The 72,089-nt window shown below is 48.2% G+C and overlaps 1 protein-coding gene and 1 long non-coding RNA gene across 2 annotated transcripts; both read left to right on the top strand.

Moving 5' to 3' along the window:
• The first annotated feature begins 29,336 nt into the window (after window positions 1-29,336).
• Window positions 29,337-30,749, top strand: LOC119280829. The gene is made up of 2 exons (XR_005138189.1): window positions 29,337-29,665; window positions 30,079-30,749. It is a non-coding gene; the product is annotated as an uncharacterized LOC119280829 (long non-coding RNA).
• A 36,205-nt stretch (window positions 30,750-66,954) lies between these two features.
• LOC119274803 (factor of DNA methylation 5-like) lies at window positions 66,955-69,157 on the top strand. The gene is made up of 3 exons (XM_037555524.1): window positions 66,955-68,154; window positions 68,303-68,518; window positions 68,656-69,157. Exons 1-3 carry the CDS (start codon window positions 67,072-67,074, stop codon window positions 68,884-68,886), a joined length of 1,530 nt encoding a protein of 509 aa, XP_037411421.1. The 5' UTR covers window positions 66,955-67,071; the 3' UTR covers window positions 68,887-69,157.
• Window positions 69,158-72,089: the final 2,932 nt, after the last annotated feature.

Below are 72,089 nucleotides of genomic sequence, written 5' to 3'. Positions count from 1 at the left end.
CCGCTAGTGCCAAAGGCAGTGTTGTGCCGCTCTTGCTGGATCCAAAGAAGATCCTCGACTACATTGATCTTTGGCATAAAGATCCCAACACACTCCTTCCTGATCTAAACCTCACACCAGGCCAAAGTCACGTGTTGACTGCTTTCATTGCTGAAGAAAAATGGATGTTTGAAAAGGCCGGATGAGTGAAGAATGCTCAATACAAAAAGGAGCATTATTTGAAGAAGAATGTGATGAAAATGACAACTGATGAACTTGTGACTATACAGTCCGAAATCAAAGCTCTCAGTGATGAAATTGACGCTTACAAAGCTGATTGGCTAGGAGCCAAAGTCAGATTTGTCAAATTGGCTAAAGGCCTCAAGCCCAATGTTGCTGGTGATGCGCAACAAGAAGTTCCTCAGGGTGAAGCATCTGCTTAGCCCACTGAAGAACATGCCAGCACTGTTGATGAAAATCAGGCTGCTGAAGAAACTGATAGTGCCAGGACTGATGACGACATTCCAGCTGCTGAAGAAACTGCCAGGGCAACCACTAGTGTTGCGCCTGAAGAACAAGATAGGCTAGCTGAAGCATCTGATGATGCGCCTGAAGAATCTGAACAAGTCAGGACAACTGCATCAGTTGTGCCTGAAGAAACTGCACCAACCCCAAGTCCTATCCTTCCTTCTGCATCAGAAGCGAAGAAAACCAAGGTTGCGAAGCGAGTAGCTCTGAAGAAAAGGAAAGCATATGCTGCCTCAGAGTCTTCAGAACCAAAGAAGATGAAGACTTTGACGAGCTCTTTTGAAAATCCAATAGACGATGTTCCTGTTTCAAGCATGCCATCAAAGGATATTGTTCCCTTTGGTGAGGATTATGAAATACCAAATGACTCTGATGAGGATGATCCTTTTGCTGCTTCAACAGAGCAGTTGGATGAGGAAATTGAAGCTGACCATGCCATTTCTATGCCATTGGTATCAACGCCCATGCCTCAGTTCACAGCTGAAGAGGCAGGCATTGAGGAAATTGATGAAGATGATGAAGACGTGGATATTGGGTGTTCCACTCCTATTATGAATGATGACTTCTGGGAAAGTCATCACCCCAATTCACCACTATTCACTCATCTGCAACCAATTCTTTAGTCCCTGGTTCGGACAGAAGAAATTCATAGGGACTCTGAAGAACATCAAGCTTCACTTCACTCCATCCCCGAAGAAATTCCAGCCACTGGTGCTGATGAAACTGAGAAGAAGACTGTGGAAGAAACTGCTCCAGAGATTCCTCAGCCTATTGTTCCAGAGGCTGCGCTTGAAATGGCTGTGAAGACTTCAACTATAAATCTTTAGCCCAAGCCATAGAATTCTCACTCCTAGAAGCAGAAGTTCAAGGCTGATGACTTCTTTACTGAGCATCGTTTCTTCTCTGACTTCAATCCTTATGACACTGCTCATCTTCGCCACAAGCACTTCTGGACTGCCTCACAGATGAACTATTATTCCTCGCTGCTATTTGAGAAGGAAAAAGTGTTTGACCATGAGCATCTTCCTCATGTGGACATGGAGTCACTTCCGTGCTTTACTCCGGTCCTCAGTGTTCTTTACGATGCAGGGCTGCTCAACTTTTGCATCGACATCTATGATTGGAGTGAAGAGCTAATTCTTCATTTCTATGCCACTCTACATATGACAGGCAATGTTGATGATGTAAATTCATGGGTCTTGGACTGGATGACTGACAATACGCATCACAAAGCTTCGGCCTGTGAATTGCTTCATGTCGTCCCAGTCAGTCCGCCCCCTGAAAGAGCTCTGAAGCTTTATGAGTAACCTGAACTATCAAATCATCTAATGCAAGTGCTAATGAAGCCTTTGAAGGCTGGCCAAGTGCCAATGAAAAATTTCCTTGTCAAGGAATTGTTGTATGTGCCAAGGATTGTATATTGCATCTTGGCCAAAACCCTCAGTCCGATCAAGGGCCACAACTCTGAAGAAGAAGAGGTTGTTGGCATCATGAAGAATCTGATGTTCAACATCATGCATGGTATTCCAATCAACTATCATGATTTCTTCATGAGGACTTTGGCCAATGCTGCTTTGTCGCCGTTTGAATTGCATCCTTATGCTCCTTGGATCATGAAATTCATCAGATCAAGAACTTCAATTCACTACAAGGCTGATTTTCAAAATCATCTCATCTATTTGCCCCCGATCGAAGTCCTCAAAGGGACTATTTCCTCAGCTGATGAGAAGGGCAAGGCTGCAGTTACAGATGAAGGCACTCGTCCTTTGGACGAACAGTTTCGAAAGGCAGCATCCTACTCCACCAATGACGACTCTGCCACTCATGATACTGCTGCAAATGCATCAAAGCATAATCCTCAGGCAATAGCTCTGCGTGTGATGACTGATCGTGAGCTGTTTCTAAGTCTCCATAAAAAGGTTGACAGAAATCACAAGTGGGTCAAGCGTCAGTTTAGTGCTATTCTTCACAACATGACAGTCACTCAAATTACTGTAAAGAAGAATCACTATTATCTGCATCAAGTCTTCGACCGCACCTGGGCTATTCTTTCACATGTCTACACCAATGATGAACTCAAGAAGATGGACTTCCAACAGGACTTTGACTGGTCTCAGCCACCTTCGAAGAAATTCAAGAAGTTCAAACTTCCTCCGTTGGTCGTCAGCTCATATTCTTCATCGCACGAGACGGACGATGCTGAAGATTTGGACGACACTACAGCAGGCCATACTACAACGGACGACCCCAACAACGCTGGTGCTCCTCCATCAACATCATGCGGAAATTCTTCAGGGGCGTTAGTCCTCACATTTTGTCCCTTTTGGTCATTTTATGACAAAGGTGGAGAAATTTGAGTTAGTCTTCAAGCGGGTCTTTATATGGGCGTTTTTTTTTAAGTTACAACTCTCGCTCTTCTGAAGTATTTGTTGGATCGAGTTGTAAACTTAAGTCCGATGGTGACCTGATACTTTTGCTCTGCTTTTCTACATGCTATTTCCTCGTATATGTTAATGCATGCATGCTGAATTACATCAGTCACCATATTTCATCATGCATTTCAAATTCTTCGTTCGATATGTTAAATGCATGTATGAATTACAAGATATAGGGGGAGATCTCCATGATATATCTCTACAATGTGCATTGCTTTTTGAAAGCAAATTCCTCACATATGCACATCTTCAGCGGGAGTTCTTCTATATCTTGCAATCAAATTCCTCAATATTGAGCACTTTTAATGATATGTTTATCCCCACTGAAAACTTAACCTATTTGTCATCAATCACCAAAAAGGGGGAGATTGTAAGTGCATCTAGTGCCCCTTAGTGATTTTGGTGTATTGAAGACTTATTGGTTAAGGGACTAATATGTTTGTGAGTGTACACAGGCTCTATAAGTCGATGAGGAGTTTGATATTTACGATGAAAGTCGACCCCTAAAAATGTATGTCTTCAGCTGAAGACTTTGGTTCTCCTGAAGATTTTGAAAGTGAAGAAATTGGTGTGACCTTGAAGACTTGTATATTCATGCAAGGATTATGAAATGTCAGTTTCAAAACCGGCGGATCTCGGGTAGGGGGTCCCGAACTGTGCGTCTAGGCGGATGGTAACAGGAGACAAGGGACACGATGTTTTTACCCAGGTTCGGGCCCTCTTGATGGAGGTAAAACCCTACTCCTGCTTGATTAATATTGATGATATGGGTAGTACAAGAGTAGATCTACCACGAGATCAGAGAGGCTAAACCCTAGAAGCTAGCCTATGGTATGATTGTTGTTCGTCCTACGGACTAAAACCCTCCGGTTTATATAGGCACCAAAGAGGGTTAGGGTTACATAGAGTCGGTTACAATGGTAGGAGATCTACATATCCGTATCGCCAAGCTTGCCTTCCACGCCAAGGAAAGTCCCATCCGGACACGAGACGAAGTCTTCAATCTTGTATCTTCATAGTCCAGGAGTCCGGCCAACGGTGATAGTTCGGCTATCCGGACACCCCCTAATCCAGGACTCCCTCAGTAGCCCCCGAACCAGGCTTCAATGGCGATGAGTCCGGCGCGTAGATTGTCTTCGGCATTGCAAGGCGGGTTCTTCTCCAAATCCTGTGTACCTGTTCGAATAGCGTCCGGCTTCTTGTAAATATTGCGCTCCTCGGCTTCCACACCCAATAATGGCCATCTTCCACGTGTTGAACGAATGCGAAGAGCCAGGGTATTTTTACATTTATCCCCCTAGCTGCGCAAATGAGCTGCCTATAAAAGAGACGAGGATCTAGATCCGAATCACACCATCCTCCCTTCGCGAGCATTCATCAGAGCGCATCTAACAGAAATCCATTCCATCATGGACAGTCGACGCGACTCCTCCTCTCGCCCTCCTAGCCCTCAGCCTGGAGATTGGGAGAGGTGCTCCATCCCGCACAGTGAGCTAGTGGCGCTACAAACCAAGGGATTTCTTCCCCCAGCCTTCATGGTTCCGGTTTGAGCCGGACTCGCCACCTATAAGGGTGGAAAGCAAGCGGAGAGCGTCCCCAACCCCTCCAAAGGAGAGCGGGTATGCCTTGTCTCTTATTTGATAAGAGGGCTTGGATTTCCAATTCATCCGTTTCTCTGGGGGCTCCTGGAGTTCTACGGCCTCCAGTTGCACAACCTTATGCCTGCCTCCATTCTGCATATTGCGGGCTTCGTGGCCCTTTGCGAGCTGTTTTTGGGCATCGAGGCTCATTTTGCACTGTGGAAGAAGCTGTTCTGCCTTGTGCCCCGTTCTCAAGAGGGGTCGATATATCAAGTGGGCAGAGCTGAACTATGGCACATCGCCGGGACCGGATATCTATCCGGAACCCCGAAGAAGGCGTCCGAAGACTGGCCTTCGGCATTGTTTTATATAGAAGATGTCCCCCTGCTGGACCCTGTTCGGGTCGGTCTCCCTGAGTTCAATAACGCTCCTTTGAAGAAACGCCTAAGCTGGCGTCCACAGAGCCCTCAGAAGGAAAACGACAGGGACGTCCTTTACCTGATGAACCGGATAAGGTTGTTAGCTCATTCCGGACTGACCATGATCGGGATCATGGCCACATGCATTATGAGGGGGGTGCAGCCGCTCCAATATAGAGGCCACCCCATGTGGGATTTCAACGGGGAGGATGATGCCACCCGCTGCGACCGTAAGCGGCCGGGATCGGTCGCCGATCTGATGAAGATCTTGTCCTCATTGCACAAGGGAGAAGAGGGGGAATTTCTCTGCGTCAATCTACAGGGCGGATTTTCTATGCACAATCCTCCGAGCTGGGTAAGCGGACATTTCTTTTTGCCTATCCGATCCATATTCCCATAGTCAAGTATCTCATTTAGTGATTTCGGCATAGGAACTGCGCCAGGCCATAAAGGACATAAACAGCCCGCCTCCACAACCCGAGGATCCAGAATGGTTCCTCGATCCGACCTCCCAAGAGGATCCGGACATATCGGTGGAGCTGGTTGATGGGGTATTTCACCAACTGAGCATCGATAATGCCTTGGTCGCCATTACGGCCGATTACCCCGGAATACTTCCAGCCTCACAGGTAATTGAGACCAAAGTCCCAATACTTTGAAAATGACCCATCCGTGCTTATTTTTGATCACCGTATACCGATGGCGTTTCACAGGGGGCGCCCTTGAGACGGAAGGCCGAGCCCGCGGCGGCTAGCCAACAAGGGGCAGCAAGGCCCAGCAGGCTAAAAAGAAGTGTGGTCCTGATCGAAACTCCGGCGCAACGGTATGGCGTGCCACCTTACTCCCAAGCTTTATTCCTGGGAGACATACTAATGCTCGTGCTTTTTTAGGAAGAAGAGTGCTCGCCGGACTGTATCCGGAGAGGTTGCCAATCAATACTCCGCTCGCCAGGCTCCAAAGCCAGGTCCAGAAGCGGAGGCGAACACGAGGCGTGCATCGGATGCTCCTCCGACAAAGGATGCCGACAGGTTATCTGCCACCAATTCCGAGGTGGAGAGTGCCATGAATCACAGGCGTCGCTAGACAGTTCTTCGCGACGCATGTTTCTCCCCAGAGGCATTGGATGCCTTTAATTCGGGAGATGCGCACCTCCGTGCCGCTCAAAATGGTCTAGCCAGAGCCACGGAGCAGTATGTAAAAGACATACGGGTGAAAAAATTTGACAGTTATATATGCCAGTAGCCCCCAAGACTTGAAATAGTTAGAATAACTGATTTAAGGATCATTTATTGTGCAGGAACTTTCAGAAAAGAATACCCAACTGTCTCAGGAGCTGGAGGAGTGCAAAGCCCAACTTGAGGCCGCACTAGCCGCGGCGGGGGAAGCCAAAGAGACCCCCTCTGGTAATATATGCTTCAGAAGATAAGTAATTTGTGAAGTGCAGCGTGTGTATAATTCTGACAATAATATTGCAGATGGCGCCGGGATAGATCCGGACAAGCAATAGCTCATGCGCCGGTTAAAGGCCGGCGAGAATTTGCTTACAAGGGTGAGGCAAGAGAAAAATAATCTACAAGATGCCAACACCCAGCTGGGTGAGGAACTAAAGGATGTCCGTGCCCAGCTTTCTGACTCCGTTAAGGAGAATCGGTGGCTTCGACGCGGCATTTTTAGTAAGTGCTTGAACGAACTTTGAAAAAGAGTTCGGCGAGGAAGTCGACTGACAGAGTTATGTCTGTAGGTATGCTCACAGGCCGTCCTGCAGAGGAAATGCCCGGTTCTACGGGTGATCTTCTTCTCGAGCTCTTGCAACTGCACGAACAAGTTCGGCAGGTGATGAAAGACGTCGCCCAGGCCTTGTGGCCATCTGTCTCCCTGTCCAAAGGCCTTGGAGAGCTTGCAGAGAGGCTTCAGGGAGTGCAGCGGCGCTTCCGATTATGGAAGATATCGGCCTGCCGTCAAGGCGCCAGGGAGGCCTGGGCCATGGTGAAGACGCGGTACACGAAGGCTGACCCAAACCACATGGCCAAGGTCAGACCTGTGGGGCCCGATAGGAAGGAGATCCCTATGAGCTTGGTGTACGGCCAAGTAGAGTTGGCCGCAAAGTATTCCCAGCAGGACTGTAAACTAGACAGCCTATTAGATGGCATTGAAGAGGAATACAATCAGTCGAATTGACTATGTAATTTAAGATGGCATGGAAAATGCCTTCTAGCCGGATTGTAGATCGTTTGTCATAGCGGACCTTTTCGCTTCAACCTCGGGACCCAATAGTCCGGAGTGTGTCCGAATACCCTCGCGGTTATATAAGAACTGGGGCATGCGTGGAGACCAGGCGTAGGGGTCATTAGTGCTTTATTAGACAAGTGCCCAACTAGTTATGTTATATTACATGGTTAGTAAGAAACATCTTCCAGGGAGAATTGTTCCGTTAGGGGTTCCTCTCCCTGGGAGGCATGCCCTAAAGTGCATGTCCGGACTGCGAAAAAAGCAGAAAAACATCTGGAGGCAGATAAATAGGTATTAAATCGTCTTTTTGTTCACCAACCGAATATTCCCTTAAGAACACTAGCTTTCGGCTTCACCCAGTCTGAGGTACACATCCGGCTGAACCCACAGTAACAATCGCAGAGGTGCTCCCTTTACCACCTAGCCGAATAATCGGGAACGTAGGGGTAAGCACAGGAGCCAGGCAACCCAGCTTGGCCAAAACTTAAGTCATATCTATGCATATAATGGTGAATAAAAGGTACATGCGGAAGTGTGACACATGTGTTGGGTATGGAGCCCGTATAAATAAGCTTCTGTGAAAGAAGCCCCCAGGTATAATGAGCGCGGATAGCTCTTCAAGTGTGTGCGAACAATGCACGAACAAGATTTCAAAGGCTGTAATAAAAAAGGAGGGAGAAGGAGAGAAACAGAAGACAGCTAATATGTAAAATATAGACGGAGGAAGGAGACGAACTCAGAATCCGGCGCTAGGCATAGAATCTTCGGAGATGGGTTGCGTTCCATGGGTTCAGCTCGAGTCGGTTATCCGATGCATCTCGCAAACGGTATGCTCCACCAGTCAGGACTTGGTCGATGTTAAAGGGACCTTCCCATTTGGGCTTTAGTTTGTCCTTTTTCTTGTCCGGCAGGTGTAGGACTAACTCGCCAACGTTGTTAGTTTTGCCCCGTACTTCTCTGCTTTGATATCTTCGAGCTTGCTATTGATAGAATGCGGAACGGGCTTTTGCCACGTGACGCTCCTCCTCCAATGCGTCCAAACTGTCCTGCTGATCGATTTCGGCTTCTCTTTCTTCGTACATGCGCACGCAAGGTGAGTCATGAATTATGTCGCAGGGCAGAACTGCCTCTGCACCGTATACCATAAAGAATGGTGTAAATCCGGTGGTGCGATTCGGAGTGGTCCGCAACCCCCAGAGTATAGAGTCGAGCTCCTCTACCCAGTGCGTGTTAGATTCCTTGAGGGACCTCACTAATCTAGCTTTGATGCCGCTCATGATTAGACCATTTGCTCGCTCGACTTGACCGCTAGTTTGAGGGTGATAGACTGAAGCATAGTCGAGCTTGATGCCCATGTTTTTGCACCAGAGTTTGACCTCGTCGACCGTGAAGTTCATGCCGTTATGTGATGATGCTATGTGGGACGCCGTAACGGTGTACGACCCCTGATATGAAGTCTATCACGGGTCCGGATTCGGCCGTCTTAACAGGTTTGGCCTCTATCCATTTGATGAATTTATCCACCATGACCAGTAGGTATTTTTGCTTGTGGGTTCCTCCTTTAAGGGGTCCAACTATGTCAAGCCCCCAGACCACGAAGGGCCAGGTTATGGGTATAGTTTTGAGGGCGGTGGGTGGCATGTGGCTTTGATTAGCAAAGAGTTGGCAACCGACGCATCGTTGGACTAAGTCCTGAGCATCTGCCCGGGCCGTTGGCCAATAAAATCCTGTACAGAAGGCCTTGCCTACAAGGGCCCGGGCTGCGGCGTGGTGCCCGCCGAGTCCGGCATGAATTTCAGCCAGAAGATTCCACCCTTCCTCTTCGGAGATACACCTTTGAAGGACTCCGGTTGTGCTTTTCTTGTAAAGCTCTCCCCCATGGACCTTATAGGCTTTAGATCGCCGCACTATGCAACGGGCCTCATTTTGGTCCTCGGGGAGTTCCTGCCTAGTTAGGTAGGCTAGGAATGGTTTCATCCACGGGGCAATGACTGCCATTATCACATGGGCTGAAGATGTTACTTCGTTGGCAGAACCACCAATTGTGTCAGAATGTTCGGTGTCGGGCAGTGCGGTTGGGTCTGGATTGTTATTTCCGGATTCCCCCTCCCATAATACGGATGGCTTGAACAGCCTCTCTAGGAAGATGTTGGGAGGGATGGCATCGCGCTTTGCGCCAATCCGCGCCAATACGTCTGCTGCCTGGTTGTTATCCTAGGCTATATGGTGAAACTCGAGCCCTTCAAATCGAGCTGACATTTTTAGGACGGCGTTGAGCTAAGCTGCCATTTTCGGATCCTTGGCATCGAAGTCTCCATTTATTTGGGATATTGCGAGGTTCGAGTCCCCGCGCACCTCTAGGCGTTGAATGACCATGGAGACTGCCATCCGGAGGACGTGTAGAAGGGACTCGTATTCGGATGCGTTGTTGGAGTCTGTATACATTATCTAGAGTACGTATTGAACCGTATCTCCGGTTGGGGACGTCAAAACGACGCAAGCCCCCAGACTGGCCAACATTTTGGAGCCGTCGAAGTGCATTATCCAGTTAGAATATGCGCCGTACACTTTAGGGAGTTTGGCTTCAGTCCATTCGGCGACGAAGTCGGCCAAAACTTGCGACTTGACAGCCCGCCATGGCTTATAGGTTATGTCGAACGGGAGGAGCTCAATGGCCCATTCCGGCCCGTCGCGTCACGGTTGTTTATAATGTCGTTAAGAGGTACTTCGGAGGCTACTGTTATCGAACACTCTTGAAAGTAGTGTCGCAGCTTCCGGGATGCCATGAACACCGCGTACGCTATCTTTTGATAATGCGGTACCGTGACTTGCATGGAGTTAGGACAGTGGACACGTAGTAAACTGGTTTTTGAAGGGAGAACTTGTGTCTGTCCGTTTCTCGTTCGACAACGAGCACTGCGCTCACAACTTGATGAGTTGCCGCGATATATAATAGCATTGGTTCACCCATGTTGGGCGCGGCCAGGACCGGGTTTGTTGCCAATATGAATTTTATTTCTTCGAGTCCGGCCGTGGCGGCATCCGTCCACTCGAAGTGTTCGGCGCGTCGGAGGAGACGATAAAGAGGTAATGCATTTTCTCCTAAACGGGAGATAAAGCGGCTTAGAGCCACCACGCATCCCGTCAAATTTTGTTTTGTTTGAGGTCCTTTGGGATATCCAATTGTGACAGAGCTCGGATCTTGGCTGGTTTTGCTTCAATTCCTCTACCAGATACAATGAAGCCCAAGATCTTCCTGGCTAGTACGCCGAAAACGCATTTTTTCGGGTTAAGCTTAATGTCATATGTTCGGAGATTATCGAACGTGAGCCTCAAATCGTCTACTAGAGTTTCGACGTGCTTGGTTTTGACGACCACATCGTCTACGTATGCCTCCACTGTTTTGCCAATCTGGTTTGCCAGACATGTTTGAATCATGCGCTGATACGTTGCGTCAGCGTTTTTGAGCCCAAAGGGCATTGTGTTGAAGCAGAATGGGCCGTATGGGGTGATGAATGCCGTGGCGGCCTGGTCGGGCTCTGCCATCTTAATTTGGTGGTAGCCTGAGTATGCGTCGAGGAAACACAATGAATCGTGTCCTGCGGTAGCGTCGATAATTTGATCAATGCGGGGGAGTGGGAAGGGATCCTTTGGGCAAGTCCTTGTTGAGGTCCTTAAAATCGATGCATAGGCGCCAGGATTTGTCCTTCTTTGGTACCATCACCAGGTTTGCTAGCCAGTCCGGATGTTTTATATCTCTAATGAATCCGGCCTCCAATAATTTGGCTAGCTCCTCTCCCATGGCCTGTCTCTTGGGTTCGGAGAAACACCGAAGAGCCTGTTTGACTGGCTTGAATCCTTTTAGGATGTTCAGGCTGTGCTCGGCCAGCCGGCGTGGGATTCCTGGCATGTCTGAAGGGTGCCAGGCAAAAATGTCCCAATTTTCGCGTAGGAATTCTCGTAGTGCGGTGTCTACATCAGGGTTTAATTGTGCCCCGATGGAGGCCGTTTTTGTAGGGTCCGTTGGATGGACTTGGAATTTGACTATTTTGTCCGCTGGTTTAAAGGAGGTGGACTTGGATCTCTTATCGAGTATCACATCGTCCCTATTCACCGTGGAGCGCAGCGCAGTGAGTTCCTCGGCCGCTAGGGCTTCAGATAGTGCCTCAGGGGCCAATGCGGCTGTCTTATTTTCGGCGCGGAGTGCTATGTCCGGGTCACTAGCAAGAGTGATGATTCCGTTGGGCCCAGGCATTTTGAGCTTCATGTACCCGTAATGGGGTATAGCTTGAAAAATTGTGAATGCCTCTCGCCCTAATAGAGCGTGATATCCGCTGCTGAACGGGGCCACTTGGAACGTGACCTCCTCGGACCTATAATTATCCGCGTGCCGAACACCACATCCAGTGTGGTTTTTCCTGTACAGCATACTTCCCCACTGGGGATTATTCCTCTAAAGGTTGTGCTGCTTCGCTCAATGCGGCTCCAGTCTATTTCCAGTTTTCGGAGGGTTTCCTCGTAAATGAGGTTCAATCCGCTGCCACCGTCCATGAGTACCTTGGTAAGGCGAAAGCCGTCCACTATTGGACTGAGGACCAATGCGGCTGGTGCTTGGGCTGTTCGGAATTTAGGTTCGTCACTGGCATTAAATGTAATAGCCGTGTCACTCCATGGGTTTATTGTTGCTACTTGGTAGACTTCAGCAAGGCTGTGGAGTGTTCGTTTCCGCATATTATTTGATGTGAAAGTCTCGAAGACTGTTAATACCGTACAGGTATCCTTGGGCTGGAGCTCTGGAGTTAGAAGCTCTTCGCCACTTTTGGCCACCTGCCGTAGTATCCAACATGCTCTAAGGCTATGAGTTGGAGTGGCGCCCTCTGTATTATGAATTTTGCAGGGTCCATTGAGCCATCCCTCCAGTACGGTTCCATGCCCTGTCAAGGGTTTTTGCTTTTTGGTATTTAACCCAGGTGCCTGGCGATGATGCACCCTTTTATTTTGGACTGGGGTTGTATTCAGGGCCGGATTGTCCCAAAAATTGATTTCGGTTTTCCAGGCGCTTTCCATCTCACAGTACTTTCATACTATGGGCGCCAAGTCAGTGAAGCGTGTAATTTCACGACAACTTACGGCGTTGAGGATTCCCTTGTCCGTGCAATTATTGCGGAAGAATGAAATCGCGTCCTCCTCACGGCAGTCCTTTATCCTGTTCATAACTAGGAGGAATCTGGCCCAGTAATGGTGTACTGTTTCTGCGGGCTCTTGCCGGATTTTGGATAGATTGCTTATGTTTGGGTGGGCGGGTGGAATTAAATCTGGAACCCCGTCCAATCTAAGACTCAGGGGCCAAGAAGTTTCCGAACTTGGAATCTTGGTTTCTTGGATGTTGTCCAATGTATCTAGCCCGCTGCCTGACTTTAGGTTCAGGGCTTGAGTTACGTCCTCCCCTCCGCGGGAATCCGACATGGAGGGATCGGGAATCCGTACATAGCTAGTCCTTCAAATAGAGGAAGGGTCGCCGTATTGCTCCTCAACCACGGCAACGTGGTGGGTAACCTGGGGAGAGTTGATCTCTCTCAGATCGGGTTTAGGCCCAATCTGATCATAGTCTGTAGCCACTCCCAGGGCGGCGATGCGATCCAAGAGCTCATTTAAGGAAGAGAGCTCCATCGGATCTAACTGCTCGGCGAGTTCCGAGCTAACATGAAGATTGCTTTCGATGACCCAAGAAGTCATCGTCGGCGCGCTGGCCGAACAGGCGGTCATAAGGAAACCGCCTAGCCGGAGAGTTTGGCCGATAGCCAAAGCTCCTTTAGCAACAGTGCCATCTTTAAAGACGGGATGAGGCATCCTTCCTGATGGCGACGGCACAAAGGAACTCTCAATGAAAGCACCAATGTTGGTGTCAAAACCGGCGGATCTCGGGTAGGGGGTCCCGAACTGTGCGTCTAGGCGGATGGTAACAGGAGACAAGGGACACGATGTTTTTACCCAGGTTCGGTCCCTCTCGATGGAGGTAAAACCCTACTCCTGCTTGATTAATATTGATGATATGGGTAGTACAAGAGTAGATCTACCACAAGATCAGAGAGGCTAAACCCTAGAAGCTAGCCTATGGTATGATTGTTGTTCGTCCTACGGACTAAAACCCTCCGGTTTATATAGGCACTGAAGAGGGTTAGGGTTACACAGAGTCGATTACAATGGTAGGAGATCTACATATCCGTATCGCCAAGCTTGCCTTCCACGCCAAGGAAAGTCTCATCCGGACACGGGACGAAGTTTTCAATCTTGTATCTTCATAGTCCAGGAGTCCGGCCAACGGTGATAGTTCGGCTATCCGGACACCCCCTAATCCAGGTCTCCCTTAGTGAAGCGTGAAGACTTTTGTTTTTGTAGTTTCATTTTCTATTTCTTGAGTCATAGGAAACACCGTACTGTTAAAGGGGGTCGAGGCAACACTAAGGAAACTGATTTCCAAGTGATGCTCATCTCAAAATCCTACACCTACCCAATCCTTTCGAGTGAAGCCATTGGAAATCTCATATCAGTTCAGTCAATTTCTTCAGTGACAGAGACAAAGATCTTCTGGTCCCTGAGGAATTTGTTCTGACTAAGAAGTTAGGAATTCGCCAGTGTGGATTGCCTACACAGTGAGGAACATGATAGCCCTAAGGAATTCGAACCTCAAATATCCGACCGTTGTTGTGCTACGCGCCAGCTGTCCCAAAATATCTATCCACCTAATGGTCATATCATTGAAGGGCATTTATGTCTTATCATGCCGGGCTGCTCCCTAGGCTATAAATAGCCACCCCCTACAACCACTAGCCGGTTGGCTGCTTCGCGAGAAACTAACACTTGTCATTGAGAGCATCCCATCCTCCGAGGACTTTGAGCGAAAATCATCAAGTGAGGAAAACCCAAATCCCAAACCCAAATACCTACAAACCCAAAGCGATTGAGCATCACTGAAGAGATTGTTCCTGTGTGGAACCGACGCTTGTTACCTTTGAGGACTGTGTATCCTCCAGACGGTTAGGCGTCATGGTCTGAGAATCCAAGAAGAATTGTGGATCGTCGAGTGACCAAGTCTGTGAAGGTTTGGAAGTCACCTGTGAAGACTTACCGCAAGTGTTGGGCGAAGTCTGTGTGACTTTAGCTCAAGGAGAATACGGTGAGGATTGTGTGTCCGGGACTGTGTGTCCTCGAGTTTAAATACTCAACCGCTCCAACCAGGCGTACAACTGTCACACCATTTGGAACTGGTCTACCAAATCATTGTCTTAACCAAGCCAACTGGTCCTATTTCTTCAATGCTTTCATTTCCTCATTCATGTGTTGATGAACCTGATCATTACTGTTTGAATACTTTGACTGAAGACTTTCTCTATTTCTTCAATTCAATTTCTTTAGTCACATTGTCTTCAGCCAGCTTATCTTGTTCTCATGCTATATGTACTTTGTGCTTGTTTTAATTTCATCATGATGACTATGTTGTTCCTCTGTTATGCTTATACCTGAGTACTTATTCCGCTGCTAGTGTGTCGTTGCTTAGGAATTTCTTCACCTAGAAATTCCTCAGTGACAAATTTGTAAAAATTGTCAATTCACCTCCCCCCCCCCCCAGTTGATATAACGCACTTTCAATCCCCACCTGTCCCGGTTTGTGAGCGAACCGAGACTAAAGTTCATGGGCTTTAGTCCCTACCCTTTAGTCCCGGTTCCAGAATTGGGACAAATGGGCCTTTTTCCACTAGTGTACCATGATTATTTGTAACTAAACTAAATCTCCAAAATTATGAAAATGAGAATAGGGAACTGGGAGCATGGGATGGACTTTGCGGCAAGTATCATAGCAGTACTAGGGTAATTCTAAATGATAACAAAAGAAATATTCTAAGGAGTTAGCTTTGCTAATCAGCAAACATTATGAGATATATATTGTACGATACACACAAATGAATAGACTTATTCGCCTTCAATATTTGACAATCTATCTTTAGACATTCATCGAATAATAATTAATCTAGAGCAGTAAATTGATGTCAGCGGATCATGTTCCTACAATTTATTAGTACTGCAAATAATGGCTTTTTTAGCAAAGTTGTACCATCATATCAAGCAGGAGAGAATTTCTGTCAACAATCTCAAAATTAATGTAGTTGTTATAGGAGAGAATTGCTACGGTATATACAAACGTTCGAGCAGGAGAACTCTTGGAGAGTAAAATGGAAGTGGAACATGAAGAATAATAAATTACGAAAAGAACTCTTGAGAGACCATACCAAAACAATTGAGCGATTTGACGTCAGTACCTTGAGTCTAGTTGCTTGTTAACAGAAGGATCCAGTGGAAGGGACCTAGTTATAAGATGTGTTGACAACCTGGATAGAATAATTTATAGAGGAAGAGATGAGTAAGGTTGTTTCCTTAGGTGTGCAGTGTCATCAATGAGCAAAAATTTACATACATATCCACCAAGATAAACTAATGTAGAGTGTAAACTACACACCCTGCAACAACACCAACCTATATTAGTAACCTTGTCAATGGCAACATCAGTTTAGAAGCAGAACTATTCTATGTTATGCAGTTTTGTGCTTAGTTTTTCTATAGAACTATATAACATACATGACAATCCTTTATTTGGGACATGAAACTCCTTGACCTCTACACCAGGGAGTAGCAGATTCTAAACCCTTAATTATAATGGATATTTTTCATTTCGTACATCTCAACCAGGTAATGGGCCATTCTTATTGCATATTAATGCCCAGTTTAAATCAGTTCGTGACCATCATGTGTCCATATAATATTGATCTGAGAAATACCATGATCTAAATCTAACCAAAAACACATGAGTGTTTAGTGCAACCAGTGAGGCCATAGCAAAAAAACATGGATAACACGATTATGTTCTTTTGCCTAACCTTATCAAAGCTTGACAGTGAGCGACAGTTTGCACCATACTGCACCCATGGTCCTATGTGCCCTATGTGAAAGCAATAATGCAAAAGAGTGGGATCATCGCATGCCAAGAGAGAATGGTCCCAATAAAATTAAAAGATGGTTTATTCTAAAAAGAATTATGTGCATTTGATTTTGAATGTGGTCATATTCAGTGGAAGAGTCTACCAATCGTACATCACAATTGGAACTATAGATGCACATCAACTTTCAGGATAGCCATGTAATTAGTATAGTAGTTGTAACCATGTGCATATCAATGAGCAGTAAAATAATATGGGCACATGTCTTTCTTCCGATATCAAACAAATATCACATATCACAGGGCAGTTTAAGAGAATGCATCAAGCTTAAACAGGAAGTTTGAGATGACAACGCGGCTACACATTGTATATGCGTATACCTTCAGCGTCGACTGGTGAAAGATCAACACTTTGACGCAGAATGCGTAAAATAGGATTTTCCACAATAAGAGGAGATCAAATGGCCAAAAACGCACATAACTTCTTTTTTTAGGCTGGTCATAGTGGGGAGTAACTTAGAGTAGTAACATGCATATGTTACTACTCTATGTTACTACCCTTATAGTGGGAAGTGTCATATGTGTAGTAACATACACATATTCATTTATTGTCTTGTAGACTAATTTTGCATTGGAAAACGCTATGTGATGGTAACATATTAACATAAATAGTAACATAGATGCCACATAAAAAAAAGATGATGTGTCATGTAATTAAAGAGGAGAGAGACAAATAGAGTAACATAATATGTTACCATAAGGCTGGTCATAGTGGGAGTAACATAGGTAGTAACATAGATGCCACATAAGCAAAAATGTTGATGTGGCAAGTAGTTAATGAGGAGAGAGGCAAATAGAGTAACATAATACCATCACATAGCGCTTTTCAATGCAAAATGAGTCTACAAGACAATAAATGAACATGTGTATGCTACTACACATATGACACTTCTCACTATAAGGGTAGTAACATAGAGTAGTAACATATGTATGTTACTACTCTAAGTTACTCCGCACTATGACCAGCCTAACATAGCCGTTTCCAATACAAAATGAGTCTACAAAGCAATAAATGAAGACATGTATGTTACTACACCTATGACACTTCTCACTATGAAGGTAGTAACATGGACTAGTAACATATGTATGTTACTAGTCTAAGTTACTCCCCACTATGACCAGCCTTAGGTTACTCTATTTGCATCTCTCTTCATTAACTACTTGTCACATCAACATTTTTGCTTATGTGGCATTTATGTTACTACCTACCTATGTTACTCCCACTATGACCAGCCTTAAAGCCGCACAGCACTTCGGTAGAAACAAGTCAACAAGTGTTGTCAATGTGAACAGATGTGGTGAAAGCACATTTTGCTTAGCCTGCCCCCTCACCTCCGCCAAAATCGGCGGCGGACGGAGCGCTAATTTTTTTAAGTACTACATTTTTTATAATAAATTTCAGAAATATTACGCCGTAATTATATTTTTAAAAATATTACCCAATCGGCCTACCGCCGACCGATTGGATCCAGTCGGCCTACTGCTGGCCGATTGGCCCTCAGTCGGCCCACTGCCGGCCGGTTGGATCCAATCGGCCCACTGTTGGCCGATTGGCCCCAGTCGGCCCACTACTGGCCGAATGGCACCCAATCTACTTTCTATAGACCGACACCGACAGGTGCATGCACCCATCTATCTGTTGAATAGGTATTTGAAAAATGTTGAAGAAGTATTTGAAAAAAAATTGATCATGCATATAAAAATGTTAGTTAAGCATTTGAAAAAAAATGTTGCACAAGTATTTGAAAAATGTTGAACAAATATTTGAAAACTGTTGAATAAGTAATTGAAAAATGTTGAAGAAGTATTTAAAAAAATGTTGATCATGTATATATAAAAATGTTAATCAAGCATTTGCAACAAATGTTGAAGTAGTATTTGAAAAAAATATTGAACAAGTATTTGAAAAAAATGTTGAACAAGTATTTCAGAAAATATTGATCATGTAAATAAAAATGTTGAACAAGTATTTGTAAAAAAATTATCATGTATATAAAAATGTTGAACAAGTATTGGAAAAAAAATTAAACAAGTATTTTAAAAAATTTGAACAAGTATTTGAAAAAATAATATAGAAAAAAAAAGAAATAATGGAGAAGACCGGCTCAGTCGCCTCTAGTTGGTCGCGGTCCCTTTTCTAACCAGTAACTGGAAACTAATGGGGTGGTTAGCTGCACTGGTGCTTGCCATGGAGACCAGGCATCGATCCCCAACGCAGCTAATAACTACCCCACCAGCTTCCAGATGTTAAACATTTTTTCAAATACTTGTTCAATTTTTTTAAAATACTTGTTTAACATTTTTTAAATACTTGTTCAACATATTTTCAAATACTTGTTCAACATTTTTATATACATGGTCAACATTTTTATAAATACTTGTTCAACATTTTTATATAAATGATTAATATTTTTTCAAATACTTGTTCAACATTTTGCCAAATGCTTGATTAACATTTTTATATACATGATCAACATTTTTTTTAAATGCTTTTTTAATATTTTTCAAATACCTATTCAACAGTTTTCAAATATTTGTTCAACATCTTTAAAATACTTGTTCAATATTTATTTAAATGCTTGATTAACATTTTTATATGCAGGATCAACATTTTTTCAAATACTTCTTAAACATTATTCAAATACCTATTCAACAGATAAATAGGTGCATGCACCTGTCGGCCTAGAGGAATCACACTGGGGCCAATCGGCCAGCAGTGGGCCGACTGGATCCAATCGACCGGCGGTAGGCCGACTGGGGGCCAATCGGCCAGCATCCAATCGGTCAGCAGTAGGCAGATTGGGTAATATTTTTAAAAAATATAATTACGGTGTAATATTTCTGAAATTTAATATAAAAAATGTATTATTTAAAAAAAATAGCCGGACGGAGCCCTCCCCGTCTCCTCCCGCCCGCCTCCTTCATCGCAAGCTTCTCCAATGGCCGCTTCCACCGACGCTGACGCGGACATTCCCGCAGAGGAGGTGCCATCCGAAGTCCCGAAATCCATCCACCACGACCACGGGAGCAGGGTGGCGCGCCTCCGCCGGATCCGCGCTAACCTCCGCCTCCTTGACCCGCCGCCGGCCCCGTCCGCCGACCACCACGAAGGCCTCCGCGCTCTCGGCCTCCTCGACTTCGTCCGCCTCGACCTCCCCTCCTCCGGAGCCGCGCGCCCCGACCTCGTCGCCGAGCTGATCGCCAACTACGAGCCGTGTGTGGATCCCGGATGGAGCTCCGTCCGTGGCCAAGAAATCGAGGTCTCCCTCGATTCATTCGCGCAGGCGCTCTGCCTCCCGGGAAGACCTCCCATTTCCCTTCCTGCCAGTAACGTGGTGGCCTCCGCCGCCGCAGAGTTCATGAGGGTTTACATCCTAGCGCCATTAGGGGCTTCCAACCACAGGAACCGCAGGCTGCCTATGGTGGTGGATTGGGCGCTGGAGTCTCTGCAGCGCGGTTGTGCGCATGAGATTGACTGGACGGTACTCATCTGGTACCGGGTGAGGGAGGAGATGAAGCACTTTTTTGAGAAGAATATGACCACCAGGGCGTGCTACTACGGTGCCTACCTGCAGAGGCTCATCTGGGTGGTGAGACCAGAACTCTTCCAGCTGCCACCGGCGCCATCGGTGAGAGATGCGTCACTGCAGCCAGTAGCATTATGCCCCCACAAGGAGCCACTGCAGCCAGCAGCATTATGCCCCCACAAGGAACGAGGAAGTATTCGATCAACGGTCAATAAGAATCAAAAGCTTTGCTCACAAGCCAGGTCCCAGAAGATTGATGCAACATCCAAGGTGGTGATAGATGCGGCCTTGGACAAGATTGATGCAGCATCCAAGCTGGTGATAGATGCGGCGTTGGAGAAGATCAATGTTGCGTCCAAGGTGGCGTTTGATGCGGCGTTAGAGAAGATCGATGCAGCATTCAAGGTGATGACAGGTGCGGCATCCAAGGAGATGATAGGTTCGGCGATGGAGAAGATCAATGCATCGTCCAAGGTGATGATAGATTCGGCGTTGGAGAAGATCAATGCATCATCCAAGGTAATGATAGATTCGGCGTTGGAGAAGATCGATGCATCATCCAAGGTAATGATAGATTCGGCGTTAGGGAAGATCGATGCAGCATCCAAGGTGATTGAAGCCACATCCAAGCAGCTTGACGCTAGAGCAGGCGAGCAAGATGGTGACATGCTGGAGATGCAGTCACTTGTCCAGACGCTGGTTACCAAGGAATGGCAAAGCAGTTGCAGCGTGCTCGGAAAATGCTGATAGATGTAAGTGAGCAGCTGACACCTTTTTTTCCCCTGTAGTTTCACAACATATATATATATATAATCATATCTATCACTAAATCTCATTGTCTGCAATATGTTTTTGCAGGAATTGCCAAAGTTCACAAATGGCGCGGTACTTATAGGCGTCAAAAGGATGGGTGAGCTCGATCTGAAAGCGTTTGCGAATGCTTCTTGCAGCAAGAATGTGCCACAGGAAGATGCACAAGTTAACTCTGCTATTCTTTGTTCACAATGGCAGGCTGAAATCGCAAACCCAGGCTGGCATCCTTTTAGGATAGTTGCGGTTGATGGTAAAGAGACGGTATGTAGTCAGTACAACCTCTCTACTACTGTTACTGGTAGCTCTGTTAGCTTATAACCTTTGATCACAGTTTATTGGAGACTAATGGCATTCTATAACATTCTAATTACATCTGCTTTTGCAAACATTTTTCTTTCTTTTATGAACTTGCAAATATTTACCTTATTTCCTTTGGTTTAGGAAATTCTTTCAGAGGACGATGACAAGCTTCGCAGCTTAAAAGAGGAGCACGGTGAGGAAATCTACAGCTTGGTGACAAAGGCGTTGTTTGAGATGAACGAGTACAACCCCAGCGGACGCTACGCGGAGCGGGAGCTGTGGAACCGTAAGCATGATCGGAAAGCAACGCTGGAGGAAGCCATCCAGTTCCTCCTTAGACAGCTGCAGTCACACAAGAGGAAGCGCCGCTGAGCCCCTCCAATGCTGCACTCCTACTTTTGCGTCCGTCAACCTGTACGAACTTAACTCTAATGTAGTCGTAGCTAGTGCTGGTGGAACTACATGAGGTTGGAGTAAGCAGAGGAGCAGCTGAGCTGGGGAGCGGAGTAGCTCAAATTTGACAATGCGTGTCTGCCGGCCTGTTTGGCCGCATTGTCCCTGACGTGCTGGTCCCGCTAGTGTTAGCCGTCGTGGTCGTCGCCAGCGCCGTCAGCGTGTGGGAGGACGATGACGAGGACGAAAACGCTGAGGTAGGATCTCTACTCGTAATGGAGCGGTTGGTGAATAGTATTCACGGTTAATTTTCGTTGGTTATTTTTCGTCCGGTTTTTTTGTTCCACCTCCCACCACCCCTCTCGTAGGTAACACTAGATCGGCAGCGCGCCTTGGCGCGAGGGTGCCAGTCCAACCGATATGCCAAGCGATGCAAGATCAAACTGCATGATGCAGCAGTAGGAAGCAAGTTTAGCACATGTAAAACGTCAACAACTGATTTTCTGGTTCATGGGAAAGAATAAACATTCCAGAAGAGTAACATCATCGAGTTCAACAAAATCATGAGATTGTAAAAATTAATCCACCCGAAGTAGCACAACATCAAGTTCAATGCAGTCATGAGATTACAAAAACAAATTAGCTCACATTAAGTTCAGTTATACGAGTAGGAACATAAGAGAGCAAAAGCCACCACAACGGCAATGGAAGTGATAAAACTATGAAGTCATAGTTAGGCATAGATTGCTTGGTTCAACTGCCTCCATGAGTGCCATTCCATTATGATGACCACATAATGGTTTTGTATAGAAAATGCACTTGTGATTTCCCTCTAAAACGTATGTACAGTGAGCGATGGTTTCCCCTCCTAATCTTGAAGGCGATCGCCTTCGACAACAGATGGATCAAGGTGCTCCTCATCTGCTGAGCTCCGGTCGAGCTCTCCTCCTTCCCCTTCCAGCGAGAGACCTGACTTGCTTCCATTCTATAGAGATTGTTGTAAAGCTGTATGTAGTTCATTTCTTCAAAGATCTTTATATAGTGGAGTCACCAGCCGCTCTGCATTCATGACTGCATCCGGTTCTGTATTAAACTAAAGGCCCTAGCATTTGTTAAGCTTGTGAGCAGCTCCCATAGTTCAAGATCGATCAATCAAGAATTTGGGGGAAAGCTAAATGGCATCGGTACCAGCAACTACAAATTTCAACCAAGTAGGCAAGAGTCTACACATAAGATGTCACAGATATAGAAATGATCCTCAATTGCTTCATTTGTGATAGAACACAAGAGGTTTACAGTTATATAACTCTGGCCAGTTATGATGAATAGATGTACATTAGATGCTTTAAGGTCCAAGTTTTTCTGGTTGGGGCACTGAATGCTCACAAAATGACAGAAAGAAGAGAAAATGCATGGTGTCTTTATTTCTTATCTTCTAGGTCTAATTGACAGTTCAGTGATTGTTGCCAAACCGTACCAGTAACTATTGTACTTACCAAGTACATAACCTTCCAGTATCTCTCTAATATTGCATTTGCTACTCGAAAGGTCAAAAGAACAAGGGAATCAAACTGCAAGTAAACATACCTCTCCTAGCGATAGAAATATACTATCAAATCTAAGGGTGTACTACATTTGAAAGCACAGTTTCATGATAAGAGAAGTGAAAAAAATGAAAGAAATATATGTAAAGAAAATTGAGTATACCTTACCCTGAAGGTATCCATCTCCCTAAAATTAGTCCCAAAGAGTTGGTTCAATGAGGTACTCTTTCCTGCTCAAAATCGGAATATGATTAATCTTATGTCAACTAAATTCTGAAGTACGTACTGTCGATTTGTGATAAAGGGCAGGAAGTCCACAACTAACACTTATCATCCAATAATACATGTTTAAGTTCAGTATTATACTATCAGTGAAATGATGAAAATACACATTCTCCAGTTAAATGTCAGAGAAGACTAACAAATAACCCCCAGGAGAAAGGATATATAGTGCAATTATAATTAATTATTTATCAGTGGACTCTGATTCTTATATGTCACTCGTGTTAGCAAGTGAAGGGCTTCAAAATAGATATGCACGGACACACTACTTTTACAATAAACACATGCCACCAAGTTGAGGTTGCAAGGATCAATGTAAATGTAGCATTAATCAACAAAAACAAATTTAGCACCAACAATGTATGTGACAAGTCTGTCCAAAACCATGATATACTTGTAGGCAAAAATAGTGAGGCTGCGGTCGATCCACATGCAGCTGCAAATATAACCAATGTGCCTCACTATAGAAACAGTGAGTGTAGAATTTTGTCATTGACATTAGAAGTTAAAAGAAAAGGACCGCATCCAGAAACAAAATCACCATAATTGTTGAATAAAGAGTTGAGGAAATCTGCAAAAACATGATTCTCGCTTGAATATAAATCTACTTCTAGTAATGTGATTCCAGTCTGTAAATACTATGGATTTACTGAACGTTCTAAGCCTCTAATTATTATTTACAAAGTTACCACCTGATTATCAGTTTGGACAAAGTTGCATGATGAATACATATCAAACAAATACTCCTACTCCTAGATTGTCACATGACCTGTTATTAAAGCTAAGGTGTGTATACCAGAGAAAAATATTTTTTTTTCTTGTATACCAGATAAAAATCATGTAAAAACATTTAACCCATATAGGAAGCAACATAAACTTACATTGTTCTGTGTTTTAACCTGATTGAGTGAATCGAAAAAAGCACTGTATGCCTTTGTCTTTTAGCAGCCTCTGCAATTCATCAAAACTGCACCAATATAAAAAGTAAGAATAGCATTGTAACATGGTTCTATATTCCAAAGAAGTATGCATCACGATCACCATACAATTGTGTATAAAGAAACACTATGCAACGACGAAAACAGTAAGCATTTGGAAATAAGATACATGGCACACACATGCAACTACACACATAGTAAACATTTGGAAATTAGAAATACAACAAACCCATGCATAAATGATGTATATGAATTCTCGACCTTATAGTAGTTGGTATGCCCTCTATACATTTGCTTTCTACTCATCAGCAATTCACATATAATTTGCCTCTAGTATCAACCTACAAAATCATTCTACGTGGCTGACGGTGCTGATCATCTGGTTTTACTTTAAAAATAGAACTGAAGATTTTTTTTCATCCTTGCAATTTGTAAAAACTACAGTATTGCGATCACTTTCTAAAAAATAGCGTATGCAGAAGTGAAAATGAATCATGACTGACTATTGGCGTATAGCGAGACACTGGCACATGAATGAATCATCCGACTCTGTTCAGCGATAATTTGCCACACTTTCTCATTAGTCATTACTAACACAACCTAAACAGCACATGCAGAGATGATGTTGCTGGTGCAAGAAAAAAGCGAATCAAATATGCATTTATCCTGCAATAGTGTTATAAACTACACATATTTGTCCTGCCAACAACAATAAGCAATAACAACAAAAAATGCAATTCGTTTAGGGGAACCATGCAATGCAAATTTAATGGCCTGATTAACATTTATAATATGATAAATCGTGCAACAATAGTTATGGGACGACACTCAGCTCCATAAGATGATGAGACTAATGGTTTTCTTATGTTTCTCTCCATGATGATGATGATAAAGAAGAAGAAGAAGAAGAACACACCTCTCACTCTCTTGCATATGACCTCCTTGCAAGAATCATTGAAGAGCCCGAGAAGCTCGTCGACGGCGGGGAAAACGGTTGGCGCGACATCGAGCAAGGGCGGCGACGACTGCCAGACCACCTCGAGCACCACGGTCCAGAAGCCAAGAGCATGAGCAGACCAAAATCAGAATGGATTAACTAGGAAACCCTAAACAGATCCCTAAAAACAACAAACCCTTGATGAGAAGGGAGCAAATAATCACCTCAGCCATCTCAGAAGCCCACTCAGTGTGCTCCCTCTCTGGTCGACCCGCAAGACAGCCCCAACGCCATGCCACCGTCCCAACCGTGAAACAGACAGAGAAGGAAGATGGTAAAAAACAAGCGAAAAAAAATATAGGAACGATGAGCAAGAGGAAAGCCACCTGAGGAACGGTTCCTGCTCAGAGTTTCCTTTTGTTAACATGGTTCTTGACAATGGTGGGAGGCACAAATGACATAATGATTTGGATAGATTGGTCAAGGGTAGTGAGGGCCAATAAAAGAGTGTTATTACAATACTTAGTTTACAATTCAATTGCAAGTTGCAACTGGAAATGTGCAATCCTATGTCTTACACGATAAAACATTCCACTTTGCTTCTCATTTAGTTTTGTGTTTACAGTGATACTAATTGTGCTCCCTGCTCGCCCCAGATGAATATATGCACAATAGTTGTCTATGGCGGTTTTTGTTTTGGTTTACACAAGCAATAAAGTGCAATTAGAGATGACACTTCTTTCCCAGCCTTGATTGTTTGCTTCCTGTGCATGCCTTATAGTATTAAATATTAAATACGTGGTTCATCAGGGGCATATAGATAGATGTGTTCATCAGGCATGTCCTAAATGAAATGGAGCAATATTGGATATAAACAGCAAATAAAAAAATACTCAGCTCCAATACAAACATTAACCAGCCTAAAGACGATGTTATTAGAAACAGGGCACTGTGGTTTCTACTGGTTTATCAACAAATTAAAACAAGCCATTCAACCGACAACTTGCTGGGAGCGAGTCTTTCTAGCATAACAATGTGCAACTTACTCTTAACCAGATGAAATCAAGGTCCAACAACAAACAATAAAAGATGAAGAACAACTTTTAAGCAATAAAGATATGAGAGAGAAGAAATCTTTACATAAGACAGCTATAAACACTTGAGCATAAATAAGCAACACCTTTAAATACAAATAAAAGGGGTTAAAGGTTCATTGCATAGTGGGCTCAGATTCTCCTTTCCTCGATCATGTAACCTATCCCCGTCATCTCTTATCACCAGATCAATCTGTTTATACAATGGAGCTGCCCTGGTTATCACTCAACAAGAATGACCATCCAAGGACAGATCAATAGGTATCACAGGATCAAGAAGGATTCTAGAGACAAGAGGGAGGATCCAACTTGATACCCACATGTGCCTCGATTTCTCAAAAGCATACTTATTTCAGCCATGGTTAATCATCATTGCCCTAGCACGAACACCATTGATCAATTTAGCAAATCCAGGAGCATAGCTACAGGACCAGGGCACCCACATGTAACCCAGAGCATCGCATGAGCTCCTATGATAGCAACTGAACATGAACAGTAGCCTGCAAACCCTAGAATAGCATGGATCCACTACAACATAGCTCAAGTAGGAACCGATGCATGAGTAGGGCATAGAGAAACAACCATACGAGCACCACATGAACATAGCCACGACCTTGTCCCATACAGTAGCCGAAGCAGAGGAGCAGGAGGAAGACGAAGCTCACCAAGGGTGGTTGTAGCCGAGGAGAGAGGCGGCTAGGTCATCTCCATGGGAGCGGGGACGCAATTTATACGCGCAAGCATGAAATGACGAAAATGCCCATGGCGGGGCAGGCTATTTACGCGCGGTGGCACGAACGAGACGGTAACTATTCATTCCAGCAATAACCTTTTTGATCCGACGGACGAGGTCGTTCCAGGGGTCGATCCGACGGCCCAGATCTGATCAACCAACCCGATCCAACGGCCAGGAAGCCCAAATCGCCGAGGAGCCGGAAGGATCGTTGTCATTCTTATTTCTGGAAAAGGGTTCAGGGTTCATTGCATAGTGGGCTCAGATTCACCTTTCCTCGATCATATAGCCTACCCCGTCATCTCTTATCACCAGATCAATCTGTTTATACAGGGTAGCTACCCTGGTTATCACTCAACAAGAATGACCATCCAAGGGCAGAACAACAAGTATCACATGATCAAAAAGGATTCTAGAGACGAGAGGGAGGATCCAACTTGACACCCACCGATGCCTCGATTGCTCAAAGGCACACTTATTTCAGCCAATTTTAATCATCATCGCCCTAGCACTAACACCACTGGTCAATTTAGCAAATCCAGGAACATAGCTATACGACATCCACATGTAAACCAAATCATCACAGGAGCTCCTATGATAGCAACCAAACATGAACAACATCCTGCAAACCCTAGAATAGCATGCATCCACAACCACAGAGCTCAGGTAGGGACCGATGCATGAGTAGGGCATAGAGCATCAACCAGACAAGCACCACATCAATATAGCCACGACCATGTCCAATATAGTAGCCGAAGCAGATGAGTAGGAGGAAGATGGAGCTCACCGAGGGAGGTTGTAGCTGAGGCAGTACTGAGTGGACACTGGGGTTGCGCCTGAACGCCGTCCAACCGGCAAGGAACCGCTTCCTACACGGCACATCCACCACGCGACCGCATCGGAGTTGCGCCTTGCACCGTCCCGCCGACGAGCACGAATGCCACGGTCACATAATTCTCCTTGAAAACCACATACATATGCACACATTCTCTCATCTATTAGTATAGTTATACATAGAAATTGCTAGTTGCTTCAAACCAAAAAAACTTAATTCACGCATTCATTGCCCCTTTTCACATAGAATAATGCATCAAATCCTATGACTCGGAAGTTGTTGATCATAACAGGCCATGTCGCTCGTCTTGACACCAACGTGTGTTGTTAATGAGACCAAAAACTATATTAAACGACAATGGCCAAAATCAGGTACATATTGGTAACAACAAATAACATGATTGGTAAGCTACATCAGTAAAATAACCACAGAATATTATGTTGCACGCTACCATGTATTTCTGAATCACAATGAGTTCACAAATTTTGTGCACAGGAGATGGCAAAGGAGCATCCACTTGTTTTCAGTTACTTATGAGTGGAACCATCGGCTTCTTCAACGACTAGGAATCATAATGGTAGCAATCAGTAGCAAACCAAGCAGCTGCACTACAACTACACCTGCTTATACGTCATTAAAACCTAACAACCAGGTGTTGTATATCTGACTACCCCCCACTTAAAACCTGACAACTACGCTTTATTAAACACAACAACCATGTATTTATAAAAAATGGCAACCACCCCCTTGTCGCGGATAGCAAAGTATATTCGCGGCTACTACGGATTTATAAACATGGCAAGGTCATAGAAAAAACACATGACAACAAGGTATGATTAATCTGACAACCACTCAATGGTTAATATGGTCAAAACAGTAAAAAAAACATGGCAACTGCTGACATGGACTATCAAATTAAATCCCCCCTTGCACTGAAATACACTCCCAAGAAATAAAAAATGGTAGTTATATTCGAAACAATTATGGTTCGTGTCTAGAGGAAACATCACAAAAAAAATATCTCACTAAAACAGAAAAAGGTTGGCAGTTGTATACTGCAGTTGTGTAGTCGGCACACACCTTATTGTCTGTCCGCCTGCCCCTTGCATCCGGATCCAGCTTTCTTCCTGCTTGGCATATCGACACCCCCTCCCCCCACTACAGGAATAAGCTAGTTTGCCGTCAGTGAGGTTCTTTGCCGTCAGCATATCGTCGGGGCAGACGACAGGGAGCTATTTTGCCGTCAGTGGATGACGGCAAAGAATAACTGACGGTAAAACAGATGAATAACAGACGGCAAAGAATTACAGACGACGAACGTACGCAAAAGCTGACGGCAAAAATGAGACAGACGACAAAGACATGTTCTTTGCCGTCATCTCTGACCCTACTGACGGCAAAGACGGAACCCGGACGGACGTCAGTGACAGTGTACTTTGCCGTCAACTCATCCGTTAACTGACGGCTAATGTTGTGAGTTCGCCGTCAGCTCCGCTAATTAGCAGACAGAAAAAAACACGGCCACGCAGCCCACACATGCCCCCCAAAAAAGTTTGCCGTCAGCAAGACCAGTGGCAGACGGCAAACAGCCCACACGGCCACGCAGCAAATGCCCCCGAAAAAAAAGGGATTTCCGTCAGCGAGACCAGTGGCAGACGGCAAACAGCCCAGTCCACTAATAGCCCGGTCGGACGCGATGAAAAAAAAAACAGATCGCAGCGCCAGCCCCTCCCCTCGACCCGCACCACCAGAACAGAGAGCGCCGCTAGGGTTCCAGCGCCGCCGCCGTTCTCCAGCGCCGCCTCCGCCCCCTGCTACACCGCGCCCCCAACCCCTCCTCCAATGGCCACACCGTCACCGGAATCTCCTCCCGTGCCCTAGCGCCGCCGCGCCGGCACCACCGCTGCCGGGCACCACCTCTGCCGCCGCCGCCGCCGCAGGGCACCACCGCAGCAGTGCACCACCTCCGCTGCTGCTGGACTACAAAGGAGAGGCAGCAGCACGGCCGTCGGACACCATCTCCCCCTCTGCCCCATCTGCCCCCACGGTGAGCATTCCTTCTCCTACCTACCCCTCTCTTCCCTAGATGGATGGATGCATGGCTGCATGGATGGAGTATGTCAAAAGTTCAAGTGAAAATTGTATCTGTAACATTGTTGCCTACCATATAAAGTAATTAATGGCCACAAGGATTTCATGCTTACTGTCGTAGTACATTTACAATAATGATGTGGATTAAATATAGGTAAATCCGATCCATATTGTAACTAAAATGTAGATACTGTATATCTTTGTTTTTAGGAGTGTTGCCTTTGTTCAAATGCTTGTCCATAAGATCTGCAGGTAAACCAATTATATGAAGAAGATTGATGCATCCTTTCTTTATACTTGTTCATCTTTGTTTCTGTTCAAATTTTCCCCGAGAACTTATGTTGGTTGTGCCGGTGCTTTGATGTGCAGGGATCAATCTTTTCACCTCCAGGAGCACTGTTGGTCCTGTTGCCGTCGCCATCGCCGTCTACTACCTCCTCTACGGATCATCTAAGGGCGAGCTCGACTGTCATCCCCACTCCCCCTATTTACTCTGTTCCGGTCGTCGTGCCAATGCCACTAGATTTTACTTTCATGTTAAGTCGCGTAACCTAGGAGTCTCCCGTTCGAAAGGGTGGCATTTATAAATATGCATGTATTTGCATATTTATAACCGTCGTCCTTTCGAATTGTCCATGTTATCCATGGACAGCCGGAGTACGTGTAGATTGGGTTTCGTTTCCCGTGCTCTACTTCGGTCCGAGGCAAAATTTTGTCAGCGCCTCCCCATTGTTCTCCGGGTACACATTCTCTCGGCTTGTTGCCGAGACGTGTATCTAGAGAACAGCGGGGAGGTGCTGCCGAAATTTTGCCTCAGACCGGAGTAGAGCACGGGAAACGAACCCAATCTACACGTACTCGGGTGAGATTAGGACCCATCTTTACCTATTAGAGATAGGATTCAACCCATGAATGCATGTTTCTCTTTTGTATGGTAAAAATAAAACTAAGGTGTAAATAATATGACAAAAGTAATTACTTGTGTATCTTGTCGCAATTACATTTTACATAACTTGATTAATATAAATTTGGTGTACCTACTGTTAGTGCAAGTATGGGTGATCGTGCGTGGGTGTACACTGGCCACCCTAGTCAAGCCGGCATGACCGTTGAATGGGTGATGAAGACCAATGAATTTGTGGAGGCAACATTTGCTAGTGGCAAGAGAAAAAGTTGGTGCCCCTTCTTAAAGTGCAATAACGATATAGAACAGTCGAAGAAGACGATGGGTAAACACCTGCAGAAGCATGGGTTTAAGACTGGGTATACCCGGTGAACCTTTCATGGCGAGCCTGAACGTAGCAGAGAGGAGGTGGTTCGTCGGCGCACCGATGACAATGGTACCGGGATCGCTGACATGGTAGCTGACTTCAACGATGCACGTGAAGAGGGATCAGATGAAGAACCGGAGGAGTCCGCGAGGGCTTACCTAGAAATGCTGAATTCTTCACAACAATAATCATAATAGTCATTCCCTAGAACCGGAGGAAGAACCGGAGGAGTCCGCAGGCTGCCTATGGTGGTGGATTGTGCACAAACCGGAACAATAGTCATTCCCTAGTGCGTGTAAAGTGTTGATCCATAACCATATGAAACAATAATAATAGATAAAAAAATGAGATGCACATCATAATTGGAACTATAGATGCACATCAACTTTCAGGATATCCATGTAATTAGTATAGTAGTTCTAACCATGTGCATATCAATGAGCACTAAAAAATAATATGGGCACATGTCTTTCTTCCGATATCAAACAGACATCACATATCAATGAGCAGTATATCTTACCAAGCCTGTGAGGCACTGGGTCATCCAACCTCCGTATCCGACCACAATTCTTCCAACCGAGTACAGTAACCGAAGGCGTCACCGAATGTTCCAGACAGCGACCCGTAGCACGGGCACATTTACTAGTTAAACTTAACTTCAAATATGAGTAATAAGAAATATTGGATTTGTAATAATAGGTTGTGTTTGGACATTTATAATCAATCCCGTGTGTGAAGTGCAGACAAGACCCTAAAGGTTTTGTAACATTTTGCAGTGAAGACCCTGAAGCTTTAGTTTCCTCACAAAGAAGGCCAAAATTTAGATAAGTCGTGGAAATTCTAGCTAGAAATTTCGGCAGCATAACACATTGGTAGAAATTTGAGAAGCATTGAAACAATTGTATTATATATCAAATATTGTTGCGAGTATAAACACAATGACCTGTGTACTTTGCTTCATCCTATATCACCCATCAATGCCACTACCAGGAAGGATGATTTCCAAGAGCTACGACCTACCTACTCCAATGCATCTATCCTACCAACACAACATAGCAATTCCCAAAATAACTAATATTGACGAATCCATCAATCATCATGGCCACGGGCTTCACCACCACGACCTCCACCTGTCCTTCAGTCACACCACAAGCTAACAAGAGCCCGCCAGCAGCAAAGCGACCCCAATAAAGCTTTTGACGCATCATTGCACAAGCACCTGCACACCAATCCAGTTTGGTAAACATCAGTATCAGTGCATCTTCCATATTCCATATATGATGTAACATGGAAAGTACAGCAGGAACAACAGATATCATATTAATCTCAGCAAGTAGACGACAGTCAACTTCCCCCTCACAACCAGACCACAACCTGGACTACTAGTTGAGTTTAATTCTGTTCCTCCCCTATTCAGTAAGTAACTTGGCCTATATATCACGCAAGACATGAATGACACATAGGAACTTTTCAACAGAGACGAGCAGCTCATTCCCATCTACACATGACGCCATCAATATTTCTGGATATTTCAAAAGAGTCAGATATCCCAACCTACAAAAATACACATGAGTAGGCATGGAAAAGCATAGATCGTTGGCAAATGAGTAGATCATGCTATTTAGTGAATCCAGTCCAAACAGATCCAAACATGGTGAGATCATGCACTGCAAACAAGACCCAGACATGCACATCACACCTTTGATATCATGTACTATGACCAAAACCTATAGTGAAAACCGGAACATGTTTGGTGAATCAAATGAAATGCCAAAGAAGGGCACTATCTATCTAGTTGAGATGCCAAGTCAATTATGCTGTTGCCAGCCAAGTAGCAGTCGCACTATACAGAATCCAAGTAAATCATCAGCAAAAATATCCATTCTTAAAATAGCGGAGGTTCTCCCCTAAAAAATAGTGATAATTAACCTTATTAGCAAACTGCTCTATAATCTAACAAGGACATCATGAATTCGTCATATGCAAAAACAAGGCAAGGAAGTAGAGGAGGCATGAAAGGGAAGGAAGGAGAGGAGGCATGCCTCGGCTGGGACCTCGTCTACGACCTGAAACCCACACGTCCAGATTACCATACAAGATGAAAACGAGATACCAGACCAACAACATTGTTTATATTAAAATTTAGTTTTCAACGGCGTAACTTCTATGCCATATACTTAATATATCATGGGTGAAATTTATGGTCAAAGTTAAATCTAAGAAAACGAGGGCACTATGTAAAAGAGACAACTAGTACAATGATCGGCAGATATAGTTGTTGTTGGTTGTCAGATAAATGCAGATATATGTGCTAGATATGCAACCAATTAAGGTAGTAAGGTTTCTCACTTTCATGATAAGATAGCGCCCAATGCTACAGGAGTTATTATACAGACTAAAGTTTCTCTATAAAACTTGTCATCTTGTTAACGGAAAACTGGAGGGGATCTACATAGAAATATGGCTAGCCATGAACTCTATGTTCATTGGAGCAGCAAGACCAAAATAGCAATAGAGAGGCAACAGAGGTAACCTTTGCCACAAAGGCACCTTGGTGGGCATTCTCACAGGACCCTCCGCCCGCAGTAGCTTGTCCTTGGTTCCCAAAGGTGACTACTGGTCGCTTGACGCCATCAGGTCCGGGGGATAGTAGCCATAGTTGTATGTACGACCATTAGCTACAAACTGCACCGGTGGCAGTTCACCATTTGCAATCTTATTCATCAGTGGTGACCGGTTGACAACATTGATGTCATTCAAAGATCCAGACATTCCAAAAAAAAGCATGCCAAATCCAAGTCTCTTGATCGGCCACCGCTTTAAGGATTATAGTGGAACCCTTTTTTTGGCCGTGGAATTGGTCATGACATGCCTTTGGACAATTCTTCCAACTCCAATGCATGCAATCTATTGAACCAAGCATACCTGGGAACCTGCGAGCTTTGTTCATCTCCAATAGCCTTGCGACGTCTTCAACATTGGGAGATCTCAAGTACTCCGGGCCAAACATTTGCACAATTCTGACTGCGAAGCGCTTGACACACATGATGGCTTGGCTCTCACCCATGGCCAAGTGATCATCAACTAGATCAGCGGGGATACCGTATGCCAACATACACAAAGCGGCTGTCATCTTCTGAAAGGTGCTATGCCCGAGCTCTCCGGTGGCATTCCCCCTCTGCTGAAAAAACCGGTCATGACTCGCTAGTTTCTCCGCAATGCGCCCGAACAACTTGGTGCTCATCCTAAACCGGCGACGAAAGTACGACTCGGGGTATGTGGGATTCTCCACAAAATAATGCCTCATTAATCTGTTGTGGGCATCGATCCTATCCCTCCAAATTTTCCGCCGACCCATAACCGAACCACCGTGCTTCGTTTTTTTATTGATGTGCATAGCTAGGATCATTGCAAGATCCTTCACCTCTTCCATATCAAATTCTTCTTAGGAATAATCATATGACGAACTCATCTACAATGTTCAAACCTAGGCTATAAAAAACTACAAACAACATGTCGGGGGTTGGGTCCGACATATGCCAATGGATGGCTTATCATGGTGGGAGCGAGTAGAACGTCGCCGGTGCCTGGAAGCGGGATGAGGCGTAGAGACATACGCCGGCGAACTTTACCCAGGTTGGGGGCTCTCCGTGGAGATAATACCCCTACTCCTTCTCTGCGGGGTCTCTGCATGATCACTAAAGCACTAGTGATACAAAGTGCTCCTCGAGCTGTGTCTAGGGGTAGGAGAAGGCAAGGCTAGCTCTTCCCTGCCCTAGGTTTCTGGCTAGTTCTATCAGAGTGGGAACCCTTTGCATGGGTGGCCTGGGGGGTTTATATAGGCCTACCCCCCAGGGGTATAGTGGTAATCTGGCTGGCTGCCGGGCCCGGCTGTCAGTGTCTCCAGCCTCCGGCTTCTCCGCTGACCGCTGGGGCCCTCCTCCTGGTGGGCCCTGCCGACTGGTTGGTGGCTGTTCACTGTAGTCGTATCCCCAGTGACGGGGGCTTGGTCATCTTAGCGTGGCTACAGTCCCACCGCCTGGTGGGAGGACACTGTAGCCACACCTGGTCTTATCAGCTTAATGGCATGCTCGCCTCGGGGCAAGGGACGGCTGGAGGCCGGCTCCTCTCTGATCCGCCTGGTCGAACTTCCGCCGTCTTCCTTGAGGTCACTGTCCGATAGGGCCCGCCTCTGGCGGGCCGTACCGACAGGCCGTCGTGGGGAACAGGGCTCCGCCTGCTAGGAGCAACGTCAGGGTAGATTCGACATAGTGCTCCGTCGTGCGGAGATCTCCGTCTGTACGGATCACTGTAGCCACGCCTGTCTCGAGCGTGGGAGGCGACGTGCTTCACTATAGCCATACTTCGTCTTGTACTCCTGATGGGAGCTCGGCCGCCCCGTAGTCGTGAAGTAGCCGCCTGCCTGTAGCCGCCCTCTCTGGAGGGCGGCCGCCAGGAGCCGGTCGCCCGGAGCGTCGTAGTCTTGGGTCACCCGCCCTCTGGCAGCCGGCCGCTGAGCCAGCCGGCCTCAAAGGGCGGAGGGGCTCAGCTAGGCGGAGCTGGCCCAAAGTCTTGATAAATCATGGGCCTCGGGTGAGCCTACCCGTGGCCCATTACTCCGACAGTAGTCCCCGGTGACGCGTCGTGGTCGAGGGGCCGTGAGGTCTCAGCGGCTTCTCCCCTCCCCGTGCTCGGGGAAAACATCGTCCGTCTGGTGGCCAGTCGGCCGCTCGAGCCGGCCTCTCCCAGGCAGAGCTAAGCGGTCGACTTTTGAACTCCAAGGCGGGAAACAGGTGGCGTGCATGTTAAGCTTCCCCAAGCAGCCGCCCACCACGGACGCGCCACGCGGTGCACGTCAGCCTGACAAGCCTGCCATCCCACGCTCTTGATGGGACATGACTCCAGGCCGGGCCCGTCACTACCATGCCTCGGCAACCGGGCAGATTTACTGCGCCGGAGGGGGCGGTTGCCATCCCCGCGACAATTCACGACGGGGTGAATGCACGCGGGAGACGGGGGGTCATGGGGACGTGGGCGCAGTTAATCCCATGACCCCACGTCCCGCCCCCTCCGCTACATAGCCCAGGCGCTATAAGTAGGGAGGGGGAGAGGTGCGGCAAAGTTCCTGCGCCCCCTCCCACTCTTCTTCTTCTTAGCCTCCACTGCTGCTGCTGCCGTAGCGCCGCCGCCGCCGCCGTTGCTCGACGCCGAGGCATCTTTCCTCTCCGCGCCGCCAGCCGGAGCCATGGGCGGCTGGGATGGATCGACCGCGATCGAGGATCACATAGCTTTCCTCCGCGACACGCGCCGGATGCCCAGCGTGGCCTTCGTCAAGGCGCGGGTTCCGCCGGGGATGGAGATCTCGCCGGCGCCGCAGGAAGGCAAGCGGGTCGTCTTCCACTTGCATTTCCTGCGGGGCTTTGGCCTCCTTGCGAGCAATTTCTTTTGCGCCTTCCTCAACTTCTACAACCTTCAGCCCCATCACCTCACGCCCAACACCGTGACCTTGCTCTCCGCCTTCTTCATGGCGTGCGAGGGCTACCTCGGCATCCTCCCCACAATCGAGCTGTGGGGAGCATTCTTCTATGGAAAGCTCGGCACCTCCGCCAAAGAGATGGAGGCCGAGTGCGGGGGCTTCGTCGCCGTGCGCCGGCCGGCGAAATGAAACGCCTTCCCCGTCATCAAGCTGGCGCAGTCGGTGAAGATGTGGCAGCAGTCCTATTTCTACATCGAGAATGTGGACCCTGCTGCCGACTTCCTCAACCTGCCGGCCTACGAGGCCGCCCCCCCCCCCCACCGGAGCACGCGTCTCCTGGAAGTACAAGCCAAAGCCGGTGTCGGCGGACGCGGCGGCCGCCATCGGCCGACTCCGAGTGCTCCAAAAGTCGGAGGGCCTCGTGGCCTCCGACCTTCTTGTTGCCTTCGTGGAGCGCCGGGTCCTCCCGCTCTAGAGCCGCCCTCATTCGATCTTCCGGATGGGCGGACATCGCGACCCGTGCTGGCTGTGCACGAAGGGAATGCCGCCTGCTGAAGTCTCGCAGATGGTAAACGAAATCTCCGACCTCAAGATGTCGGAGAAGGAGTGGCGGTACAGGAAGCGGCTGTACTCTCGCCACAACCCGCCTCCTGCTGTAAGTTTCTTCTGCTTTGTTTTTCTTTGTGACGTCGCTTCTTCAAGACTTGATTCCTTCTTGGTTGCAGATTTATATGTCCGAGGCAACGGCCGCCCTCCTGGGGCCGGGTGATAACCTCCAGGCGGACAGGGCGGAGAGTGACTTGGACGACCCTGACTTGGGACGCCCTGGTCGATGACGCGACAGGCGGCGGCGGCAGAGCGGGCGGCGGTAGCGGAGCAGGCGGCTCCGAGGGAGGCGGCGGCGTGGAGGCTTGGCCCGACGACGACGAAGACGAAGACGAGCCGCGCCCGGCCCGGAGCTCCGCCACTACCAGAGCCAGCCCCTCTTCTGGGCCGCCCGCCCCAGGTGGCAAGCGCAAGCGGAAACAGGGCTCGATCCTGTTCGGCAGCGCCCCAAAGAAACCCAAGAATCCGGCTGCGGCGACCAGGTGGAAAGAGACCGCGGCCAGGGTGACCCAATATCAAAGGCAGCCGAAGGTGCCAGTTATGGTGTCGGCGTAAGCATCATTTCCTTACTCCTTGCTTTTTTCATCAATCCGTCGTGAAAATCTTCTCACTTGTCCTCTTATTTCAGGGCCCCGCTGACCCTCGAGAAGTCGGTTGCCGGCTCGGTCCTTAGGTCGGCAGCGACCTCCTCGACTAGCCGGCGCATCGACCCGGCCGCCGACCTCCGGGAGGCGACAGAGCGGAATGCGCGGGAGGCGCGTGATGAGGCGGAGGCCGACCGCCTGGCCAAGGAGCAGGCGGACCTGTCTGCCGCGTCTGCTGCGAGGGTGCTGGCGCAGGAGGAAGCTCAGGCCGCGGAGAGGGAACGGCTCACGGAGGCCGCCCGCCGCCAAGAGCCACTACTTGTGGCCCCCTTGAACACTACGCCGCCTCCGCCTGATTTCGAGGCGACAACTGGAGGAGCCGACAACGGCTACCCGATCCAAGAGCGGGGGGGGGGGGGCAGTGACGTAGCCATGTCGGACGTCTTCGTGCCGCCGCCCCCGCTGCCGCCGCCGCCTCCGCCAGCCAACGAGCCGCGGGACGAACAACCAGTGGCGCCGCCGGTGCCACCGGTCGAAATCGTGGTGGCAACGGTCCTGGTTCCCACGGTCCGCATTCCCATGCGCCGCTATCTGGAGAAGGCGGCCTCGGCGCTGCGGCCGCAGGAGACCGGCGCCTCGAGCTCGTCGGCCCTTGACACCGAGGCGACCAGTGCCGCGCCCGTGGGCTGGGTACGCGGGGGCGGAAGAGGCGCCCTGAACGAGGCGTCCCTTGACGTCCAAGCCAAGCTCCGGGCGGAGGCAGTGGCACTCAAGCGCTGCAAGGAGGCCTACTTGGAGTCGCGTACCGCCATCCGAGTAAGCCGTCTTGTGGTGCTCTCTCTGAATGTTCTTCTTTGCTTCTTTTGTGGGGGTGCGCAAGCGCACCCACTGGGTGTAGTCCCCAAGTTCCAGGCCGGCTGCTGAGCAGGCGGGTCGGAACTTTAACTTGTAGTCGCCGATGCTGATTTTTGTTTGGTTGTTTCTTCTGCAGGATTATCATAACCTCCGCGTGACCGCCTACAACTCCAAGGTTCGGGAGCTGGAGCCGCAGACGGCTCATCTCGCCGAAAGACGGCGTAAGTCTCTTTCTTCTTTCTTCGCGGGGGCGCGCTGGCGCACCCGCGGGCTGTAGTCCCCGAGGTTCGGGCCGACTGCTGAGCAGTCGGGCCGAATCTCCTCGATTATTTCTTTCCTTCATCTTGTCCGCTTGACTGATGCCTTCTTCTTTTCTTTCTTTTTCAGAGGCCAATGCCGATCTGCAGCAGCAGCTAGGCGAAGCCAAAACCGCCATGCATGGCAAGGAGGCGGAGTGGAGCAAGCTGGCGGAGGAGCGGGACCGCCTGGCCGCCCAACTTGCCGAACAGGCGGAAAACCTCAAGGCGGCCCAGCTGAAGGCGGAGACGGCGGAGACCAGCCTTCTTGCCGAGTTTGAGCTCGAGTGCTCTGCCTGGGCCGACAAGGAGGCCCAGGTGACGGCCTGCTTCAGCAACATTGAAGACCTGGTCAATGGTAAGCCATATTCTCTTAGTTTCTTGCTTTGAGTTATCAGCCCTTGCTTATAGCCTTGGCCTTTTTCTTCTTCTGCCCGGACAGACTTCTTCCCGGGCCATGCTGTAGCCGCTACCCAGATGATCGAAGCCCAGCGCGAGGAGCGAAGGGCAGAGGGTGCGCAGATCGCTGCTAATGCCCCCCGGACCCTTGGTGAACAGGTCCTCAGCATTCAGGCCCGGCTTCGGCCTGCTCACTGCTTGCTGCGTCGCCTACAGCGCATCGGAGCCCAGGCGGTCTCCGCCCTCTGGCCAGGCTTGTCGGCCCCACGCACCCCAATTCGGACTGCCGACTGGCTGGAGGTGGCGGCGGGCCACCTGGAGGCTTGGAAGGGCTCAGCAGCCCGGGCAGGAGCGCGCCAGGCCTTGGAATTTGTCAAGGCATGGTACCCTGGGCTAGATCTAGCCCAGTTAGCCACGTTCCGACTGGAGGCGCAGGAGGAGCTGGCGGCGGTGGAAACTGAACTTGTCAGCAGGGCAACGGCGATCGCCGACTTCACCGACACCAGTGTCTTCATCCCGGAGGTGGTCGAGGAAGGCGGTGAAGCTCCGCATGAATGGCTTGGGCTAAACCCAGAAGACAGCGAAGACTCTGCTGAAGTCATCGCCTCCAGCGACGAGGGGGAGGACGGGGAGGAGGAAGAGGAGGAGGAGGAGGAGGAAGAGGAGAGCGACGTCGACATGCCGGAGGTCGGGGCGGACGGTCAGCTCCAACCTGACCGGGCCTCAAGCAACGAGCCACGCACCGAGGTGCCACCCGCTACTGGAGGCGTTCAAGTGGGGGCGGACCTGCCGCCCGTTCCTCCGACAGATGCTACCGACTCCGTCCTCCAGCACTCCAATGCTCCGCCTGCTGTCGGCGATCCCTCTGCTCAGACGGAGCCGCCTGCTGCGCCAGGTGGCGCGGCCGACTCCAACGTTCAGTCGGAGCCCTTGGCCATGCCATCCGGCACCGGCCAGTCGGAGCCTTCTGCCGTGCCAAGCGGCACCGCCCAGCCGGAGTCCTCTGCTGCGCCTTAGGATTTTATCTGTTTTCTGCTTGCTACTCTGAACACTTTGGTTAAATTCGCACAATTCCACCCGCGGGGTGTATATCGAACTCTATTTGCATGCTGGCCAGAGGCCTTTATCCATGTAAAAATATTTTATCGTTGCTTATGCTTTGTTGTGCCGACCTCCACTCTTCTTTCCTTTTTCTCCTTGGTTTTTTCCTTTGTCGCCGACCCTTTGGCTTTGCTTTCACCGGCTAGGCGGCCGCTCTGCGGACCGTGGCTGGTTTGAGCATTCTAGCCGTTTGTGAGGGGGGATAGGTTTTAACCATTCAGAGCTTCGGGTAGTAAGGTGGAGGCCGGCCGTTTGGCCGCCAAGCAGCAAGACGGCTAGGCGCAATGCCGTGTGTTACTATATGCGCTTCTCTCCTTAGTCGTTTTTTCGTGTGGGGCACCTCTTTGCGACCTTTGCCGGCCATGCAGTCGCTCTGCGAGCTGTGGCTTCTGACAAAGGAAGCTTTTGGTGCCGGCACACTACTTGTCCGGCTGCAGGGGGCGGCATATTGTAGAAGGCGGCGAGGCTCCAGGCCGACTGGTCGAACCCAGTGCCAGGTGGAAGAAAAAGATTATACATTCTCATAGGCATGATACTTATCATATAGATAAAAGAGGGCAGTCCCCGAGCTCTTCTCGGGGGACCCGGAGTCTTTATACAAAGTACAAAAGGTAGCATGATACATACTGCTTTCAACTATAAAACCTTCGGAGGAGGTTTGCGTTCCACGGCCTCTCTGTTTCTTTGCCTGAATCATCTCTCTTGCATGCTCTGGGCTTCTAGGCATCGATCATATAGTAGGCATCGTTGCCCAACACCTTATTGATGATAAAAGGGCCTTCCCAAGGTGCCGAGAGCTTGTGCTGTCCGGCTGTTCGCTGGATCAGCCAGAGCACAAGGTCTCCCTCCAGGAAGGACCTTGGCTTCACCTTGCGGTTGTAGTATCGATGCAGGCTCTGCTGGTAGATGGCCGACCTGCTGAGTGCCAACAGCCGGCCCTCTTCCAGCAAGTCGACGCCGTCTTCTCGCGCCTCCTTGGCGTCCGCCTCGGTGTACATGGTGACCCTTGGGGAGTCGAATTCGATATCCGTCGGGATGACGGCTTCGGCACCGTAGACGAGGAATAAAGGCGTGAAGCATGTTGATTTGTTTGGAGTTGTGCGGAAGCTCCAGAGGACGGCCGACAGCTCGTCGAGCCAGCAGCCGGCCGAACGCTCCAGAGGCTCGACCAGTCGGGGCTTGAGGCCGGACAAAATGAGGCCGTTTGCGCATTCCACCTGGCCGTTTGACTGGGGGTGGGCAACGGATGCTAAGTCCAGGCGGATGCCCTGTGTTGCACAAAAACGGGCCAAGGCTCCCTTGGCGAAGTTGGTGCCGTTGTCGGTGATGATACTGTGCGGGATGCCATACCGCATGGTGATGTCGACGATGAAGGTCACGGCAGTCGGCCCATTCAGCTTCTTGATTGGTTTTGCCTCTATCCACTTGGTAAACTTGTCCACCGCAACCAGCAAGTGAGTCAAGCTACCGCGGGACGTCTTGAATGGTCCCACCATATCCAATCCCCACACGGCAAAGGGCCAGGCTATGGGAATGGTCTTGAGTGCAGAAGCCGGCAGGTGTGGCTTGGAGCGGAACCTCCGGCACCCCTGACACTTCTGAACTAGCTCCTTGGCCTCTTCCAGGGCAGTGGGCCAGAAGAACCCATGGCGGAAAGCTTTGGCCACCAGGGCTCTTGAAGCTGCGTGGTGGCCACATTCGCCCTGATGGATATCTTTGAGTATTGCTTGGCCTTGGTCCGGCTCCACACACCGCTGATAAACCCCTGTTACACTTCGCCTCACCAGCTCTCTATTGACTATGGTGTAAGCTGCAGCTCGCCTCTGCACCTGTCGGGCTGAGACTTCATCAGTTGGCAGCTCTTTATTCACCAAGAACTTGAGGATTGGCTGCGCCCATGAGGGCGCCGCAATTTCTTCGACTGTGACTACTGCAACTTGAATGAGGGCGGCTGGGAGGGGAGGCGGCGGGTTGGCAGCTGCCTCCGCCTGCTGTATTGGAGAAGTCCCCAGGCCGACTGCTGAAGTCTCCGGGCCGGGTTCTGAAGTCCCCGGGCCGGGCGCAGCTGTAGCAGTCCCCGGGCCGCCTGTCGAGATCCTCGTGTCGGCCTCTAGGGCCCTCAAGTCGGATCCGACTGCTTCGGGAAGGGCCGGCACAAAGATGGAGTCTGAATCAGGAGACGGCTTGACAGACGGCTTCAGAAGGCGGCGTAGGGCAACGCCGGCTGGAGTTGCTTGTCGGGTGAAGCCAATCCGCGCCAGAGCATCTGCTTGCTCGTTGTCATTTCTTGGTACGTGAAGGAACTCGCACCCATCAAAGTATCTGCTGAGTTGCTGCACGAGGAAGCGGTATCTTGCCATGTTTGCATCCTTGGCGTCCCAGTCGCCTGACGACTGCTGGACCACCAAGTCAGAGTCACCATAGCACAGGATCCGGCGGATGCCGAGTTCCTTGGCAAGCCGGAGCCCATGTATGAGTGCCTCATATTCTGCTACGTTGTTGGAGGCGGCGAAGTGGACTTGCAACACATATTTGAGCTTGTCGCCTTTGGGAGAGGTGAGGACGACGCCGGCTCCCAGGCTGGTGCGCATCTTTGAGCCATCGAAATGCATCGGCCAATGAGTGGAGTCTGGTGCAGGCGGCAAATATTGGGTCTCGGCCCAATCAACGAGGAAGTCGGCCAATACTTGTGATTTGATGGCGGTGCGAGGCTGGTAGTAGATGGTGTAAGGGGCCAGATCAATGGCCCACTTGGCCACTCGGCCAGAGGCGTCTCGGCTCCCAATGATCTCAGCGAGTGGAGCTATGCAGATAACAGTTATCGGGTGCTCTTGGAAGTAGGGCTGCAGCTTCTTGGCGGCGAAGTGCACGCCGTAACACATCTTCTGGTAGTGGGGGTAGTTTTGCTTGGAGGCGGACAATACTTCGCTCAAGTAATACACCGGTCTCTGGACCGGCAGTGCTTTGTCCTTCTCCTTGTGCTCTACCACCATGACTATGCTGACAACCCGACTGGTGGCTGCGATGTAGAGGAGCATGGGCTCCTTCTCAGTCGGAGCCGCCAGGATAGGCGGGGTTGCCAACATCTTCTTGAGTTGGAGAAATGCTTTGTCCGCCTTGTCGTTCCACTCGAAAAAAGTGGTCTTCTTCATGAGTTGGTACAGGGGAAGGGCCTTCTCGCCCAGCCGACTGATGAAACGGCTGACTGACGCCAAGCAAACGGTGAATTTCTGCATCTCCAGCAGTCAGGTGGGCACTTTCATCATCTCAATTGCTTTGATCTTCACGAGATTGCACTTTATGCCGCGCTCTGAGACCAGGAAACCGAGGAGCTAGCCGGCTGGTACTCCAAAGACACATTTCTCCGGGTTGAGCTTGATCTGGAATCGGCGCAGGTTCTCAAAGGTTTCCTTGAGGTCCTCCAGCAGCGTGCCATGCTTCTCCGTCTTCACCACCACATCATCCACATATACATGGGCATTTCTGCCGAGTTGCTTGAGGAGGCACTTCTGCATGCAACGCTGGAACGTGGCGCCGGCGTTTCTCAAGCTGAACGTCATGGTCAGGTAGCAGAAGGTTCCAAATGGCGTGATGAAGGCGGTCTTCAGTCTGTCGGCCGGGTTCAGTTTTATCTGATGATACCCAGAGTATGCATCCAAGAAACTCAACAACTCGCATCCGGCTGTGGAGTCTATTACTTGATCAATCCTTGGCAGAGCAAAGGGATCTTTAGGGCAGGCTTTGTTAAGGCTGGTGTAGTCAATACACATGCGCCACTGCTTGTTATTTTTCAACACTAGGACTGGGTTGGTCAGCCACTCTGGAAAGAATACTTCCATAATGAATCCGGCTGCTAGGAGCCGGGCTATCTCTTCTCCGACAACTCTTCTTTTCTCTTCTGACAGGCGACGCAAGGGCTGCCTGACCGGCTTGACGTCAGGTCGGACATGTAGCTTGTGCTCGGCGAAATCCGTCGGAACACCTGGCATGTCTTTGGGAGACCATGCAAAGATATCCCGATTCTCACAGAGGAAATCGACGAGCTCGCTTTCCTATTTGTTGTCAAGGCCTGTGCCTACAACAGCGTGCCTCTCCGGGTGCTCCGGGTCCAAGGGTATTTTCTTTGTTTCCTTGGCCGGCTTGAACGAGCCCTCAGCCTCCGACTCCTGGGGGATGGGCGACATTTCCGGCTTCTTGCCTGCTAACGCCACCACCCGGTCAAGGAGCCGCTTCTCGGCGGTGATCACGAGGGACTCGGCCAGCCTGCTGCTATCCGCAGCGCAGGCGATCAATCTCTTGTAGTCTCCGACTACTGTCAGGATTCCCTTGGTACTTGGCATCTTCATCTTGAGGTAGGCGTAGTGGGAGACCGCCATGAACCCGGCCAGAGCAGGCCGGCCAAGCAGGGCGTGGTAGGGGCTCTCAAGGTCCACCACTTCAAACCAAACTGACTCTCGGCGGAAGTGATTCTTGTCTCCGAAGAGGACATCAATCTGGGTCTTGCCGATTGGTGAGCAGGAAAGGCCAGGGACTATGCCATGGAAAATAGTCCGACTGGGGGTGAGCTGCTTCTGCTTGATTCCCAATTTCTCCATTGTGTCACGGTACAAGATATTGATGCTGCTGCCGCCATCTATCAGGATTCTGGAGAAACGGGCGGCCCGCCTCTCCGTTGCAAGGGTTGCTTCTAAGACCAGGGCATACGAACCGGGGGAAGACATCACTTCCGGGTGGTCGGCCCTGCTCCAACTGATAGGCTTCTCAGACCAATGCATGAACTCTGGGGTACTGGAGGCCACTGCTTGCACTTCTTGTTGTTGTTGCCGTCTGCTGTGCCTGTCATCGGCCACGCTGGTAAACACAACGTAGGCTCAGTGCTCCTCCGGGTACTCATCTTGTATGGCGCCGACTAGTCGGGCCTTCGGCTGCTGGGGCTGAGGCGGCGGTCCGGCAGGCGGAGGAGGCAGGAGTCCATCTCCCTTGGTGATTCTGGTGAGCCAATGACACTTGTGAGTGGTGTGGTTGGAGGGCTTTGCGCCGCTATGGAACTTGCAGGGTGCATCCAAGGTTTGCTCGTAAGAGAAAGCAGGCAACCAATTAGTCTTGCCGCCCTTCTGCTGCTTGGGGGCCGACTGCCCTTCTGGCTGCCGATCCTCGACCGTCGCCACCTGCCGGCTGGTGGAAGCCGGTTGGGTGGCCTTCCGCTTGTGATCTCCTGGTTGCTGTCGCCGACTGGTGTCACGAGCCGGAGTCCGAGGCGCCTGAGGGGCCACCTTGCCAGACGCATCAACCAGGATTTCCGCCTTCATGGAGGAGTCGGCCGTGGCATGCTTGTCGGCGATGACCAGCAGCTCATCAAGGGTCTCGGGCTCGTCACAGAGGAGTCGGTGCTTGAGGAGGGTGCCCTCTCGGCACCCGGCAGTGAAGTACTCGATCGCCTGCACCTCGTGCACGCCTTCACAGGAATTGCGCAGCTCGGTCCAGCGCGTGAGGTAGTTGCGAGTCGACTCCGTGGGTCCTTGGACGCACAAGGAGAGCTGTCGGGGCTTGGGAGCCCGCTTGTAGGTGCTGGTGAAGTTGCAGATGAAGACCTCGGTGAAATCAACCCAGCTGTTGATGCTGCGGGGATTCAGGCTGTTGAGCCACGTCCGGGCAGTGCCCTAAAGCATGAGCGGGACATACTTCACGGCAACGCGCTTGTTGCCGTTCGCTATACTGACGGCCGTGGAGTAGTTGACCAGCCAGTCCTCCGGCTTCACGGAGCCGGTGTACTTGGGTGTGTCTCGCGGGAGGGTGAGCCCTTTAGGGAAGGCCTCATCTCGGATTCGGGGGCCGAAACAGGGCGGGCCCAGTGCATCTTCTTCTTCGAGCGCCAGGGATCGGTTGAGACGATCGATCCGATGGGGAGCATCATTCTCTCCGACTCCCTCCTGACGGCCAAGGCGGTCGCCGAGTGTCGGATGCGTGACAAGAGGCGGGGTGGGGTATCTTGCTCCACGAGGCGGGGGAGGCGGCAGGTCACCTCGCCGCTCTACTACGCGAGGGCGGCCGTCCTCGTCCCGCTCGATGGAGAGGTGTGTCCGACTGCGGCTGGGAGCCGGCTCGTTGCCCTTTCCTCCGCGGGCGCCACCAGTCGGCGTACGGGAGGTCGCCTCATGATCTCGGCGTGGGGGCGGCTCGTTGTTTCGTCCGGGTGGGACTTCGGCGCGGCAGGCGGCCTCGTGCTGCGCGGCTGCCGCGTCTAGGAGCTGCTGGACTCGCTCCGTCATGAGGCGGCGCTCGTCGCCGTCGCATTTGTCCAGCTCATCCGTTACCGCCTGGGCGGCTCAGATGTTTTCCGCAGGCGTGGCGTAGACGGGGTGCTCTGCCCCGAACATGCCGGCGACGGTCGCGCCACGCTGCCGAACCGTGCCGAGGCGGCTAGGCCCCTCAGGAGCCGGCGTGTCGCCTACGGCCCGGTCCATCTCGCGCCGATAGGCATCCGAAAGCCGGCGCATGTTGGCCAGGCGAGCAGCATTTTCGAGAAGCTGGAGGTGGCGTGCCTCCAGCGCCTCGGCGTCCGCGCCCTCAGGAATGGGTGCCGTGAGGTCGCGTAGAGCGGCGTCGAGGGGATCTTGAGTACGCCCGTCCAAGTGCCCCTCGTTGTTGATGAAGAGCACCTTCGTGACGGTGCCCCCGCCGCTGTACTCGCGAGGAGGCGGCTCGTTGTAGACCACCACGTTGGTGGGGAACGCGTCGAGCGACACCGTGTCGGAGTCGACGATCATTGGATCGGTCAAAACGACGAACTCCAGGTCTGCAGCAGGCTCGCTGGCGACATGGAGCTGGTCAAGGAGGCTGATGAGGTGGCTCTCAGGACAGCTTATGCCCGCATCAGAGGCCGGCTTGTCGGAGAGGTCGATCTCGCCGACGAGGTCAGCGAGGCAGCTTGCCGCGCAGGCGATCTCCGCGCCGTGCATCGTGTCGGGGCTGACGCCGTCGGGCGTGCTGGGTTGGCTTTGCTCGCGAGGAACAAAAAGGGTTCCCGTCCAGAGCAGATATCCGGGAGATGGTGCACCTCTCCCCATGGTGGGCGCCAAATGTCGGGGGTTGGGTGCGACATATGCCAATGGATGGCTTATCATGGTGGGAGCGAGTAGAACGTCGCCGGTGCCTGGAAGCGGGATGAGGCGTAGACACGTACGCCGGCGAACTTTACCCAGGTTGGGGGCTCTCTGTGGAGATAATACCCGTACTCCTGCTCTGCGGGGTCTCCGCATGATCACTAAGGCACTAGTGATACAAAGTGCTCCTCGAGCTGTGTCTAGGGGTAGGAGAAGGCAAGGCTAGCTCTTCCCTGACCTAGGTTTCTGGCTAGTTCTATCAGAGTGGGAACCCTTTGCATGGGTGGCCTGGGGGTTTATATAGGCCTACCCCCAGGGGTACAATGGTAATCTGGCCGGCTGTCAGGCCCGGCTGTCAGTGTCTCCAGCCTCCGGCTTCTCCGCCGACCGCTGGGGCCCTCCACCTGGTGGGCCCTGCCGACTGGTTGGTGGCTGTTCACTGTAGCCGTATCCTCAGTGATGGGGCTTGGTCATCCTAGCATGGCTACAGTCCCACCGTCTGGTGCGAGGACACTGTAGCCACACCTGGTCTTATCAGCTTAATGGCATGCTCGCCTCGGGGCAAGGGACGGTCGCCTGCTGGAGGCCGCCTCCTCTCTGATCCGCCTGGTCGAACTTCCGCCATCTTCCTTGGGGTCACTGTCCGATAGGGCCCGCCTCTGGAGGGCCGTACCGACAGGCCATTGTGGGGAACGGGGCTCCGCCTGCTAGGAGCAACGTCATGGTAGATTCGGCACAGTGCTCCGTCGTGCGGAGATCTCCGTCTGTACGGAGCACTGTAGCCACACCTGTCTCGAGCGTGGGAGGCGACGTGCTTCACTGTAGCCATACTTCGTCTTGTACTCCTAATGGGAGCTCGGCCGCCCCGTAGTCGTGAAGTAGCCGCCTGCCTATAGCCGCCCTCTCTGGAGGGCGACCGCTAGGAGCCGGTCGCCCGGAGCGTCGTAGTCTTGTTGGAAATATGCCCTAGAGGCAATAATAAATGGATTATTATTATATTTCCTTGTTCATGATAATTGTCTTTTATTCATGCTATAATTGTATTATCCAGAAATCGTAATACATGTGTGAATACATAGACCACAATACGTCCCTAGTAAGCCTCTAGTTGACTAGCTCGTTGGTCAACAGATAGTCATGGTTTCCTGACTATGGACATTAGATGTCACTGACAACGGGATCACGTCATTAGGAGAATGACGTGATGGACAAGATCCAATCCTAAGCATAGCACAAGATCGTGTAGTTCGTTTTGCTAGAGCTTTTCCAATGTCAAGTATCTCTTCCTTAGACCATGAGATCGTCTAACTCCCAGATACCGTAGAAGTGCTTTGGGTGTACCAAACGTCACAACGTAACTGGGTGACTATAAAGGTTCACTACAGGTATCTCCGAAAGTATCTGTTGAGTTGACACGGATCGAGACTGGGATTTGTCACTCCGTATGACGGAGAGGTATCTCTGGGCCCACTCGGTAATGCATCATCATAATGAGCTCAAAGTGACCAAGTGTTTGGTCACGAGATCATGCATTACGGTACGAGTAAAGTGACTTGCCGGTAACGAGACTGAACGAGGTATTGGGATACCGACGATCGAGTCTCGGGCATGTAACGTACCGATTGACAAAGGGAATAGTATACGGGGTTGCTTGAATCCTTGACATCGTGGTTCATCCGATGACATCATCGAGGAGCATGTGGGAGCCAACATGGGTATCCAGATCCCGCTGTTGGTTATTGACCGGAGAGCCGTCTCGGTCATGTCTGCGTGTCTCCCGAACCCGTAGGGTCTACACACTTAAGATTCGGTGATGCTAGGGTTATTAGGAAGACTTGTATGTGATTATCGAATGTTGTTCGGAGTCCCGGATGAGATCCCGGACGTCACGAGGGGTTCCGGAAGGGTCCGGAGGTAAAGATTTATATATAGGAAGTTGTCATGCGGACACCGGAAAGTTTCGGGGGCATATCGGTATTGTACCGGGGCCACCGGAGGGGTTCCAGGGGTCCACCGGGAGGGGCCATCCCTCTTGGTGGGCCACATGGGCCGCGTGGGGCAGGGCACCAGCCCCTAGAGGGTTGGGCGCCCCCCCTCCTTGGGCCCATGCGCCTAGGGTTGGGGGGAACCCTAAGGGGGGCGCACCCCCTTTGCTTGGGGGGCAAACCCCCTCCCTGGCCGCCCCCCCCCCTCTAGATCTCATCTAGAGGGGGCCGGCCCCCTTCCCCCTTCCCCTATAAATAGAGGGGCGAGGGGAGGGCTGAACACCTGATCCAAGGCGCAGCCCCTCCCCTCCCCAACACCTCTCCTCCTCCATTGAGCGCTTGGCGAAGCCCTGTCGGAGTACTGCCTCTCCACCATCATCACGCCGTCGTGCTGCTGCTGGAGCCTTCTTCCTCAACCTCTCCTTCACCCTTGCTAGATCAAGAAGGAGGAGACATCGTCCGTACCGTACGTGTGTTGAACGCGGAGGTGCTTTCCGTTCAACACTTGGTCATCAGTGATCTGAATCACGGCGAGTACGACTCCATCATCACCGTTCCCTCGAACGCTTCCGTACGCGATCTACAAAGTGGTACGTAGATGCAATCTCTCTCCCATGACTCTTTGCTTAGATGAACTCATAGATGGATCTTGGTGAAACCGTAGGAAAAATTTTAATTTTCTGCAACGTTCCCCAACAGTGGCATCATGAGCTAGGTCTATGCGTAGTTCTCTATTGGACGAGTAGAACACAATTTTGTTGTGGGCGTAGATCTTTTCAACTTGCTTGCCGCTACTTGTCTTTTCTTGCTTCAGCGGTATTGTGGGATGAAGCGACCCGGACCGACCTTACACGTACGCTTACGTGAGACAGGTTCCATCGACTGACATGCACTAGTTGCATTAGGTGGCTAGCGGGTGTCTGTCTCTCCTACTTTAGTTGGAGCGGATTAGATGAAAAGGGTCCTTATGAAGGGTAAATAGAAGTTGACAAAATCACGTTGTGGTTATTCGTAGGTAAGAAAACATTTTTGCTAGAACCCAATTGCAGCCACGTAAAAGATGCAACAACAATTAGAGGACGTCTAACTTGTTTTTGTAGCAATTGTCATGTGATGTGATATGGCCAGAAGTTGTGATGAATGATGAATGATATATTGTGATGTATGAGATCATGTTCTTGTAATAGGAATCACGACTTGCATGTCGATGAGTATGACAACCGGCAGGAGCCATAGGAGTTGTCTTTATTTTTTGTATGACCTGCGTGTCATTGAAGAACGCCATGTAAATTACTTTACTTTATTGCTAAACGCGTTAGCCATAGAAGTAGAAGTAGTCGTTGGCGTGACAACTTCATGAAGACACAATGATGGAGATCATGATGATGGAGATCATGGTGTCATGCCGGTGACGAAGATGATCATGGAGCCCCGAAGATGGAGACCAAAGGAGCTATATGATATTGGCCATATCATGTCACTACTATATAATTGCATGTGATGTTTATTATGTTTTATGCATCTTGTTTACTTAGAACGGCGGTAGTAAATAAGATGATCCCTTATAATAATTTCAAGAAAGTGTTCCCCCTAACTGTGCACCGTTGCTAAAGTTCGTCGTTTCGAAGCACCACGTGATGATCGGGTGTGATAGATCCTTACGTTCACATACAACGGGTGTAAGACAGATTTACACATGCAGAACACTTAGGGTTAACTTGACGAGCCTAGCATGTACAGACATGGCCTCGGAACACAGAGACCGAAAGGTCGAACATGAGTCGTATGGAAGATACGATCAACATGGAGATGTTCACCGATGATGACTAGTCCATCTCATGTGATGATCGGACACGGCCTAGTCGACTCGGATCGTGTAACACTTAGATGACTAGAGGGATGTCTAATCTGAGTGGGAGTTCATTAAATAATTTGATTAGATGAACTTAATTATCATGAACTTAGTCTAAAACTTTTGCAAAATTTGTCTTGTAGATCAAATGGCCAACGCTCATGTCAACATGAACTTTAACGCATTCCTAGAGAAAACCAAGCTGAAAGATGATGGCAGCAACTATTCGGACTGGGTCCGGAACCTGAGGATCATCCTCATAGCAGCCAAGAAAGACTATGTCCTAGATGCAACGCTAGGTGAAGCACCCATCCCAGAGAACCAAGACGTTATGAACACTTGGCAATCATGTGCCGATGATTACTCCCTTGTTCAGTGCAGCATGCTTTACAGCTTAGAACCGGGGCTCCAAAAGCGTTTTGAGAAGCACGGAGCATATGAGATGTTCGAGGAGCTGAAAATGGTTTTCCAAGCTCATGCCCGGGTCGAGAGATATGAAGTCTTCGACAAGTTCTATAGTTGTAAGATGGAGGAAAACAGTTCTGTCAGTGAGCACATACTCAAAATGTCTGGGTTGCACAACCGCCTGTCCCGGTTGGAGATCAACCTCCCGGAAGAGGCGGTCATTGACAGAATCCTTCAGTCGCTCCCACCGAGCTACAAGAGCTTTGTGTTGAACTATAATATACAGGGGATGGCGAAGACCATTCCTGAAGTATTCTCAATGCTGAAGTCAGCAGAGGTTGAAATCAAGAAAGAACATCAAGTGTTGATGGTCAATAAGACCACTAAGTTCAAAAAGGGCAAGGGTAAGAAGAACTTCAAGAAGGACGACAAAGATGTTGCCGCGCCCGGTAAGCCAGTTGCCGGGAAGAAGTCAAAGAATGGACCCAAGCCTGAAACTGAGTGCTTTTATTGCAAGGGGAAGGGTCACTGGAAGCGGAACTGCCCCAAATACTTAGCGGACAAGAAGGCCGGCAACACTAAAGGTATATTTGATATACATGTAATTGATGTGTACCTTACCAGTACTCGTAGTAACTCCTAGGTATTTCATACCGGTGCCGTCGCTCACATTTGTAACTCACAGCGGGAGCTGCGGAATAAGCGGAGACTGGCGAAGGACGAGGTGACGATGCGCGTCGGGAATGGTTCCAAGGTCGATGTGATCGCCGTCGGCACGCTACCTGTACATTTACCTACGGGATTAGTTTTAAACCTCAATAATTGTTATTTAGTGCCAAGTTTGAGCATGAACATTGTATCTGGATCTCGTTTAATACGAGATGGCTACTCATTTAAATCCGAGAATAATGGTTGTTCTATTTATATGAGAGATATGTTTTACGATCATGCCCCGATGGTCAATGGTTTGTTCTTAATGAATCTCGAACGTAATGTTACACATATTCATAGCGTGAATACCAAAAGATGTAAAGTTGATAACGATAGTCCCACATACTTATGGCACTGCCGCCTTGGTCACATTGGTGTCAAGCGCATGAAGAAGCTCCATGCTGATGGTCTTTTAGAGTCTCTCGATTATGAATCATTTGACACATGCGAACCATGCCTCATGGGCAAAATGACCAAGACCCCGTTCTCCGGAACAATGGAGCGAGCAACCAACTTTGTTGGAAATCATACATACCGATGTGTGCGGTCCAATGAGCGTTGAGGCTCGTGGAGGATATCGTTATGTTCTCACTCTCACTGATGACTTGAGTAGATATGGGTATGTCTACTTGATGAAACACAAGTCTGAGACCTTTGAAAAGTTTAAGGAATTTCAGAATGAAGTAGAGAATCAACGTGACCGAAAGATAAAATTCTTACGATCGGATCGTGGAGGAGAATATTTAAGTCATGAATTTGGTACACACTTAAGAAAATGTGGAATCGTTTCACAACTCACGCCGCCTGGAACACCTCAACGTAACAGTGTGTCCGAACATCGTAATGGCACTCTATTGGATATGGTGCGATCTATGATGTCTCTTACCGATTTACCGCTATCATTTTGGGGATACGCTCTAGAGACAACTACATTCACTTTAAATAGGGCACCGTTTAAATCCGTTGAGACGACACCGTATGAATTATGGTTTGGGAAGAAACCTAAGATGTCATTTCTAAAATTTTGGGAATGTGATGCTTATGTCAAGAAACTTCAACCTGAAAAGCTCGAACCCAAGTCAGAAAAATGCGTCTTCATAGGATACCCTAAGGAAACCATTGGGTATACCTTCTACTTAAGATCCGAGCGCAAGATCTTTGTTGCCAAGAACGTGAAGGAAATATGCCCTAGAGGCAATAATAAAGTTATTATTTATTTCCTTATATCATGATAAATGTTTATTATTCATGCTAGAATTGTATTAACCGGAAACATAATACATGTGTGAATACATAGACAAACATAGTGTCACTAGTATGCCTCTACTTGACTAGCTCGTTGAATCAAAGATGGTTAAGTTTCCTAGCCATGGACAAAAGAGTTGTCATTTGATTAACGGGATCACATAATTAGGAGAATGATGTGATTGACATGACCCATTCCGTTAGCCTAGCACTTGATCGTTTAGTATGTTGCTATTGCTTTCTTCATGACTTATACATGTTCATGTAACTATGAGATTATGCAACTCCTGTTTACCGGAGGAACACTTTGGGTACTACCAAACGTCACAACGTAACTGGGTGATTATAAAGGAGTACTACAGGTGTCTCCGAAGGTACATGTTGGGTTGGCGTATTTCGAGATTAGGTTTTGTCACTCCGATTGTCGGAGAGGTATCTTTGGCCCCTCTCGGTAATGCACATCACTATAAGCCTTGCAAGCAATGTAGCTAATGAGTTAGTTACGGAATGATGCATTACGTAACGAGTAAAGAGACTTGCCGGTAACAAGATTGAACTAGGTATTGGATACCGACGATCGAATCTCAGGCAAGTAACATACCGATGACAAAGGGAACAAAGTATGTTGTTATGCGGTTTGACCGATAAAGATCTTCGTAGAATATGTAGGAGCCAATATGGGCATCCAGGTTCCTTTATTGGTTATTGACCAAGAATAGTTCTAGGTCATGTCTACATAGTTCTCGAACCCATAGGGTCCGCACGCTTAAGGTTTCGATGACAGTTATATTATGAGTTTATGAGTTTTGATGTACCGAAGGAGTTCAGAGTCCCGGATGAGATCGGGGACATGACGAGGAGTCTCGAAATGGTCGAGACATAAAGATCGATATATTGGACGACTATATTCGGAGTTCGGAAAGGTTCCGAGTGATTCGGGTATTTTGCAGAGTACCGGAGAGTTACGGGAATTCGCCGGGGAGTATATGGGCCTTATTGGGCCATACGGGAATTGAGGAGAGAGGCCAAAAGGAAGGAGGCGCGCAGCCCCCCTCTGGTCCGAATTGGACAAGGGGTGCAGCCCCTCTTTCCTTCCTCCTCTCCCCCTCTTTCCCCCTTCTCCTACTCCAACAAGGAAGGAGGGAGTCCTACTCCCGATGGGAGTAGGACTCCCCTTGGCGCGCCCCTCCTAGGCCGGCCGCCCCCTCCCTCCTTGCTCCTTTATATACGGGGGCAGGGGGCACCTCTAGACACGACAACACAAGTTGATCTACGGATCGTTCCTTAGCCGTGTGCGGTGCCCCCCTCCACCATATTCCACCTCGATCATATCGTCGCGGAGTTTAGGTGAAGCCCTGCGCCGGTAGAACATCATCATCGTCACCACGCTGTTGTGCTGACGGAACTCATCCCCGAAGCTTTGCTGGATCGGAGCCCGGGGATCGTCATCGAGCTGAACGTGTGCTGAACTCGGAGGTGCCGTACAATTGGTACTTGGATCGGTCGGATCGTGAAGACGTACGACTACATCAACCGCGTTGTCATAACGCTTCCGCTTACGGTCTACGAGGGTACGTGGACAACACTCTCCCCTCTCGTTGCTATGCCATCACCATGATCTTGCGTGTGCGTAAGAAATTTTTTGAAATTACTACGTTCCCCAACAGTGGCATCCGAGCCAAGGTTTTATGCGTTGATGTTATATGCACGAGTAGAACACAAGTGAGTTGTGGGCGATACAAGTCATACTGCTTACCAGCATGTCATACTTTGGTTCGGCGGTATTGTGAGATGAAGCGGCCCGGACCGACATTACGCGTACGCTTACGCGAGACTGGTTTCACCGTTGCAAGCACTCGTGCTTAAAGGTGGCTGGCGGGTGTCTGTCTCTCTCTCTTTAGCTGAATCGAGTGTGGCTACGCCCGGTCCTTGCGAAGGTTAAAACAGCACCAACTTGACGAACTATGGTTGTGGTTTTTATGCGTAGGTAAGAACGGTTCTTGCTAAAGCCCGTAGCAGCCACGTAAAATTTGCAACAACAAAGTAGAGGACATCTAACTTGTTTTTGCAGGGCATGTTGTGATGTGATGTGATATGGTCAAGACGTGATGCTATATTTTATTGTATGAGATGATCATGTTTTGTAACCGAAGTTATCGGCAACTGGCAGGAGCCATATGGTTGTCGCTTTATTGTATGAAATGCAAACGCCATGTAATTGCTTTACTTTATCACTAAGTGGTAGCGATAGTCGTAGAAGCAATAGATGGCGTAACGATAACGATGCTACGATGGAGATCAAGGTGTCGCACCGGTGACGATGGTGATCACGACGGTGCTTCGGAGATGGAGATCACAAGCACAAGATGATGATGGCCATATCATATCACTTATATTGATTGCATGTGATGTTTATCCTTTATGCATCTTATCTTGCTTTGATTGACGGTAGCATTTTAAGATGATCTCTCACTAAAATTATCAAGAAGTGTTCTCCCTGAGTATGCACCGTTGCCAAAGTTCGTCGTGCCTAGACACCACGTGATGATCGGGTGTGATAAGCTCTACGTCCATCTACAACGGGTGCAAGACAGTTTTGCACACGCGGAATACTCAGGTTAAACTTGACGAGCCTAGCATATACAGATATGGCCTCGGAACACGGAGACCGAAAGGTCGAGCGTGAATCATATAGTACATATGATCAACATAATGATGTTCACCATTGAAACTACTCCATCTCACGTGATGATCGGACATGGTTTAGTTGATTTGGATCACGTGATCACTTAGATGACTAGAGAGATGTCTGTCTAAGTGGGAGTTCTTAAATAATATGATTAATTGAACTTAAATTTATCATGAACTTAGTCCTGGTAGTATTTTGCAAATTATGTTGTAGATCAATAGCTTGCGTTGTTGCTTTCATATGTTTATTTTGATATGTTCCTAGAGAAAATTGTGTTGAAAAATGTTAGTAGCAATGATGCGGATTGGATCCGTGATCTGAGGTTTATCCTCATTGCTGCACAGAAGAATTATGTCCTTGATGCACCGCTAGGTGACAAACCTATTGCAGGAGCAGATGCAGACGTTATGAACGTTTGGCTAGCTCAATATGATGACTACTTGATAGTTTAGTGCACCATGCTTAATGGCTTAGAATCGGGACTTCAAAGACGTTTTGAACGTCATGGACCATATGAGATATTCCAGGAGCTGAAGTTAATATTTCAAGCAAATACCCGAGTTGAGAGATATAAAATCTCCAACAAGTTCTATAGCTAAAAGATGGAGGAGAATCGCTCAACTAGTGAGCATGTGCTCAGATTGTCTGGGTACTTCAATTGCTTGAATCAAGTGGGAGTTAATCTTCCAGATAAGATAGTGATTGACAGAATTCTCTAGTCACCATCACCAAGTTAGTAGAACTTTGTGATGAACTATAGTATGCAAGGGATGACGAAAACGATTCCCGAGCGCTTCATGATGTTGAAATCAACGAAGTTAGAAATCAAGAAAGAGCATCAAATTTTGATGGTTGACAAGATCACTAGTTTCAAGAAAAAGGGCAAAGGGAAAGAAAGGGGAACTTCAAGTAGAATGACAAGCAAGTTGTCACTCCCATGAAGAAGCCCAAAGCTGAACCAAAACCTGAAACTGAGTGCTTACACTGCAAAGGAAATGGTCACTATTTTCGCAAAAAAAAAGGAAATGGTCACTAGAAGCGAAATGCCTTGAATATTTGGTGGATAAGAAGGATGGCAAAGTGAACAAGGGTATATTTGATATACATGTTATTGATGTGTACCTTACTAGTGTTTATAGTAACCCCTGAGTATTTGATACTTGTTCGGTTGCTAAGATTAGTAACTCGAAACGGGATTTGCAGAATAAACAGAAACTAGTTAAGGGTGAAGTGACGATGTGTGTTGAAAGTAGTTTCAAGATTGATATGATCATCATCGCACACTCCCTATACTTTTGGGATTAGTGTTGAACCTAAATAAATGTTATTTGGTGTTTGCTTTGAGCATGAATATGATTTGATCGTGTTTATTGCAATACGGTTATTCATTTAAGTAAGAGAATAAACTGCTATTCTGTTTACATGAATAAAACCTTATATGGTTACACACCCAATGAAAATGGTTCATTGGATCTTGATCGTAGTGATACACATATTCATAATATTGAAACCAAAAGATGCAAAGTTAATAATGATAGTGCAACTTATTTATGGCACTACCGTTTGGGTCATATCGGTGTAAAGCGCATGAAGAAACTCCATAAAGATGGATTTTCGGAATCACTTGGTTATGAATCATTTGATGCTTGCGAACCGTGCCTTTTGGGCAAGATGACTAAAAACTCCGTTCTCCGGAACAATGGAACGAGCTACTGACTTATTGGAAATAATACATACCGATGTATGCGATCCAATGTGTGTTGATGCTCGTGGCAAGTATCATTATTTTCTAACCTTCACAAGATGATTTGAGCAGATATAGGTATATCTACTTGATGAAACATAAGTATGAAATAATTGAAAGGTTCAAAGAATTTCAGAGTGAAGTAGAAAAATCATCGTAACAAGAAAATAAAGTTTCTGCGATCTGATCGCGCAGACGAATATTTGAGTTACGAGTTTGGTCTTTAATTACAACAATGTGAAATAGTTTCACAAACTCATGCCACCTGGAACACCACAGCTTAATGGTGTGTCCGAACGTCATAACATTACTTTATTGGATATAGTGCAATCTATGATGTCTCTTACTGATTTACCATTATCGTTTTGGGGTTATGCATTAGAGACAACTACATTCACGTTTAATAGGGCACCATCTAAATCCGTTGAGACGACACCGTATGAACTATGGTTTAACAGTAAACCTAAGCTGTCGTTTCTTAGAGTTTGGAGTTGTGATGCTTATGTGAAAAAGTTTTCACCTGATAAGCTCGAACCCAAATCGGAGAAGTGCGTCTTCATAGAATACCCAAAGGTAACTATTGGGTACACCTTCTATCATAGATCCAAAGGCAAATTTTTTGTTGCTAAGATGGATCCTTTCTAGAGAAGGAGTTTCTCTCGAAAGAAGTGAGTGGGAGGAAAGTAGAACTTGATGAGGTAACTGTACCTGCTCCCTTATTGGAAAGTAGTTCATCACAGAAATCTGTTCCTGTGACTACTACACCAATTAGTGAGGAAGTTAACGATGATGATCATGAAACTTCAGATTAAGTTACTACAGAACCTCGTAGGTCTTCCAGAGTAAGATCCGCACCAGAGTGGTACGGTAATCCTATTCTGGAAGTCATGTTACTAGATCATCATGAACCTACGAACTATGAGGAAGCGATGATGAGCCCAGATTTCACGAAATGGCTTGAGGCCATAAAATCTGAGATATGATCCATGTATGAGAACAAAGAATGGACTTTGATTGACTTGCTCGATGATCAGCAAGCCATGTTAAATAAATGGATCTTCAAGAGGAAGACGGACATTGATAGTAGTGTTACTATCTACTAAGCTCGACTTGTTGCGAAATGTTTTCAACAAGTTTAAGGTGTTGAATACGATGAGATTTTCTCACTCGTATCGAAGCTTAAGTCTGTCTGAATCATGTTAGCAATTGCCACGTTTTATGAAATCTGGCAAATGGATGTCAAAACTGCTTTCCTTAATGGATTTATTAAAGAAGAGTTGTATATGATGCAACCAGAAAGTTTTTATCAATCCTAAAGATGCTAACAAAGTGTGCAAGCTCCAGCAATCCATCAATGGACTGGTGCAAGCATCTCGGAGTTGGAATATACGCTTTGATGAGTTGATCAAAGCATATGGTTTTATACAGACTTTTGAAGAAGCCTGTATTTACAACAAAGTGAGTGGGAGCTCTGTAGCATTTCTAATATTATATGTGGATGACATATTGTTAATTGGAAATGATATGGAAATTCTGGATAGCATGAAAGGATACTTGAATAAGAGTTTTTCAAAGCAAGACCTCGGTGAAGCTGCTTACACATTGAGCATCAAGATCTATATAGATAGATCAAGACGCTTGATAAGATTTTTCAATGAGTAGATACCTTGATAAATTTTTGAAATAGTTCAAAATGGAACAGTCAAAGAAAGAGTTCTTGCCTGTGTTACAAGGTGTGAAGTTGAGTAAGACTCAAGACCCGACCATTGCAGAAAATAGAAAGAGAATGAAAAGTCATTCCCTATGCCTCAGTCATAGGTTCTATAAAGTATGCTATGCTGTGAACCAGACCTATTGTATACCTTGCTCTGTGTTTGGCAAAGGAATACAATTTTGATCTAATAAGTAGATCACTGGTCATGGGTCAAGAATATACTTAGTGAGGACTAAGGAGATGTTTCTCGATTATGGAGGTGATAAAAGAGCCCGTCGTAAAAGTTACAACGATGCAAGCTTTTACACCAATCCAGATGACTCTAAGTCTCAATCTGGATACATATTAAAAGTGGGAGCAATTAGCTAGAGTAGCTCCGTGCAGAGCATTGTGGACATAGAATATTTGCGAAATACATACGACTCTGAATATGACAGACCCGTTGACTAAGCTTCTCTCACAAGCAAAACATGATCATACCTTAGTACTCTTTTGGGTGTTAATCACATAGCGATGTGAACTAGATTATTGACTCTAGTTAACCCTTTGGGTGTTGATCACATGACGATGTGAACTATGGGTATTAATCACATACAAATGTGAATATTAGTGTTAAATCACATGGCGATGTGAACTAGATTATTGACTCTAGTGCAAGTAGGAGACTGAAGGAAATATGCAATAGAGGCAATAATAAAGTTATTATTTATTTCCTTATATCATGATAAATGTTTATTATTCATGCTAGAATTGTATTAACCGGAAACATAATACATGTGTGAATACATAGACAAACATATTGTCACTAGTATGCCTCTACTTGACTAGCTCGTTGAATCAAAGATGGTTAAGTTTCCTAGCCATGGACAAAAGAGTTGTCATTTGATTAACGGGATCACATCATTAGGAGAATGATGTGATTGACATGACCCATTCCGTTAGCCTAGCACTTGATCATTTAGTATGTTGCTATTGCTTTCTTCATAACTTATACATGTTCCTGTAACTATGAGATTATGCAACTCCGGTTTACCGGAGGAACACTTTGGGTGCTACCAAACGTCACAACGTAACTGGGTGATTATAAAGGAGTACTACAGGTGTCTCCGAAGGTACATGTTGGGTTGGCGTATTTCGAGATTAGGTTTTGTCACTCCGATTGTCGGAGAGATATATCTGGGCCCTCTCGGTAATGCACATCACTATAAGCCTTGCAAGCAATGTAGCTAATGAGTTAGTTACGGAATGATGCATTACGTAACGAGTAAAGAGACTTGCCGGTAACGAGATTGAACTAGGTATTGGATACCGACGATCGAATCTCGGGCAAGTAACATACCGATGACAAAGGGAACAAAGTATGTTGTTATGCGGTTTGACCGATAAAGATCTTCGTAGAATATGTAGGAGCCAATATGGGCATCCAGGTTCCGCTATTGGTTATTGACCAAGAATAGTTCTAGGTCATGTCTACTTAGTTCTCGAACCCGTAGGGTCCGCATGCTTAAGGTTTCGATGACAGTTATATTATGAGTTTATGAGTTTTGATGTACCGAAGGAGTTCGGGGTCCCGGATGAGATCGGAGACATGACGAGGAGTCTCGAAATGGTCGAGACGTAAAGATCGATATATTGGACGACTATATTTGGAGTTCGGAAAAGTTCCGAGTGATTCGGGTATTTTTCGGAGTACCGGAGAGTTACGGGAATTCGCCGGGGAGTATATGGGCCTTATTGGGCCATACGGGAATTCAGGAGAGAGGCCGAAAGGAAGGAGGCCCGCAGCCCCCCTCTGGTCCGAATTGGACAAGGGGTGCAGCCCCTCTTTCCTTCCTCCTCTCCCCGTCTTTCCCTCTTCTCCTACTCCAACAAGGAAGGAGGGAGTCCTACTCCGGGAGTAGGACTCCCCTTGGCGCGCCCCTCCTAGGCCGGCCGCCCCCTCCCCCCTTGCTCCTTTATATACGGGGGCAGGGGGGCACCTCTAGACACGACAACACAAGTTGATCTACGGATCGTTCCTTAGCCGTGTGCGGTGCCCCCCTCCACCATATTCCACCTCGGTCATATCGTCGCGGAGTTTAGGCGAAGCCCTGCGCCGGTAGAACATCATCATCGTCACCACGCCGTCGTGCTGACGGAACTCATCCCCGAAGCTTTGCTGGATCGGAGCCCGGGGATCGTCATCGAGCTGAACGTGTGCTGAACTCGGAGGTGTCGTACGTTCGGTACTTGGATCGGTCGGATCGTGAAGACGTACGACTACATCAACCGCGTTGTCATAACGCTTCCGCTTACGGTCTACGAGGGTACGTGGACAACACTCTCCCCTCTCGTTGCTATGCCATCACCATGATCTTGCGTGTGCGTAGGAAATTTTTTAAAATTACTACGTTCCCCAACAGAACGGATCCTTTCTGGAAAAAGAGTTTCTCTCGAAAGGAGTAAGTGGGAGGAAAGTAGAACTCGATGAAGTACTACCTCTTGAACCGGAAAGTAGTGCATCTCAGGAAAACGTTCCTGTGGTGCCTACACCGACTGGAGAGGAAATTAATGATGATGATCAAGGTACTTCTGATCAAGTTGCTACTGAACTTCGTAGGTCCACAAGGACACGTTCCACACCAGAGTGGTATGGCAACCCTGTCCTGGAAATCATGTTGTTAGACAACGGTGAACCTTCGAACTATGAAGAAGCGATGGCAGGCCCAGATTCCAACAAATGGCTAGAAGCCATGAAATCCGAGATAGAATCCATGTATGAAAACAAAGTATGGACTTTGACTGACTTGCCCGATAATCAGCGAGCGATAGAAAACAAGTGGATCTTTAAGAAGAAGATGGACGCAGATGGTAATGTCACCATCTATAAAGCTCGACTTGTCGCTAAGGGTTATCGGCAAGTTCAAGGGATTGACTACGATGAGACTTTCTCTCCCGTAGCGAAGCTTAAGTCCGTCCGAATCATGTTAGCAATTGCCGCATACTATGATTATGAGATATGGCAGATGGACGTCAAAACGGCATTCTTTAACGGGCATCTTAAGGAAGAACTGTATATGATGCAGCCGGAGGGTTTTGTCGATCCTAAGAATGCTAACAAAGTGTGCAAGCTCCAGCGATCCATTTATGGGCTGGTGCAAGCATCTCGGAGTTGGAACATTCGTTTTGATGAGATGATCAAAGCGTTTGGGTTTATGCAGATTTACGGAGAAACCTGCGTTTACAAGAAAGTGAGTGGGAGCTCTGTAGCATTTCTCATATTATATGTAGATGACATACTTTTGATGGCAAATGATATAGAATTCTTGGATAGCATTAAGGCCTACTTGAATAAGTGTTTTTCAATGAAGGACCTTAGAGAAGCTGCTTACATATTAGGCATCAAGATCTATAGGGATAGATCGAGACGCCTAATAGGTCTTTCACAAAGCACATACCTTGATAAGATTTTGAAGAAGTTCAAAATGGATCAGTCCAAGAAAGGGTTCTTGCCTGTATTGCAAGGTGTGAGATTGAGCTCGGCTCAATGCCCGACCACGGCAAAAGATAAAGAAGAGATGAGCGTCATCCCCTATGCCTCAGCCATAGGATCTATTATGTATGCAATGTTGTGTACCAGACCTGATGTAAACCTTGCCGTAAGGTTGGTAGGAAGGTACCAAAGTAATCCCGGCAAGGAACACTGGACAGCGGTCAAGAATATCCTGAAGTACCTGAAAAGGACAAAGGACATGTTTCTCATTTATGGAGGTGACGAAGAGCTCGTCGTAAAGGGTTACGTCGACGCTAGCTTCGACACAGATCTGGATGACTCTAAGTCACAAACCGAATACGTGTATATGTTGAATGGTGGAGCAGTAAGCTGGTGCAGCTGCAAGCAGAGCGTCGTGGCGGGATCTACATGTGAAGCGGAGTACATGGCAGCCTCGGAGGCAGCACATGAAGCAATTTGGGTGAAGGAGTTCATCACCGACCTAGGAGTCATACCCAATGCGTCGGGGCCGATCAAACTCTTCTGTGACAACACTGGAGCTATTGCCCTTGCCAAGGAGCCCAGGTTTCACAAGAAGACCAGGCACATCAAGCGTCGCTTCAACTCCACCCGTGAAAATGTTCAAGATGGAGACATAGATATTTGCAAAGTACATACAGATCTGAATGTCGCAGATCCGTTGACTAAACCTCTCTCGCGAGCAAAACATGATCAACACCAGGACTCTATGGGTGTTCGATTCATCACAATGTAACTAGATTATTGACTCTAGTGCAAGTGGGAGACTGTTGGAAATATGCCCTAGAGGCAATAATAAATGGATTATTATTATATTTCCTTGTTCATGATAATTGTCTTCTATTCATGCTATAATTGTATTATCCGGAAATCGTAATACACGTGTGAATACATAGACCACAATACGTCCCTAGTAAGCCTCTAGTTGACTAGCTCGTTGGTCAACAGATAGTCATGGTTTCCTAACTATGGACATTAGATGTCATTGACAACGGGATCACGTCATTAGGAGAATGACGTGATGGACAAGACCCAATCCTAAGCATAGCACAAGATCGTGTAGTTCATTTTGCTAGAGCTTTTCCAATGTCAAGTATCTCTTCCTTAGACCATGAGATCGTGTAACTCCCGGATACCGTAGAAGTGCTTTGGGTGTATCAAACGTCCCAACGTAACTGGGTGACTATAAAGGTGCACTACAGGTATCTCCGAAAGTGTCTGTTGAGTTGACACGGACCGAGACTGGGATTTGTTACTCCATATGACGGAGAGGTATCTCTGGGCCCACTCGTAATGCATCATCATAATGAGCTCAAAGTGACCAAGTGTTTGGTCACGGGATCATGCATTACGGTACGAGTAAAGTGACTTGCCGGTAACGAGACTGAACGAGGTATTGGGATACCGACGATCGAGTCTCGGGCATGTAACGTACCGATTGACAAAGGGAATAGTATACGGGGTTGCTTGAATCCTCGACATCGTGGTTCATCCGATGACATCATCGAGGAGCATGTGGGAGCCAACATGGGTATCCAGATCCCGCTGTTGGTTATTGACCGGAGAGCCGTCTCGGTCATGTCTGCGTGTCTCCCGAACCCGTAGGGTCTACACACTTAAGGTTCGGTGACGCTAGGGTTATTAGGAAGACTTGTACGTGATTACCGAATGTTGTTCGGAGTCCCGGATGAGATCCCGGACGTCATGAGGAGTTCCGGAAGGGTCCGGAGGTAAAGATTTATATATAGGAAGTTGTCATGCGGACACCGGAAAGTTTCGGGGGCATATCGGTATTGTACCGGGGCCACCGGAGGGGTCCCGGGGGTCCACCGGGAGGGGCCACCCCTCTTGGTGGGCCACATGGGCCGCGTGGGGCAGGGCACCAGCCCCTGGAGGGCTGGGCGCGCCCCCCCTTGGGCCCATGCGCCTAGGGTTGGCGGGGGGAACCCTAAAGGGGGCGCACCCCCTTTGCTTGGGGGGCAAGCCCCCTCCCTGGCCGCCGCCCCCCCTCTAGATCTCATCTAGAGGGGGCCGGCCCCCTTCCCCCTTCCCCTATAAATAGAGGGGCGAGGGGAGGGCTGAACACCTGATCCAAGGCGCAGCCCCTCCCCTCCCCAACACCTCTCCTCCTCCGTTGAGCACTTGGCGAAGCCCTGTCGGAGTACTGCCTCTCCACCATCATCACGCCGTCGTGCTGCTGCTGGAGCCTTCTTCCTCAACCTCTCCTTCCCCCTTGCTGGATTAAGAAGGAGGAGATGTCGTCCGTACCGTACGTGTGTTGAACGCGGAGGTGCTGTCTGTTCAGCACTTGGTCATCGGTGATCTGAATCATGGCGAGTACGACTCCATCATCACCGTTCCCTCGAACGCTTCCGTACGCGATCTACAAAGTGGTATGTAGATGCAATCTCTCTCCCATGACTCGTTGCTTAGATGAACTCATAGATGGATCTTGGTGAAACCGTAGGAAAATTTTTAATTTTCTGCAACGTTCCCCAACAAGTCTTGGGTCACCCGCCCTCTGGCAGCCGGCCGCTGAGCCAGCCGGCCTCAGAGGGCGGAGTTTCGACTTGGGGCTCAGCTAGGCGAAGCTGGCCCAGAGTCTTGATAAATCATGGGCCTCAGGTGAGCCTACCCGTGGCCCATTACTCCGACACAACATGCACCAAATTTCATGTAAAAATGTGAAGTTGGAAACAATACATACCTTGTGGGCGTTTTGTCGAACACCTTGCGGGCGCCAAGCGACAGTGGGCGGCCAGTCGCTGTTCGTCGGAGGACTGCCGTGCGTGACGGGTGGCGCTGACTAGAGGGAGACGGAGAAAGCCGCGGCCGTGCGGGGAGAGACCGGGGAAGCGCCGGAACGGTCGCCCGAAGAAATGGGGTGGCGCGGGCGGCCGGTAGCTGGATGGGTAGGTGGAGTTGCGAGCGAGCACTCGAGAGTCCAGCGCGAGGGAGCGGGTGCAGCAAATAAGTGGCGCGATGGCGTTTCCGCCCGCGCGTTGAATTAGATATGCCGCGCGCGCGGTTTTTGCGCGTCCGCTGGAGCGCCTGAAGCGGTAGCACGCGCTAAAAGCACTAATTTTTCAGCGGGCGCTTATATAGCGCGGTTGTTGAAGATGCTCTTAATAGCATTGCATATTGTGCTTGGTAGTCGGAAGTCATTGAAGGCACACCACGTCCCACGTCTCCTATTGGTCCTTTTCTTTTTATGTGGCAAGAAACAGGAACCAGGTACGTAATTTATACATCACGCCTAGATGTTTTGTGATTATTTGATTTTCTTAACGTGCCTAATGAACCGGTACGAGGGAGTAGAAGAATAGAGAGGGAATTGATGAAATTGATATTTATTGCTTGAGCCTTGTGGTGTATATAGAAATACATGATCACTTGATGTACAAGACAAAACTAGAATAAATCCTAGTCAATTTTATTGTATGTTTTCTAAATATAATCAAGATACTCAACAAAATGGATTAGTCGATTTTGGAAGAACACAATAGGCAGCCCGAGGTCATAGACGTCGCCTAAAATGCTACAAGTTCGGATGTTCGTGTACACGCTCAGCTCCACGGCTCGACACATGAACGTCCACGGCTCCAAGCGTCTCACCCGCAACAAGTAAAAACAGTAGACCACAGAGTACTCCCTCCACGCGTCGCGAGCCTGGCCTCGGCACCGCCCAACACCACCAAAGGCAAAGCGGGCACAGGAAAACAGAGCACTCGAGTATGGTGGACTAGCCCCCTCTCCTCCCCCGTCACGGCGGCGGCGCACACTAATCCCCTCCACCTTGCTCACAACCTCCTCCAATGGAAACCCCGAAATCAATCCACCACGAGAGCGGTGAGGAGCGCCTCCGCCGGATCCGCGCCAACCTCGGCCTCCTTGACCCGCCCGTGGCCCCGTCCGCCGCCCACGACGAAGGCCTCCGCGCCCGCGCCCTCGGCCTCCTCGACTTCGTCCGCCTCGACCTGTCCTCCTCCGGCGCCCCGCGCCCGGACCTCGTCGCCGAGCTCATCGCCAACTACAAGCCGTCCCCGAATCCCGGATGGAGCTCCGTCCGTGGCCAAAAAATCGAGGTCTCCATCGATTCATTCGCCCAGGCGCTCCGCCTCCCAGGAAAACCTCTGTTCACTTACCCTTATCCTGCCAGCGCCGTCGTGACCTCCGCCGCCGAAGAGTTCATGAAGGTTTACATCCTGGGGCCAATAGAGTCTTCCACCGACAGGAAGCGCAGGCTGCCGCGGACGGTGGATGATGCATTGAGGAATTTGAAGGATCTTCGGGCGCATTGCATTGACTGGGCAAAACTTATCTGGGAACGAGTGCAGGAGGAGATGCAACAACTGATTGACAATAATAGGACCAGCACGGCATGCTACTACGGTGCGTACCTGCAGAGGCTCATCTGGGTGCAGAGCCAAAACCTCTTCCAGCTGCCACCAGAGCCGCCACTGGTAAATGCACCACCCCAGCCAGCTGCATTGTGCCCCCAGAAAAAAAGGCTAAAAATCCGACTTCCGGTCAATGAGAGCCAAAAGGTTGGCTCCCAAGCGAGTTCCGAGAAGATTGATGTGGGGCTAGAGAAGATGAATGCAACATCCAAGGTGATGATAGATGGGGCGTTAGAGAAGATCGATGCGGCGCTAGAGAAGATGAATGCAGCATCCAAGGTGATGATAGATGGGGCGTTAGAGAAGATCGATGCGGCATCCAAGGTGATGATAGATGCGGCATCCAAGATGATTGAAGCCACATCCAAGCAGCATGACACTAGAGCTGGCGAGCAAGATGGTGACATGCAGGAGATGCAGTCACTCGTCCATACGCTGGTTACCAAGGAACGACAAAGCAATGGCGAGTTGCAACGTGCTCGGAAAATTCTGATAGATGTAAGTGAGCAGCTGATACCTTCTTTTTTTGGGCGTGGCTAGGTCTAAGTCGGCTTTGATTCATTTAGCAAGAATGTTCCCTTTTTATAGTTTCGCAGCATATATATCACTAGTTCTCGTTGACATCGATCGGTAATATGTTTTGCAGGAACTGCCGAAGTTTACAAATGTGCAGGAACATATAGGCATCAAATGGATGGGTGAGCTGGATCTGAAAGCATTTGCGAATGCTTCTTGCAGCAAAAATGTGCCACAAGAAGATGCACAAGTGAACTCTGCTATTCTTTGTTCAAAATGGCAAGCTGAAATCGCAAACCCGGGCTGGCATCCTTTTAGGGTAGTCATGGTTGATGGTCAAGAGACGGTATGTGTTCTCGGTCTTCTAGCTACTGTATTAGCTACTTCTTGAGTCATCAATTTCGCAGAGATTACTACAAGTAGCATTCTATAACACAAAACTTAAAAAACATCTGCTTTGACAAACATTTCCTTCTTTGTCAGCAAATTCTCTCAGAGGACGATGACAAGCTACGCAGCTTAAAAGAGGAGCATGGTGAGGAAATCTACAGCTTGGTGACAAAGGGGCTGCTTGAGATGAACGAGTACAACCCCAGCGGACGCTACGCCACACCGGAGCTGTGGAACCGTAAGGATGACCGGAAAGCAACACTGGAGGAAGCCATCCAGGTCCTCCTGAAACAGCTGCAGTCACGCAAGAGGACGCGCCGATGAGCGATGAGCCCCTTGTACGTGCTTGTTGAACTTAACTCTAATGTAGTCGTAGTGCTGGTGGATTAGTTAGAGGTTTGTAGTGGTTCAGTGGTTCTTAATTAATGCCCATGATCGCCTTTCGCTAGCTGTACAATTTAGCTAGGCGATGCTCCTGTTGGATGTGTGTCCTTTGGCATGATGGATGCTAGCACTAATCTCAGAATGTATTTTGTATGTAGCCCTGGCATGGATGCTAGTGCTAATCTCAGAATGTTCAATTAGGTTTCCTCTATCGTCAGAATGTGTATGCCCCCCTTGTCTGAGTGTTGGTGTGTAGCCCTGGCATGGATGCTAGTACTAATCTCTACTGTGTTACTGAGTATTTGGAGGTTATAACTGCATCATGGAATGTCCAATATGTGGGTATTGGAAACTGCACGAGATTGGAGTTAGCAGAGTAGCTCAAACTTGACAATCCGAGTGCCGCTTTGCTCTGTTCTGCTCCTGCTAAATCCTGTTCACCCAGAGCCACGTGGTCCGCCGTCGCGGTCATGTCTGGCATGGCAGCTCTCGCGCCCGAGCTCGCCTATGTCTGGGGTGTCGCAACAGGGGCGCCGCGCACCAAGGCCATATCATTGTATCTTCCAATAAAAAATATACATTAGTAACAGTTGAATTGATAGTAGTTTTCCTTCGAAATAACCGTAAGAACCCATACATTTTCTTGTCATCGAGCTGATCAAACTGAACCCCCTTTGGATATGTATGGAGGTGGGCAAATGATGAAAAGTTCACAATGCGACCCTTGATACCCGTATACTTGGCAGTAGTTTTCATGTTACCAAGGAGAAGGTTGGTCAGTAGGAAGTGACCTGATTGAGCATCACAGTGAAAAAGAGAATTGTTAGTATCAGGATATCCACCATTGATTCCGTCTCTTTCAAGTATTGCTGGCAGTTAGAGACTAACCAAAACGATTTGTGGCAAACTGCATCTAAACCTCATCTAAAGACATTGGAAAGGACAGAACATCACACACGCATTATTTCTGCAGAACATAAAGAATTTGAACGGCTTGATTCAGTGAAGCGTAGACGGTGCTACGACAGACTAGCAGTGATATACAGCTACCCCGAATTGAAATTTAGTTCCAACTGAAGCAATGCATATATCAAACAAAAGCAAATATCGTAAGAAATGAAGGGGTTAAATCAAGATGTTCAAAGGAAGATTCATGGTGTTGAACTGATCACTTATTCCATTTTGTCTTTTAGGTTATTCTAGAGCTGGTTTAGGACACTAATTTTAGTAACAAGCTCTATGCTTTTTAAAGTCTCATTTCAATCTGATGTTAGTTGAGTATATGGGATGGAGGAAGTATTAAGCATCCGTTGACAACTATTTAAATTTGTCCACACTCAAAAATATAGATGAAACACTTTGTAAGCTTAAATAATCCGAGAGATAGTCATCTGTTATTATTATACTTCATATATTCAGCAAGACAATGAGATGCAAGCAATGAGATCGCTCAACAAGACACTGGTTACCAAGGAAATACAAAGCAACGATGAGTTGCAGCATGCCCGGAAGATGCTCATACAGGTAAGTGAGCAAGTAATAATGCCTCCTTTTTGAACGAGGGAAAATCATGTAGATGTAAGCTGATAAATGATTGATAGGACACGTGCACATTCGGTAATTTCACAAATTATCTCAATTGTATTGGTCACTATTAAATTTCCTTGATATTGATATATTGCGTGTTTCGCAGGAATTGCAGAAGTTTACAAATGGCCGGGCACATATAGGCATCAAAAGGATGGGTGAGCTGGATGTGAAAGCATTTGTAAAAATGTAGCACAAGAAGCGGATGCACAAGTTAACCCTGCTATTCTTTCTTCAAAATGGCAAGCTGAAATTGGTAACCCAGTCTGGCATCCTTTTCGGGTAGTCATGGTTGATGGTAAAGCGACGGTATGTGAACTGCTCAACTTCTCTACTATCGTTCCTCGTCGTACAACTCTGTTAGCAGCTTATAACTTGCAACTTTGAGTCATCAATTTCTCATAGGCTAGTAGCATTCTATAATACAAATACCGAGCGGGTTCAGTACATGACATCTGCCTTTGCAAACATTCCCTTCTTTCTAGGAAATCCTCTCGATGACAAGCTTCGCGTCCTAAAAGAGGAGCATGGTGAAGAAATCTACAGCTTGGTGACAAAGGCGCTGCTCGAGATCAACGAGTACAACCCCAGCGGACGCTACGTTGTACCTGAGGTGTGGAACTGCAAGAATGACCGGAAGGCAACGCTGGAGGAAGGCATCAAGTTCATTGTCGAACAGTCCCAGTCACCCAAGAGGAACGTTGAGGCCCCAAATAGTGAGTCTGGGGTGCCCTGCTTTTGCTTTGATGAAACTGATACGTGCCCCTTGAACTTTGACTTATGGTAAATTGTAGTGCTGGTGGATTAGTTGGAGGTGTGAAGTGGTCCACTGGTTCTTAACGCCCTTTTGATTGCTAGCTATGGAGTTTAACTGGATGATGCTCCTGTTGGATGTGTGTAGCCTTGGCATGATGGATGCCAGTATTAATCTCAGAATGTATTTTGTATGTAACCCTACCATGGATGCGAGTAATCTCAGGATGTTTAATTAGGTTTCCTCTATCGTCAGCATGTGCATTGTCTGACTCACTTTGGCAACAAACCTATTGTGTAACTGAGAATTTGGGTAGTGGAAACTGCATGAGGTTGGAGACAGTACTGAGGAGCGCTCCAATGCTGGGGAGCGGAGATGCAGGAGGCACCTGCTCTGCCGCCAAATCGTCTTCACCCTGCTCTGCTCCGCTCCGCTCTGTATCTCTATAGATACATCTCTCTCGCCGACGCTGTCTAAGGACAAACTCTACCAACGATGGCTTCCCACTTCCCCTCGCTTGCCGGCCTTCCCGCCCGCTGCTCCTCTACACGGCCGCGTGAAGCGCTGTCGCCGCCATGTCCGTGGCGGCTCTCGCCTACGTCTCGGGTGTCGCGCCTGGACTGCCGCTCACCAAGGCCTGCCCTCATGCAATTTCTGCCGAGTAAAAGGCAATTTTTGTGTTGAGCGTACCTTGTCTACCGTATGTGTATACGACTTGGGTCTGTATTTATACCATTGTATCTCTCTCCCCCCTCGTATATTTATACATTTTGAAAGACAAGTAGAGGCAGGTCCACCCTGT

Source organism: Triticum dicoccoides, chromosome 3B (assembly GCF_002162155.2).
Source record: "Triticum dicoccoides isolate Atlit2015 ecotype Zavitan chromosome 3B, WEW_v2.0, whole genome shotgun sequence".
Classification (NCBI taxonomy): domain Eukaryota; kingdom Viridiplantae; phylum Streptophyta; class Magnoliopsida; order Poales; family Poaceae; genus Triticum; species Triticum dicoccoides.
This window is presented reverse-complemented; position numbering and strand designations above follow the sequence as displayed.

Bases quoted from the DNA above. Each gene is read 5' to 3' on its own strand.
- LOC119274803 (XM_037555524.1), top strand. From the start codon at position 67,072: ATGGAAACCCCGAAATCAATCCACCACGAGAGCGGTGAGGAGCGCCTC. The intron at 68,155-68,302 runs GTAAGTGAGCAG...TATGTTTTGCAG, and splicing joins CTCGGAAAATTCTGATAGAT to GAACTGCCGAAGTTTACAAA. The intron at 68,519-68,655 runs GTATGTGTTCTC...CTTCTTTGTCAG, and splicing joins TGGTTGATGGTCAAGAGACG to CAAATTCTCTCAGAGGACGA.